Below are 60,948 nucleotides of genomic sequence, written 5' to 3'. Positions count from 1 at the left end.
ACCTCAGGAGTAAATGTCAGTTGGCTTTTCATAGCCAATCATTCAGAGTTAGAGACAGCAGGTGCGGTAGAGAGAGAGTCCAAAACAGCAGGTCCGGGACAAGGTAGCACGTCCGGTGAACAGGTCAGGGTTCCATAGCTGCAGGCAGAACAGTTGAAACTGGAGAAGCAGCAAGTGGACTGGGGACATCAGGTGGACTGGGGACAGCAAGGAGTCATCAGGCCAGGTAGTCCCGAGGCATGGTCTTAGGGCTCAGGTCCTCCGAGAGAAGAGAGAAAAGAAAGAAAGAAAGAAAGAAAGAAAGAAAGAAAGAAAGAAAGAAAGAAAGAAAGAAAGAAAGAAAGAAAGAAAGAAAGAAAGAAAGAAAGAAAGAAAGAAAGAGAGAGAGAGTTAGAGTGAGCATACTTAAATTCACATAGGACAACGAATAAGACAGGAGAAATACTCCAGATACAACAGACTGATCCTAGCCCCCCGACACATAAACTATTGCAGCATAAATACTGGAGGCTGAGACACGAGGGGTCGGGAGACACTGTGGCCCCGTCCGACGATATCCCCGGACAGGGCCAACCAGGCAGGATATAACCCCCCCACCTTGCCAAAGCACAGCCCCCACACCACTAGAGGGATATCTTCAAACCACCAACTTACTACCCTGAGACAAGGCCAAGTATAGCCCACAACGATCTCCTCCACAACACAAACCCGAGGGAGGCGCCAACCCAGACAGGAAGATCACGTCAGTGACTCAACCCACTCAAGTGACGCACCCCTCCTAGAGACAGCATGGAAGAGCACCAGTAAGCCAGTGACTAAGCCCCCGTAATAGGGTTAGAGGCAGAGAATCCCAGTGGAGAGAGGGGAACCGGCCAGGCAGAGACAGCAAGGGCGGTTCGTCGCACCAGTGCCTTTTTCACCTTCACACCCCTGGGCCAGACTCCACTCAATCATAGGACCTACTGAAGAGATTTGTATTTGTATTTGTATTTATTATGGATCCCCATTAGCTGCTGCCTTGGGAGCAGCTACTCTTCCTGGGGTCCAGCAAAATTAAGGCAGTTTATACAATTTTACAAACATAACAATACATTCACAGATTTCACAACACACTGTGTGCCCTCAGGCCCCTACTCCACCACTACCACATATCTACAGTACTAATCCAAGAGATGAGTCTTCAATAAAGACTTAAATGTCGAGACCGAGTCTACATCTCTCACATGGATAGGCAGACCATTCCATAAAAATGGAGCTCTATAGGAGAAAGCCCTGCCTCCAGCTGTTTGCTTAGAAATTCTAGTGACAATAAGGAGGCCTGCGTCGTGTGACCGTAGCGTACGTGTAGGTATGTACGGCAGGACTAAATCCGAAAGATAGGTAGGAGCAAGCCCATGTAATGCTTTATAGGTTAGCAGTACAACCTTGAAATCAGCCCTACCTTTAACTGGAAGCCAGTGTAGAGAGGCTAGCACTGGAGTAATATGATCACATTTTTTGGTACTAGTCAAGATTCTAGAAGCCGTGTTTAGCACTAACTGAAGTTTATTTAGTGCTTTATCTGGGTACCGGAAAGTAGAGCATTGCAGTCGTCTAATCTAGAAGTGACAAAAGCATGGATTAATTTTTCTGTGTCATTTTTGGACAGAAAGTTTCTGATACAAACACATCTTTGTATTAGCAACTGATAATTAGGAACTTATATGGTATTAAAGTTAAGGCACATCACCCTTGGCAGGGTGAACCATAGTAGGGGATAAAAAGGGAAAACACCATCTTTAGAACTGAGTGTGTTGTTTGTAAATTGCTGTAAGTGTATACTCCGGGTTGCAATCCTTATTAAACAAACTAACCTCTAATCAAAGAAGTTTCCTGTGGTCTCTTGTATGAACATATGGCATAAATGACTTACATGAGTCCACCAGATCAGATGCAGTAGGGATGCCAAAGGATGTTCTCTTGATAAGTGTTTGAATTGGACCATTTTCCTGTCAAAATGTAACGAGTACTTTTGGTTCAGGGAAAATGTATGGAGTAATAAGTACATTGTTTTCTTTAGGAATCTAGTGAAGTAAAAGTTAAATAGTAAAGTAAAGTACAGATACAAAAAAAAACGACCTACCGTAGGTGTACCTCCTACGGTAGGTACACCTATAGCTCATCTCTTGGCAGTAGTACTGCAGACTACTTTATCACTGACCTCAACCCAGAGTCTCTCAGAGTGTTCACAGTCAGCCCACTGACACCCCTATCAGATCACAGCAAAATCACAGTCTACTTGAACATGAGGCATCAAAGCCAAAGGAACTGAATAATATTAAGAAATGCTATAGATGGAAGAAATGAAGTGTGAAAACATACCAAAAAACAATTAGGCAACAACAAATTCAATCCCTTTTAGACAACTTCCTGGACAAAACGTTTCACTGTAATAGTGAAGGTGTAAAGTTAGCAGTAGAAAACCTAAACATTATATTTGTCCTCTCAACTCCCCTATCAAATCTAAAAATTTCAACCAGAAAACTTAAGAAAATCAACCACATTGACAAATGGTTTGATGAAGAATGTAAAAACCTAAGAAAGAAATTCAGAAAACCTATCCAACCAAAAACATAGAGACCCAGAAAACCTGAGCCTATGCCTTCACTATGGTGATTCCCTAAAACAATACAGAAATACACAATGGAAAAAGCACGTCAGAAATCAGCTCAATGTAATTGAAGAATCTATAGACTCTAGTCACTTTTGGGAAAATTGGAAAACACTAAACAAACAACAACACGAAGAGTTATCTATCCAACACAGAGATGTATGGATAAACCAATTATCCAATCTTTTTGGCCCTATAACAAACAGCAAAAACATATACACTACCGTTCAAAAGTTTGGGGTCACTTAGAAATGTCCTTGTTTTTGAAAGAAAAGCTAATTTTTTGTCCATTAAAATAACATCAAATTCATCAGAAATACAGTGTAGACATTGTTAATGTTGTAAACGACTATTACAGCTGGAAACTGCAGATTTTTTATGGAATATCTACATAGGCGTACAGAGGCCCATTATCAGCAACCATCACTCATGTGTTCCAATGGCACGTTGTGTTAGCTAATCCAAGTGTATCATTTTAAAAGGCTAATTGATCCCTTTTGCAATTATGTTAGCACAGCTGAAAACTGTTGTCCTGATTAAAAAAGCAATAAAACTGGCCTTCTTTAGACTAGTTGAGTATCTGCAGCATCAGCATTTGTGGGTTCGATTACAGGCTGAAAATGGCAAGAAACAAAAGCCTTTCTTCTGAAACTCATCAGTCTATTCTTGTTCTGAATGAAGGCTATTCCATGCGAGAAATTGCCAAGAAACTGGAGGTCTCGTACAACGCTGTGTACTACTCCCTTCACAGAACAGCGCAAACTGTCTCTAACCAGAATATAAAGAGGAGTGGGAGGCCCCGGTGCACAACTGAGCAAGAGAACAAGTACATTAGAGTGTCTAGTTTGAAAAACAGACGCCTCACAAGTCCTCAACTGGCAGCAACTCTGCCTAGAAAGCCAGCATCCCGGAGTCACCTCTTCACTGTTGACGTTGAGACTGGTGTTTAGGTACAATTTAATGAAGCTGCCAGTTGAGGACTTGTTCACCCGATATGATTGAAAATAACCTAAAATGAAAGCTGACATTTTAAAACCAAAGTGCTGGAGTACAGAGACAAAACAACAAAATTGTCACTGTCCCAATACTTTTGGAGCTCACAGTAGTTTATTAGGATCTCCATTAGCTATTGCACATGCAGCAGCTACTCTTCCGGGGTTCACAAACAACTTCAAAATACATGACTGAGTACAGAACAGTTATAGGTAAGAACAACATAAGATAATATTACATTACGTTTAAAAAAAAAAAAATCCTATTAGGAGTAATACAGTGCAAAGTATTCAGACCCCTGGACTTTTTCAACATTTTGTTACGTTACAGCCTTGTTCTTAAATCGATTAAATTGTTTTTTCCCTTCATCAATCAACACACAATACCCTATAATGACAAAGCAAAGACAGGTTTGAAAATGTATTAAAAATTTAAAAACGGAAATATCAAATTTAAGTATTCAGGCCCTTTACTCAGTACTTTGTTGAAGCATCTTTGGCAGCGATTACAGCCTCAAGTCTTCTTGGGTATGACGCTACAAGCTTGGCACACCTGTATTTGGGGAGTTTCTCCCATTCTTCTCTGCAGATCCTCTCAAGCTCTGTCAGGTTTCGATGAGGAGCGTTGCTGCACAACTATTTTCAGGTCTCTCCAGAGATGTTCGATTGGGTTCAAGTCTGAGCTCTGACTGGGCCACTCAAGGACATTCAGAGACTCCTGCGTTGTCTTGGCTGTGTGCTTAGGGTCGCTGTCCTGTTGGAAGGTGAACCTTCGCTCCAGTCTGAGGTTCAGAGCGCTCTGGATCAGGTTTTCATCAAGGATCTCTCTGTACTTTGCTCCGTTCATCTTTCCCTTGATACTGGCTAGTCTCCAAGTCCCTGCCACTGAAAACATCCCCACAGCATGACGCTGCCACCACCATGCTTCCCCGTAGGGATGGTGCCCGGTTTCCTGGATACCAAGTGACGCTTGGTATCCAGGCCAAAGAGTTCAATCTTGTTATCATCAGACCAGAGAATCTTGTTTCTCATGGTCTGAAAGTCATTTACGTACCTTTTGGAAAACTCCAAGTGGGCTGGAAGGTTCTCCCATCTCCACAGAAGAACTCTGGAGCTCTGTCAGAGTGACCATCGGGTTCTGGGTCACCTCCCTGACAAACGCTCGTCTCCCCTGAATGCTCAGTTTGGCCGGGCGGCCAGCACTAGAAAGAGACTTGGTGGTTCCCAACTTCTTCCATTTAGGAATGATGGAAGCCACTCTGTTCTTGGGGACCTTCAATGCTGCAGACTTTTTTTGGTAACCTTCCCCAGATCTGTGCCTCGACACAATCTTATGGATGACCAAGACGGCCAAAATTAAAAATAAATGAATACATAAAAAAATACATCTATAAATATATATGCACGTAAATGTAAAAATAAATGTATTTACACGGAAATCAATCAATAAATAACACAATTTGATATAAATGAGTACTTTTGCATTTACTTATTTTTCCAAAATCTGTATTTTCCTAATTATTAATTTCCCTATTTATTTGCCTGTTTATTTATTTCCTTGACCATTTATTCCTGTATTTATTTATATATTTATTTATCTATTTATTTATTTTTGTCAACTTTTATTTCTTCATTTATTTACTTCTGTATTTCTTCCTCCCTATGCAAATGATGAGGCGGGACTTTAAACTTCAGGCATAGCAACATGCACAGAGTGCTGATAGGCTGTAGATCCTCCCTAGATAGGGAGAAAGAGGCTGACTGTGATGTCTACGAGTGTCAGTGTCTGAGCTTCTTCGAGAGGCGGCGGATCGGCTTGGAGGATTAGAGTACTGTAAGTATAATGACACATACTCTGAAAGTATAAACTCGATTTTTGCTGGGCGTCAGTTGAACATTATTTCACGTGTACGTTTCGCGCACATAGAAACCACATGTTCAGACCGCTAACGTTAACTTAGCAAGCAGACTGACTAAAGGAACATATGTTCACCAAAGGGAAGAGTGCAGACTGGCAAAAGCTAGCTCTAATCATTTGCTTTTCACTCCACTGTTGTAGCATTAGTTAGCAAGCATGGTGATTTGTCTAGCAGTTCACAAAGAAAATAGTTGAATATTTCCCTAGGTAGATTGCCAGATATCTCTGAAATGGTGCGGTCAAGTTTAGAGGTAAGCATGGGTAATTTAGCAATATACTCCTCTGCAGTTTGAATGAAATTGTATAGCTACATATTTTATTCCTTTGATATGTAGGCCTAATGGTGCATGCTGATCATATGTATTGTACAATTTCATTGTCAACAGCAAGTTCATCTGGAACCTCATTTGGCGCTGCATCTAGCGTTTCATCTGGCGCTGCATCTAGCGTTTCATCTGGCGCTGCATCTAGCGTTTCATCTGGCGCTGCATCTAGCGTTTCATCTGGCAATGCATCTAGCGTTTCATCTGGCGCTGCATCTAGCGTTTCATCTGGCGCTGCATCTAGCGTTTCATCTGGCGCTGCATCTAGCGTTTCATCTGGCGCTGCATCTAGCGTTTCATCTGGCGCTGCATCTAGCGTTTCATCTGGCGCTGCATCTAGCGTTTCATCTGGCGCTTCATCTAGCGTTTCATCTGGCGCTGCATCTAGCGTTTCATCTGGCGCTGCATCTGGCGCTGCATCTAGCGCTTCATCTGGCGCTGCATCTAGCATTTCATCTGGCGCTGCATCTAGCATTTCATCTGGCGCTGCATCTAGCGTTTCATCTGGCGCTGCATCTAGCGTTTCATCTGGCACTTCAAGGGGTTGAGTAGGCCTACACCATGTTGATGGTGAGCTAGCTAATATACAAAGAATAATGTATTATAATTAATATTATAATATAATTTATAACCAAGTGTAAAGTAAGATTGTCCCTCCGATGACTGACATATCACTTTTCTGTTATAGCCTAACTTACTTGTGCATAAGTCTAGTGTACTTCAAATATTAGACAACATGACACAAGCTAAGCTGATCTATTGGTTTAGAATGTATTTTTTCTATAGCTGAAGTTCCAAGGCTATTTGGTGTGTATAATAACCGAACAAGGTCAAGGCGTCAACCAAGGATCACCCAAACAAACCCATTTTCCACTTACACCCACACATATTGCTGTCTTGGGCGGAAATACACAACTACTGTCCCAAGCAGGATTGGCAAAGAGCACCTCCAGCGAGTGGGGTTGGGTGAGAGGCGCCTGAACTTTCGAGGTATGCCATCTGACAAAAGTTGTGCTGAAAAAGAATCATGGTCACATCACTTGATAGACAAAAGGGAGCCCTTAAACCAGACGTTTAACGTCAATCAACAGAGTGAACCAAATTGTTTTGTGCAATATTTTGACAATTAGATTTGTGCATGCCTATGCACACCATAAATCAAAGTTTTAGAACATATAACTTTAATATATAGGGAGTTTCTTGTTGAAGAGATTCTTGCATATTTGAATTCAATTTGCATAGTGTATAATACTGACCTTAGATAGAGACCTGTACTCTGAGAAGCCTGATAACTTCCATGGCTATTAAATATTAAATCCTACTCATGTGATTAAAACTAGTCTGGGCATGTAGCTATCAAACTTCTGAGTATGGGTGCTGATCTAGGGTCAGTTTTTCTATCGAGCAAAGAATAAGGATAGAATATAGATGGGAAATTTGATCATAGATCTTCACCATAGTGCAAGAAGCTGGACAGCTGGCCCAAATATCACACATTTTGAAGGTCCTGTCAGAGATGTACACTCTACGGCCACTTTATTAGGTACACCTGCGCGTTAACACAAATGGCCTGATCCTTTGAACAGCGAATAATGTGGCTGCCTGCAACTCAATCTATAGAGTAGAGAGCTTTAGTTGTAGTTCCACCAAACAGAACGGGCATGATGCGTAATCCAATAAACTTTTTTTCCTCCACCTTTATTTAACAAGGTAAGATAGTTGAGAACAAGTTCTCATTTACAACTGCGACCTGGCCAGGATAAAGCAAAGCAATGCGACAGAAACAACAACACAGAGTTACACATGGAATAAACAAACATACAGTCAATAACACAATAGAAGGGGGAAAAAAGAGAGTCTATATACAGTGTGTGCAAATGGTGTGAGGAGGTAAGGCAATAAATAGGCCATAGTAGCAAAGTAATTACAATTTAGCAGATTAACACTGGAGTGATAGATGAGCAGATGATGATGGTGTGTAAGTAGAGATACTGGTGTGCAAAAGAGCAGCAAAGTAAATAAAAACAATATGGGGATGAGGTAGGTAGATTGGGTGGGCTATTTACTGATGGACTATGTACAGCTGCAGCGATCGGTTAGCTGCTCAGATAGCTGATGTTTAAAGTTAGTGAGGGAAATGTAAGGCTTCAGCGATTTTTGCAATTCGTTCCAGTCACTGGCAGCAGAGAACTGGAAGGAAAGGCGGCCAAAGCAGGTGTTGGCTTTGGGGATGACCAGTAAAATATACCTGCTGGAGCGCGTGTTACTGGTAGGTGTTGTTATCGTGAGCTGAGATAAGGCGGAGCTTTACCTAGCATAGACTACCTATAGATGACCTGGAGCCAGTGGGTCTGGCGACGAATATGTAGCGAGGGCCAGCCAACGAAAGCATACAGGTCGCAGTGGTGGGTGGTATAAGGCGCTTTGGTAACAAAACAGATGGCACTGTGATAGACTGCATCCAGTTTGCTGAGTAGAGTATTGGAAGCTATTTTGTAGATGACATCGCCGAAGTCGAGGATTGGTAGGATAGTCAGTTTTACTAGGGTAAGTTTGGCGGCGTGAGTGAAGGAGGCTTTGTTGCGAAATAGAAAGCTGATTCTAGATTTGATTTTGGATTGGAGATGTTTCATATGAGTCTGGAAGGAGAGTTTACAGTCTAGCCAGACACCTAGATATTTGTAGTTGTCCACGTATTCTAGGTCAGAACCGTCCAGAGTAGTGATGCTAGTCGGGCGGGCGGGTGCGGCCAGCGAACGGTTGAAAAACATGCATTTGGTTTTACAAGCGTTTAAGAGCAGTTGGAAGCCACGGAAGGAGAGTTGTATGGCATTGAAGCTCGTTTTGGAGGTTAGTTAACACATGGTGGTTCCAGCATCTCAGAAACAGCTGCCTTCCTGGGATTTTTATGCACTACAGTCTCTAGAGCTTACAGATAATTGTGCGATAAGTGAGTGGCTGTTCTGTGGTCAAAAACACCTTGTTAATGAGAGAGGTCAGAGGAGAATGTCCAGACTTATTAAGCTAACAGAAAGGCCACAAATGCTCAAATAACAGCTGTTTAAAACAGTGGTGCAGAAGGGCATCTCTTAATGTACAACACTGTGAATAATTCAGGCTGTTGTGGAGGCAGAAGGGGATTCTACCCAGTACTACATAGGTGTACCTAATAAAATGTGTAATAAAAAGTGTATATAATGATAAAAATCAGGTTTGCAAGTTATGTAAAAAATGTTGTTTGTCATTATCTCACAGGTAATCAAGAAAGTTCACAAGTTCATTTTAACTTTGTTTCCAAAGTTGAGAGACGCGGACGGGTTCGAGCTGCTGAAAATGTCTGGAACTACACAGAGCTGTCATCTTATACCTGTCCCATGCCCCAATCAGGGCTACAGTATGAGATATCTGAAGACCCTTGTGTCGTGCTACTCTGTACATTCGCCCGCTGTAAAGGAATTTGAGTATGGAGCATGTAAGTCTAATTTCTCAGTTTATGTACTTTTAATGAACTTTAGAGCACTTACTAATCCAAAGTAAATATGTTTAGTGTTAAGCAGTGTCTTCTCTGTTTTTTGTATTTATTTATATAATTTTCTCATCAATTAGGAACTGAATGATTCAGTTGTTGTTCAAAGTGGAACCCTGACACAATGTCTAAACTGTGAAGAACAACTTCCCTTTGCACAAATAAGAAGACACAGTGAAGCCTGCTCAAGGTAATGCTCTGAATGGGAAATGAATCATGGAGATGTTGGGAAAATAGGATATTCTCCATTTATGGAAGGTGCACTCATCATTACAAATTATGGTATGGCCATGTTGCACGTCAATAACAGAACTCTTAAGTAGTTTCATCATTTGTTAGTTTAGATGTGGAATAGGAACAATTTAATTGAGCAGTTATGGGTGTTCATTTCTTGGTTCATTGTTGCTGTACATTTCTTTATGATAAAGACAATAATTACAACAATCCACTTCACTATCAGGCTGGGAGCTGTTGTGAAAATGTTCTGTTTAGTATCTGATATAACTATCTCCTCGGCTCGACTCTTCAAGTCAACCACAGGTTGAAAGGGCAGGAGAGAATGAAAGGGAGAATGAAGGTGCAGCTGTCCCTAGAGCCAGTGGGACTAGTGCCTCCACCGGTCAGCATCCAGCTGTAGATTTACTAATGGAGGAGAATGAAGGTGCAGCTGTCCCTAGAGCCAGTGGGACTAGTGCCTCCACCGGTCAGCATCCAGCTGTAGATTTGGTAATGGAGGAGAATGAAGGTGCAGCTGTCCCTAGAGCCAGTGGGACTAGTGCCTCCACCGGTCAGCATCTAGCTGTAGATTTACTAATGGAGGAGAATGAAGGTGCAGCTGTCCCTAGAGCCAGTGGGACTAGTGCCTCCACCGGTCAGCATCCAGCTGTAGATTTGGTAATGGAGGAGAATGAAGGTGCAGCTGTCCCTAGAGCCAGTGGGACTAGTGCCTCCACCGGTCAGCATCCAGCTGTAGATTTACTAATGGAGGAGAATGAAGGTGCAGCTGTCCCTAGAGCCAGTGGGACTAGTGCCTCCACCGGTCAGCATCCAGCTGTAGATTTGGTAATGGAGGAGAATGAAGGTGCAGCTGTCCCTAGAGCCAGTGGGACTAGTGCCTCCACCGGTCAGCATCCAGCTGTAGATTTACTAATGGAGGAGAATGAAGGTGCAGCTGTCCCTAGAGCCAGTGGGACTAGTGCCTCCACCGGTCAGCATCCAGCTGTAGATTTACTAATGGAGGAGAATGAAGGTGCAGCTGTCCCTAGAGCCAGTGGGACTAGTGCCTCCACCGGTCAGCATCCAGCTGTAGATTTACTAATGGAGGAAAATGAAGGTGCAGCTGTCCCTAGAGCCAGTGGGACTAGTGCCTCCACCGGTCAGCATCCAGCTGTAGATTTGGTAATGGAGGAGAATGAAGGTGCAGCTGTCCCTAGAGCCAGTGGGACTAGTGCCTCCACCGGTCAGCATCCAGCTGTAGATTTGGTAATGGAGGAGAATGAAGGTGCAGCTGTCCCTAGAGCCAGTGGGACTAGTGCCTCCACCGGTCAGCATCCAGCTGTAGATTTGGTAATGGAGGAGAATGAAGGTGCAGCTGTCCCTAGAGCCAGTGGGACTAGTGCCTCCACCGGTCAGCATCCAGCTGTAGATTTGGTAATGGAGGAGAATGAAGGTGCAGCTGTCCCTAGAGCCAGTGGGACTAGTGCCTCCACCGGTCAGCATCCAGCTGTAGATTTGCTAATGGAGGAGAATGAAGGTGCAGCTGTCCCTAGAGCCAGTGGGACTAGTGCCTCCACCGGTCAGCATCCAGCTGTAGATTTACTAATGGAGGAGAATGAAGGTGCAGCTGTCCCTAGAGCCAGTGGGACTAGTGCCTCCACCGGTCAGCATCCAGCTGTAGATTTGCTAATGGAGGAGAATGAAGGTGCAGCTGTCCCTAGAGCCAGTGGGACTAGTGCCTCCACCGGTCAGCATCCAGCTGTAGATTTACTAATGGAGGAGAATGAAGGTGCAGCTGTCCCTAGAGCCAGTGGGACTAGTGCCTCCACCGGTCAGCATCCAGCTGTAGATTTGGTAATGGAGGAGAATGAAGGTGCAGCTGTCCCTAGAGCCAGTGGGACTAGTGCCTCCACCGGTCAGCATCCAGCTGTAGATTTACTAATGGAGGAGAATGAAGGTGCAGCTGTCCCTAGAGCCAGTGGGACTAGTGCCTCCACCGGTCAGCATCCAGCTGTAGATTTGCTAATGGAGGAGAATGAAGGTGCAGCTGTCCCTAGAGCCAGTGGGACTAGTGCCTCCACCGGTCAGCATCCAGCTGTAGATTTACTAATGGAGGAGAATGAAGGTGCAGCTGTCCCTAGAGCCAGTGGGACTAGTGCCTCCACCGGTCAGCATCCAGCTGTAGATTTACTAATGGAGGAGAATGAAGGTGCAGCTGTCCCTAGAGCCAGTGGGACTAGTGCCTCCACCGGTCAGCATCCAGCTGTAGATTTACTAATGGAGGAGAAATGAAGGTGCAGCTGTCCCTAGAGCCAGTGGGACTAGTGCCTCCACCGGTCAGCATCCAGCTGTAGATTTGGTAATGGAGGAGAATGAAGGTGCAGCTGTCCCTAGAGCCAGTGGGACTAGTGCCTCCACCGGTCAGCATCCAGCTGTAGATTTGCTAATGGAGGAGAATGAAGGTGCAGCTGTCCCTAGAGCCAGTGGGACTAGTGCCTCCACCGGTCAGCATCCAGCTGTAGATTTGGTAATGGAGGAGAATGAAGGTGCAGCTGTCCCTAGAGCCAGTGGGACTAGTGCCTCCACCGGTCAGCATCCAGCTGTAGATTTGCTAATGGAGGAGAATGAAGGTGCAGCTGTCCCTAGAGCCAGTGGGACTAGTGCCTCCACCGGTCAGCATCCAGCTGTAGATTTGCTAATGGAGGAGAATGAAGGTGCAGCTGTCCCTAGAGCCAGTGGGACTAGTGCCTCCACCGGTCAGCATCCAGCTGTAGATTTACTAATGGAGGAGAATGAAGGTGCAGCTGTCCCTAGAGCCAGTGGGACTAGTGCCTCCACCGGTCAGCATCCAGCTGTAGATTTACTAATGGAGGAGAATGAAGGTGCAGCTGTCCCTAGAGCCAGTGGGACTAGTGCCTCCACCGGTCAGCATCCAGCTGTAGATTTACTAATGGAGGAGAATGAAGGTGCAGCTGTCCCTAGAGCCAGTGGGACTAGTGCCTCCACCGGTCAGCATCCAGCTGTAGATTTGGTAATGGAGGAGAATGAAGGTGCAGCTGTCCCTAGAGCCAGTGGGACTAGTGCCTCCACCGGTCAGCATCCAGCTGTAGATTTACTAATGGAGGAGAATGAAGGTGCAGCTGTCCCTAGAGCCAGTGGGACTAGTGCCTCCACCGGTCAGCATCCAGCTGTAGATTTGGTAATGGAGGAGAATGAAGGTGCAGCTGTCCCTAGAGCCAGTGGGACTAGTGCCTCCACCGGTCAGCATCCAGCTGTAGATTTACTAATGGAGGAGAATGAAGGTGCAGCTGTCCCTAGAGCCAGTGGGACTAGTGCCTCCACCGGTCAGCATCCAGCTGTAGATTTACTAATGGAGGAGAATGAAGGTGCAGCTGTCCCTAGAGCCAGTGGGACTAGTGCCTCCACCGGTCAGCATCCAGCTGTAGATTTACTAATGGAGGAGAATGAAGGTGCAGCTGTCCCTAGAGCCAGTGGGACTAGTGCCTCCACCGGTCAGCATCCAGCTGTAGATTTACTAATGGAGGAGAATGAAGGTGCAGCTGTCCCTAGAGCCAGTGGGACTAGTGCCTCCACCGGTCAGCATCCAGCTGTAGATTTACTAATGGAGGAGAATGAAGGTGCAGCTGTCCCTAGAGCCAGTGGGACTAGTGCCTCCACCGGTCAGCATCCAGCTGTAGATTTGGTAATGGAGGAGAATGAAGGTGCAGCTGTCCCTAGAGCCAGTGGGACTAGTGCCTCCACCGGTCAGCATCCAGCTGTAGATTTACTAATGGAGGAGAATGAAGGTGCAGCTGTCCCTAGAGCCAGTGGGACTAGTGCCTCCACCGGTCAGCATCCAGCTGTAGATTTACTAATGGAGGAGAATGAAGGTGCAGCTGTCCCTAGAGCCAGTGGGACTAGTGCCTCCACCGGTCAGCATCCAGCTGTAGATTTACTAATGGAGGAGAATGAAGGTGCAGCTGTCCCTAGAGCCAGTGGGACTAGTGCCTCCACCGGTCAGCATCCAGCTGTAGATTTACTAATGGAGGAGAATGAAGGTGCAGCTGTCCCTAGAGCCAGTGGGACTAGTGCCTCCACCGGTCAGCATCCAGCTGTAGATTTACTAATGGAGGAGAATGAAGGTGCAGCTGTCCCTAGAGCCAGTGGGACTAGTGCCTCCACCGGTCAGCATCCAGCTGTAGATTTACTAATGGAGGAGAATGAAGGTGCAGCTGTCCCTAGAGCCAGTGGGACTAGTGCCTCCACCGGTCAGCATCTAGCTGTAGATTTGGTAATGGAGGAGAATGAAGGTGCAGCTGTCCCTAGAGCCAGTGGGACTAGTGCCTCCACCGGTCAGCATCCAGCTGTAGATTTACTAATGGAGGAGAATGAAGGTGCAGCTGTCCCTAGAGCCAGTGGGACTAGTGCCTCCACCGGTCAGCATCCAGCTGTAGATTTGGTAATGGAGGAGAATGAAGGTGCAGCTGTCCCTAGAGCCAGTGGGACTAGTGCCTCCACCGGTCAGCATCCAGCTGTAGATTTGGTAATGGAGGAGAATGAAGGTGCAGCTGTCCCTAGAGCCAGTGGGACTAGTGCCTCCACCGGTCAGCATCCAGCTGTAGATTTGGTAATGGAGGAGAATGAAGGTGCAGCTGTCCCTAGAGCCAGTGGGACTAGTGCCTCCACCGGTCAGCATCCAGCTGTAGATTTACTAATGGAGGAGAATGAAGGTGCAGCTGTCCCTAGAGCCAGTGGGACTAGTGCCTCCACCGGTCAGCATCCAGCTGTAGATTTACTAATGGAGGAGAATGAAGGTGCAGCTGTCCCTAGAGCCAGTGGGACTAGTGCCTCCACCGGTCAGCATCCAGCTGTAGATTTACTAATGGAGGAGAATGAAGGTGCAGCTGTCCCTAGAGCCAGTGGGACTAGTGCCTCCACCGGTCAGCATCCAGCTGTAGATTTACTAATGGAGGAGAATGAAGGTGCAGCTGTCCCTAGAGCCAGTGGGACTAGTGCCTCCACCGGTCAGCATCCAGCTGTAGATTTGGTAATGGAGGAGTGTCTGAAGACAGGTTCAGATGAGGGTTTGTATTCTGAAGGTTTACAGATCCGTTTTAAGGGATAAGTCATTTAGCACATCTTAGGGCTAATTATTAATGTTATTAGTTTTAGGTGTAGTACTTTTTATATGATACATTTAGTTGAATTCAATCGTCTTTCTTTACAAACACATTCAATACACTAACACTCACCTGATGAAAATGGTGTGGACATAATGATGCATTCTGATTATTTTATATTTTTAATATCAACAGTTCATCTGGCATTTCAGCAGCAAGTGGTCCAGTATACACCGTTGGTGGTAAGTACAATGTTCAGAAGAACCTATTATTTATTACTGTATCAACTGTCTCTGATGGGAAAAGTTTACACAAACATTTATTTACTTGTCACACCTCATTGGACTGCTAATTCGTGCACGTTTTGGACATTGCAGGTGATTTAGTGAATCATTTATTTGCATTTAATTTGCACTATAGACAGTGGTTTGGGTATGTATCTATACCTCAGAGAAATGCAGTTAACATTCTATATTGCTGTTATGCTTGGGTTACAGAACCAAATCCGGTCAAGGCAGCTCAGCTGTTCACATACTGGACACTTCAGTCCCACGAGGACAAAGACCTCCTGAGCTTGAGGGATTCCTTAGTGGAAAGGAACAGGACCATAATCCTTTTCTCAACAATTGCATCCAATGTCTTGGTTTGCTGAGCTTGTGTAACTCTACATTGAATGATTTCAAATATGTTTACAAGGTGACTCTGCCATTGGAGAGGGGGTCACTAGGTATGTCCTGTCCACTGTTATGGAAAATCTTCAAAATGGATTCCTACTTGATGAAGAGAAAGGTATTTTGAATATATTGATTTATAGACTTGTAGATTATGTGAAACAGTTTTTCCCCAGGTCAGTCAAAAGGACATCTGTTTATTTATGAAGACCTTGCTCTTTGAGGGTGAGCAGGACCATCTTGTTCCTTCCACATCTCAGGCACTTTTGGAAAGTCGTTTTTGTTGTAGTAGCTGGGTGCATGATTGGGCACTTTTTTGTATTATTATTCTTTTTTATTTTTTAAATGGTGGCCCACACCTTGCAGGACTAAGCCCTGCTATCATACATGTTCTGTTTGGCAGAGAACCAGAGACAGCACCGATAACCTTATCTGACTGTGTGGACCATGATGGTTCGGAGAAACATTTTTATCTTTTGTATATATGTTTTTTTTGTAGGTTCATCAGAGGCCCTGAAGAGTTTGTCCGAGGTCCTGAAGAGTGCTTTTTTTAACCTGAAGCTGTCGAAAAATACTATGACTTATGAGGATTTTGAAAAAGATCAGATGGCAAGCATCTCCTCATCCTACTCTGGGTTTGGTCTGTTTTGATTCAAAGCCCTGCAGGAAGACACAATTCTTCACATCAGCTCAAAAGTTTTATAGAGCTTTTTACTTTGTTATTTGATATACTTTACACTAGGTATAGAGTTTAGTAAACAGTGATACAGACACTTTGATAAAGTGGCTTACATTTTACATTCTACATTCTAACGGTAATGGTTAACCAAAAAAATCAAAGCTGTACAATTTGAAAGATTAGAGAGAGCTAGATTAAAGGTATTGCTCACTACCTCGTCAATTCCCAATGGCCTTGCAGGCAGATGCATTCTAGATCCTATTGGAGGAGGAACCTGAAGCTGGGGCCAGTTCAAAGGCCTACCCTCCATATCTACTCCCATTATCCCTATTTAAAAGTCCTGTCAATGCTAATTGTGACTAACAACGCCTCTTTATAAACAATTTTACTTTTGAAGCCAGGCGGGGTTTTCCAACTGTGGGAAACATACTGTATTAAGGAATATTGTGTGGTATATCAGAATTCCCATGCACTTGTTCTATGCCTGGCTGCACTACAAGGTGAACTGTAAGGCAAGTTACCCTCAAACTGTACAAGAGACTGAAATAAAAAACTGATGCTTCATCTGATGTTTGAATATTTTTTATATATGTACAACATATCCACTCGATATGACTGCATTTACCCTGAAATATGTTTCCCGCCACACTGAGGGAGAAGGTGTCTCAACTGGCCAATCAACGTTAGAGGTGCCCTTGACAAACGAGGCCCATCGCTCGTCCAGTTTAACATGACCTTCACCTGCCTGCGGCTCCGCTGGAACCACTTTGCTCCCGTTTTCTGCAATAAAGCGCCTGATGCATATTAACCAACATTGGTGTTCATAAGGTCCAGAGTCTCAAAGGCCTGATAAAGATACATACCTCCACTTTTTCACCAGATGAGGGGTTTCTTTATTGCCGTGAACTGGGTCTGAGAGGAGCAGGACACCAGAGGCCGCAATGAAATGAAAAATGGATTCTGAAAGCTGAAATTAATTCTGAAAAATATTCAAAAGTGTACAGGGTTCAGTACATGGGCATCCCAACTGCCTGTGTACACTGGCTTGTATAATTCAACTGAACAGGTCAAATACTGTTTTGAGGAATTAACGCAGAGGCCAGGGGAAATCTGGGTGGCCTAAATGCTAAAAACCAGCCAGTGACTTAAATGTAGCATGCCCATGGGTAAGGGGCCAGATCCAAGCCAAAGCAATGTTCTAAATTCAAACCGGCATCTTTCTGCCTTGTTATGTCTCACTTCCTTAGAAAAACATTGGAATTTGTAAATGTTTCTGCGTAATTACCGAGTTCCCTCGAATTTAACAAGTTTTAGGAAGGACAAGCCCTTCTGAATAAACAACAAATTATGACTGCGTGCACTCTGCAGTTAGGAAGTCTTCTCTGCCTTGTACTGTAAGACATGGAAACTATAGCTCTAAAGCTGTATAAATGTTCAAACTGGGACAGAGTGATAAAACATTACTCTTTTTCAGCCCTCTGCCTTTTCTTTATATTGAAATATGCTGCAAGGCCTTTGGCACAGTTCATTAATACCGTAGGATCCAGTATATCATGAATCCATTATTTGGGGACTTTGAGAATATGTGACTGCAGGTAATTGCAGTGAACTGTGTATACTGTTGCATTAACATCATTTGATTGATTTACACTATCACATTGGAGTCACAAGGATAATTAAGACCAACGGTTTAATTCAGCACCCAGTAGACAGTGTTTCCTGTCACACACAGGGATGAACATGTGAGCTGTGTCTCAAGACCTCCCCAGTGTTAGAAATCTGACAGTAGACGGGCAGTGCAGCCGTTTGACCCCTGAACTCTCCTGATGAGAGATGGCGGTGTTTCAAGGCGATGATAAGGGCTTTAGCCCAGGGAATCCTGACACTGAATAAACCTGATGTAGTGTATTGTAACAGAAGCCAGATTTGGGGTCGCTCCACTTGCACTTCCACTAACACCTTATAACAAACTTCCCTCGGAGTCCAAACATTTAAGGAAGAAAATGATACAGTCTAGTGTGAAAGAGTCAGAGAGTGAAAAGGGAGAGGCCCATTTACCGTAATTTCCGGACTATTGAGCGCACATGTCTATAAGCCGCAGGTGCCTACTGGTATATTGAAACAAATTAACTTTACACAGGCATTAACGAAACACGGATTGTAATAAAAATAAATAGGCTTTAACGAAATACGGCTTGTAACAAAAATAAATAGGCTTTAACAAAACACGGCTTGTAACTAAAAATTAGCAGTAAGCTTTAGTTGTCTTTTTGCACTGAGTCAATTCCTCACGCTGCTGTTTCCAACGTCTTATCATCGACTCATTAAGACCAAGCTCCCGTGCAGCAGCTCTATTTCCTTTTCCAACAGCCAGATCAATCGCCTTCAACTTGAAAGCTGCATCATATGCATTTCTCCGTCTCTTTGCCATGATGAGGGTGACAAAATGACTACCGTAATCAGAATGATGGGAAGTTTGAGAGCGCTCGATTTAATCTAAACAGTAAACAAAAAATTTTTTGACCTTAACCCGTTCGGCAATTTCATTGGTCTAATGAAAGCTTCATGCCGCCAAAAAAACTGAGCACGTCACAGAATGTTTTTTTGGAGACATTTTTTTTTTCATTGTTTAAGCCGCGAGGTTCAAAGCGTGAGAAAAAAGTTGCGGCTTATAGTCCGGAAATTACGGTACATGTATTAGTGTGCCCTACCAAGGTGACTGGCTTCAGTTGGTCTTGATAGGGTTTGGAGCACCTGCTCCTGTTTGGGGCCCCCGCTCACGTTCCATCCCTTGCTCCCCACGCTGTGATGTGATGTCCTCATTCCGTGGCCTGGCTCAAATTGAAATCACAAGTTGCTCCAGAGGCCGTTGTCTCTGTGTTCTGGGGGTCTGTGGAGAGCAGGCTGTGTCGGCAAGCCTTTCCACACTGTTGCAGTGTTCGCCCCAGATTATTACAGCATAGATAGCACTGAGGAATAAAAGGACTACAATGGTCATTACAGTGTGTGATATGGTCATGGTGAGGGTGGTATTTTGAGTTTGCTTGTCTCAGGAGGGGCATGATTGATAGTTCGACGTACATCACCAGAAATAAATGTTTTCATGTATTTTTTAAACAGTCATGAAGAAGACATTCAGCTGAAGTTGAAGTGACACTTATTGTTCTACTCTTTAGTTGAACTGCTCAGACGGTCTGTCTGCTCACTAGTGTAAAGACAGCAGCATGTCTTATTGACTGTTTCTCACCGCAGTTTTACTGAGATAGTCAATGAGGACAGGGCAAACTGTACAAATTCAAATGAAAGAATAGAATTGAGCGGTTATTGAACACCCTTTCTAAAGGCTCCACAAGTAAGCATCAGTAATGTTTGTTTACCATGCTTCCTCCTGATGTACTTTGGGCTTAAATCAGATTTTAAATCAGATTTTTAAAGGCAAACTCAAAATTGGTGATGACAGTTTTTTCACAGAACAGCACAAAAGTAAAGCACTTCGGCAAATGAATACGCCCTAGACAAGTTGTCAGACAATCGATGATGGATTTTACGTCACATTCGCTCATTCTTTTGGGAGGTAAAATCAGCCATATACAACACATTTTACAGAGTACCATCTGACTCACTGTTCAGCTTATTGTTTCTTATTAGAGTGTTTTGCTTGTTGCATGATGAGTTTGAATGAGTGGCACTCAAATGTTCAAATTTCCATCAATTTGTAAATAACCTTCTTTAGCTAAAGCCTACTAATTTTCTGTCAGAAATCACAGCTTGTTTGTATCATAATAGATAGCACTTGTCTTATCAGTCAATTGCATGTTATTTGCAGACAATTGCACCTCGCGTGGGGGACTCCCAGACTCCGACCTGCTCTCAGTGTGAATGACTCAGTGAGAACAGCCAAAACAGCTCAAACAGAATTTGCTGTTACATAGAAACTATCAGAATTTGAAATTCTCTTGGAGATAGTTTGACCAATCCAAATACTAAAATCAATTCAATTCTCAGACCCGGGCTTTTAAACATCTCCAATTATATCTGATAATATGGCAACTGTCTCACTATAGACATTTAAGACGTTGGAAAAAGAACCTTGCGCATCTGGCAATGTGTGCACTTCCATGTCAGTCAATGGCCGTGGAAGCTGAACCTCAGGGACTGTGACTCCTTCATGATAGTGACCATAAGGACCTCCCCAGTCAAGGCCGTATTCCATGTCAACCTAATGTGAGATCAACAGTAAAATATGAACATGTCTATTTTATGCAAATAATAAAGGAATGCCAAGCACAATAGAACAAGGTCATTTGGCAATACAATGTTTGCTTGCAGTGTAAAAATGTTTACCACAGGTAGTTGCAATTTATCTCTAATCATGTTAAATAAAATGTGGTAAAATAATGTTTACCAATTTAATTATATTATTATTTGCATCATTGATTACTGCTTACATTCATACTTATTCATACGTACAAATGTGTGTGTTATGCATTAGAAGTGTACTTGCTAACACTGAAGTACAAACCTGGACGGGTCATGATATCCCTCACGTTGATTCTGAATCCATAGCTGCAGTGGTGACTGATTCCCCTCAGAGCGCAGTCGATGGTGGTTCCAGCCGTCCTTGAAGAACTGCAGGTGCCTTTGGATTTGTGGAAGGCAGCTCCAGTGCAGGGTATAGATGTGGATCTCTTCATCTAGGTTGAGTACACCCTCCCTCTCCGGGTTGCAGATAGAAGTCTAGAAGAAGGCAAACACTCCCTCAAAGACATCCCTCCACAGTCCTTCTATCCTGGATAAAGAGACAAAGCAGAAAAGCAGAAGAGTGTGAGAGAAAGAGTTGGGGGAGAGAGATATGTTATTATTGTTATTCATAAAATCACCACAGTTGTCTACAGTCACAACTCTTTCTATGCAAAAAAGTTGTAAGAATGTTTACTAATCAGAGCAATTTAGCATGTGACCTAACACAAACCTAACATAACCACAATATCAATCTAATAACTCATTTGCGTCTTAAAAAGGTTTATCTGCAAATTAACAAAACACAATTGGCCGTTTAAGCTAATAAGGTTGATTTGAAGAAGTATGAAAATATACACAATTATTACAAAAATGATTATACCTCTGGTTGTGTGTACTTCTACCAGTGAGATGGGAATTCCCTGTTTAGACCTCTGGTGGACACCATGAAGTGTGCCACTTGAACATTTTCTCCTCCTTTGTCAGACCTAACGCGTGATGGCACTCCATAGGTGTTGACTGCTTCAAGGAAGCGGTTCATCACCGTTGAGGCCCGGTTGTTGGTGGCGGCGCTGAGGTACACGATTAGATGGCTAAAACCGTCAATGCCACCATGAACTACAAATCGCCATCTGTAATAAAGAAATTGCATTGCTTCGTTTACTGGAATATTAAAGGTCCCATCTAACATAGTCAAAATAATCTTCACTCTTCAATCACTGGATGGATGTGTTATTTTTTCTTCGACTGACATTTTACATTGGCTTTACACAAGTCTTCAAGACAGTAACGCAAATGGACATGATGAGTGAATTAGTAGTAAATCTATAACAAATACATCCTGATCATTGTCCCAGCTTGTTGAATAGGCCTCTGGCATAAACGTTGCTCTGTGGCGGTTAGTAGAGCACTTAATGCAGCGCAGGCGCCACCCCAGTGGCATGACTTCAACTGAGAATGGAGGGGATGGGTGACGTCCCCCAAGATGATGAGAGTTTGCTCGTAGAACGAGGCCTGGATACGGAGGAGCACACCAGTGACTTTGCAGCAGGATTTAACAATGGGTTGGAGACCTGTTTGGTTACCAAATTGCTGAACGCTACAAAGTCAATCTCTGTGTCAGTACATGCAGCTAACTGGAACTAATTGTCAGCCAGAGACTCCACACGAAAAAGTAAATAATCAGATTCAGCACAAGCATTTTCAGCATGGTTAGCCAACACTCTCAAATCTCTGGCTATCTCTTGCATTCGTGTAGCCATATTGCGTAGTGTCTGTGTCATAGAAACTATGCATGTGAAGTCGATCTTCGTACTCTCTCCAAGGTCATTCATTTATTTTTACATTTACCTGCATATATATTTATGGATTTATTTATGTATTCATTTATTTTTTGATTTTGGCCGTCTTGGTCCTACATAGACTGGAAGATCACTCATTCAAAGTAGGAAAAGTGAGATGGAAATGAAATGAGGATGTGGTAGTGGTGGTGATGTATGTCGTAAGGACATTGTTCTCTGCACTACAGTATCAGACAGACCTCTCAGGAAAAAGTCTACTTCTACTTTCAGGCAAGAACCCTAGTTTCCAGAGAGCTAGATTACATATTTAGTAGTCATATTTCAAACACACACACACAGGCAAACATGAATTTTAGTTGGCTCCTGACAGTGTACTCAAGATGTTCCCGGACTGTTCCCGTGGCTCCCTCTAGTGCCTCTTTGTATGAAACGATAACATTATATTTCACTGTTTCAGACTTTTCCAGACAGTCACCCACTCACTCATACTGTATGTGAATGTGTGCATTAGCAATGACAATGATAAGATTTACAATTGAAAAACTTTTTGTATACAGCTTGGTTTCTTCTAGAAAATACTAAAAGAAAAACTCCAACCTGCGTAGGAAACGTAAATAATTATATCAATGGGAAACACCTTCTGTTAACATACACATCTTACAAAGGCAGTGAAAAGTTTCACATCAAAAAACAACAGAGCATGCTAAACCACGTGAGCGTGGCCTACGCAGAAACTGTTTTCCATGGTATGTGCTTAAACCACACAATACTTGATGACTGTCTTCCTTTAACTATGCAATCTAGTCAACAAAAGCAAAACTAGCCTATAGCAGATTGCAGGTGCAGTGCAGTGCAGTTCCGTTTTTTTGGGGGGTGGGGGGGGTTCAACGGTTTCACTATAAATCAGAGGAAGAAGTATTGGCATGACAGGCTGTCTATTGTAGGTTAAAGTGTGTCTTACCAAACAAGTATTGAAGCCAAAAGGTTTGGTTCTAGTGGAGACGAGATAATTATCCCAACACGACTTCGGTGAGTGTTTTTCTGTAGCCTACTGTAATACTTTTGGACAGGAGTTTTGCTCCCAGTTCGTCACTGCATGCTTTATAGAATTAAAAGCACATCATACATTTACATTCACCCGCGGTTTCTGCTATGCTGTTGTGAGATGTCGTATAATCTTAAATCCTCTAGACACATTTAAATGTCACTATCCCTAAAACAATGGAAATACATTTTAAACACAGGCACTTTCTACAATGGGGAAAAGTCACACTGTTCAGACCTATACAGTAGTGATGGGCATTCCGGCTCTTTCAACTCAGCTCACCAAAGTCAAGTCAAACAGATTGTGATAGTTTGACTATGATTGGTGTTATAACAATTCTAATTAAATTATTAAAGGAAATCATACTCTACCCTAACCACAATGTATTTACAAATGCATTGGTTTGTTATGAAAAAGAATGCTATTAAACATTTGCATTTATAGTATAACTTTTTAATGTATATAAACAAAGTGCATATAAATCTAACCATTCAAAATGAATATAATCTGAACAGTATAATAGAATATTGCACCATATCAAAGAAAAATAAATAACAATTTGCAAAACTGCAGCATCCCACAAATTGAAATACATGTAACAAAGAAGGATGCTATTACACATGTGCATTTAAAGTATAACTTTTTTAATGTATATAAACAAAGTGCATATAAATGTAACACTTCAAAACGAATACAATCTGAACATAATAATAGAATATTGCACCATATCAAAGAAAAATAAATAACAATGTGCAAAACTGCAGCATCCCGCTTAAAACATTAAACTGGTTCCTCTTTTCTCTCTCTTCTTTATTGCCATGTTATAATCAGCAGCACACAGCAATGCTGACCATATTTTGCTTTTATGAGAGATTTGCATTCAGAAATACAAGCTGCCTCACTTTCGAGGGGCTGATGCGGTTTCTTCTCTCAGTAATTATTTGTCCCGTTTTCAAGAAGACCCTCTCAGAGGGAACGGATGTGGCCACTATGCAGAGTCTCCCTGTCATGACTTCAGTAAACTGTGGGTAGACAGAGGCCTTGTTCTTCCACCAGCTCAGAGGATCTGCAGATGGAGGAGGGGCTCCTCCAAATAGGATCGGACCTCCATTATGGCATCTGCTGAGGGATTCCTTCGTGCTGCATCCCCAGTTGCTCTCTCGTCAAACAGCATCCAAACAGCAGACGTTTGTGGCACTACTGCTGGTGCTTCTGCTCCATCTGCTCCCTCTCCTTCCTGTTGCCCTGGTGCCTGAGCCAGCTGACTGTTGGGGCTGTCCCTCCCTGCTGCTGAGGTTATTCTTTGAATAACCTCATCAATCGCTCTGGCATCACTGAAGGCTAACTTCTTAAACCAGGGGTCAAGTGCAGCGGTTTCACATGTCGTGTGGTTACATTTGCTTCTCTCTGGCGGCTGGCTGTGATTCGCTGCAGACCCTTACACATGTGTATCATTTTTGAGGTTGTCACATAGCTGAAAAGAGAGAACAGTAACTTATTAGTTCAGGTTCATGTTTTGTCTACTGATACTGCATTCTCATTTACGGCTCATATACATATATAATACTGGATTAAATAATGATGTAGTAATAACTGCTTACTGTACCTGTCTCCACTGATCTCCACAGTGACCAGCTCAAAGGGTTCCAGGACTCTGCACACCTCCTCCACCACCTCCCATTCCTCTTGGGTCAGACATTCAACAGGTGCATTGCCAATGGCCAGGGTAGAGATGATGGCATCCTTTGACTCAAGAAACCGCTTCAACATATAAAATGTTGAATTCCAACTTGTAGTTCAGTCTTGTTTAGGCCTCAGCTTAGGCATCCCCATCTGGCGTTGTGTAGACTTTAGTTTTTCAGCACCTACTGTGCTCCTGTGGAAGTATTCCACAGCTGCTTTCCCTTTGTCCACAGTGGGCTTCATCACCTTCAGAGCATCTCTTACAATCAGGTTGATTGTGTGGGCAAGACATGGATGATGGGTCCATTTAAACATTTTCATGGCTTTGGTTATGTTAGCTGCATTGTTGCTAACACAACAGACCACTTTTCCATCTACTGCCATTCTCTGGTCACTCTCAACAGTTCCTCTGCCAAGTTCTCTGAGGTGTGTCTGTCGCTGAACTCAAAGCAGTCCAGAAGACAGCTAGACATCAAAAAATCTTCAATGAATTGACATGTAACTGACATGTAAGAAGTGGTTACCTTTGATGTCCAGCAGTCACTGGTAAGGCAAACTGCAGTAGCTTTTTGGACTCTTTCCCACACTGAAGCCTATGTGCTTTTGTACAGATGTGGAATAAGTGATTTTGAAAGGGTTTTCTTGCTTGGAATTGTGTACATTGGATTTAGACTATTGCTATAGTTTCTAAAACCTCTGTCCTCCACGATCGAAAATGGCTGGAAATCGGTGGCAATAATTTTAGCAAATGCAATATCAATTTGGCCTTGTTTTGCTACAGACATAGACTTTGGCATAAACTGGTCCATAGAAGACTGCGTTGCTGTGGGACGCGGAGTAGGCCTACTTGACTGAGTGGACACATCTCCACGTGTGGAGGTGCTGGCTCCACCACTATCACTAGCAGGCCCGCTAGATTCTCGAAGCTCCGCTACAGCTAGCTTCACAGTTGGGTGCACAGTTCGCATATGCCGGTGTAGGTTGTGCGTAGAACCGGCTTTATATGAGATTTGTTTTGGCAAATTCTACACTGTGTCTAACATTGTCTACATTCTTAAAATGCATCCAAATGCTACTGTGCTTCCGACTCATTTTCCAGCTGTTGTTTTCACAGCTGTCCTTCTTCTCTCTCCTCGGCTGCTAAGTGTGTGACTGTGAGTGTGTTGGCTCGGCCCTCCCTCACGCATCTTTGGTTGACACTGTGTGTCTGATTGACAGGAAAAACAGGTGAGGCTGTTAGTCTGAGCAAACAGAACGAATGTGTGTGCGCGCTTGAGCATTTAGGCCTATATTATTTTATTTATTTTTCCGTTCTTTGAATTAGTTAATTCTATTAATTTCAATCTTTTGATTATTCATATCTTCATTTTTTTATATTTTTATAAATAGATTCAGCTCTTCTGATATGCGAGCCAGCTCCCAACGTTCACCTACAAGAGCCGGTTCTTAGAGCCGATGGCAGGGTTTACAGACAATCACAGACTACAAAGAGAAAACCAGCCACGTCGCGGACAACGATGTCTTGCTTCTGGACAAGCTAAACACCTTCTTCGCCCGCTTTAAGGATAACACAGTGCCACCGACACGGCCCGCTACCAAGAACTGTGGACTCTCCTTCTCCATGGCCGAAGTGAGTAAGACATTGAAACGTGTTAACCCTCGCAGGGCTGCCAGCCTAGACGGCATCCCTAGCCGCGTCCTCAGAGCATGCGCAGACCAGCTGGCTGGAGTGTTTACGGACATATTCAATCTCTCCCTATCTCAATCTGCTGTTCCCACTTGCTTCAAGATGTCCACCATTGTTCCTGTACCCAAGAAAGCAAAGGTAACTGAACTAAATGATTATCGCCCCATAGCACTCACTTCTGTCATCATGAAGGGCTTTGAGAGGCTAGTTAAGGATTATATCACCTCTACCTTACCTGCCACCCTAGACCCACTTCAATTTGCAATTTGCATCTGTGGACCCCAATAGGTCCACAGACAATGCAATCTCCATCACACTGCACACCGCCCTCTCCCATCTGGACAAAAGGAATACCTATGTAAGAATGTTGTTCATTGACTATAGCTCAGCATTCAACTCCATAATACCCTCCAAGCTCATCATTAAGCTCTGGGCCTTGGGTCTGAACCCCGCCCTGTGCAACTGGGTCCTGGACATCCAAACAGTCCGCCCCCAGGTAGTGAAGGTAGGAAACAACACCTCCACTTCGCTGATCTTCAACACTGGCGCCCAACAAGGGAAGCATTCTCAGCCCCATCCTGTACTCACTGTTCACACATGACTGCGTGGCCACACACACCTCCAATTCAATCATCAAGTTTACAGACGTCACAACAGTAGTAGGCCTGATTACCAACAATGACGAGACAGCCTACAGGGAGGAGGTGAGGGACCTGGGAGAGTGGTGCCAGGAAAATAACCTCTCACTCAACATCAACAAAACAAAGGAGCTGATCGTGGACTTCAGGAAACAGCAGAGGGAGCAAGCCCTTATCCACATAAACTGGACTGCAGTGGAGAAGGTGGAAAGCTTCAAGTTCCTCTGCGTACACATCACTGATGATCTGAAATGGTCCACCCACACAGACAGTGTGGTGAAGAAGACGCAACAGCGCCCTCAGGAGGATTAAGAAATTTGTCTTGGCCCCTAAAACTTTTACAGATGCACTATTGAGAGCATCCTATCGGGCTGTATCACCGCCTGGTACGGCAACTGCACCGCCCACAACTGCAGAGCTCTCCATAGGGCGGTGCAGTCTGCCCAACGCATTACCGGGGGCAAACTACCTGCCCTCCAGGACACCTACAGCACCCGATGTCACAGCAAGGCCAAAAAGATCATTAAGGACCACCCGAGCCACTGCCTGTTCACCCCGCTATCATCCAGATTGCGAGGTCAGTACAGGTGCATCAAAGCTGGGACCGAGAGACTGAAAAACAGCTTCTATCTCAAGACATCAGACTGTTAAATAGCCATCACTAGCCAGCTTCCACCCGGTTACATAACCCTGTACCTTAGAGGCTGCTGCCCTACATACATAGACATGTAATCACTGGCCACTTTAAGAATGGAACACTAGTTACTTTAATAATGTTTAAATAATGTTTACATACTGCTTTACTCATCTCATATGTATATACTGTATTCTATTCTGCTGTATTTTAGTCAATGCCACTCCGACATAGCTCAAACTAATATTTTTATATTTCTAAATTGAATTATTTTTCTTTTAGATTAGTGTGTATTTTTGCGAACTATTAGATACTACTGCACTGTTGGAGCTAGGAACACAAGCATTTTGCTACACCTGCAATAACATCTGCTAAATATGTGTATGTGATCAATACAATTTGATTTGATTTATTTCATAAGTGAAAGTGCAATGACATTTATATGCGTATTCTATTTCCCTCTCTGTTTGCAGTAAAATGCCACTGTGTGAAAGGGACGTGTGCTATATACAATGGATTGTCTACGTCCCCACATTCGTGGTGGGTTTACCCCTCAACCTGGCCACCCTGTGGCTCCTCCTCTTCAGGATCCGTCGATGGACTGAGTCCACAGTGTACCTCAGCAGTCTGATCATCAACGACATCCTTCTCATCTTTTCTCTGCCCTTCAAGATATACGCTTTCGGCCGCACCTGGGGCCTGAGCATGGGCTTCTGCACCTTCCTGGAGAGCCTGGTGTTCGTCAACATCTATGGGAGCATCGTACTGATCGTGTGCATCTCGGGCGACCGATATGTTTCTCTGCGGTTTCCATTCAACGGCAAACGTCTGCGCTCGCCACGGAAGGCTGCCCTGGTATGCCTGGCTGTGTGGGTGACGGTATTCGCTTTCACCACACCCGTCTATGAGCTACACAACAAAAACACCACTAGCCTCCACAACAACAATGAAACCAGGTGTTTCGAGGGATTCTCCAGGGAAACCTGGGGGAAGAAATGGATCATTGTCGCCATGGAGACGGTGTTCACAATCAGCACTGTCACTATGTTGTTCTTCTCGGTGCGCGTGATGCAGATCCTGAGTGACATGCGGCGTCGGAACCCGCTGGACAAGAAGGTGAGGGACAACAAGTCTGTGAAGATCGTCCTGAGCAACCTGGTGGCCTTCATGCTGTGCTTCATCCCCTACCACGTGGCTGCAGTCGTCTACTTCCTGGCCAAGAACCGCACAGAGAACCCAGACGTCATCAACCCCCTCAGAGACTTCGTCCACATCAGCACCTGTCTGGGCAGTGTCAACTGTCTGACGGACGGGGTCTGCTACTACTTCATCCTGAAGGAGAACCTGCTGACTGCCAGCCAGGAGAGGAGGAGGATGTCCACTAGAGGGAACAACGTGGCAAAGCCCGGGGAAATCAACCAGCATCCGATGGACAACATCATGGTCAAGGGACCCGGAGAGACAGGATCAGACACTCAGGTCACTGGAGATCGATAGAACTTGCTAGAGAGATGTGGTTTATTGGAGTGGAGAGCAATGTGGAGAGCAGGGTGGAGGCGATTTCCCTGTAGATGGATGGCTATCACCTCTATCTGGGAAACGGAAACTCAGATCTCCACAACAGAGAGGAGAAAGACTCTCGAAGAATGAATGACTGGTGTTAGGTTCTAATTTTCAGAGTAAAAAACTCAAAGGACATTTATGAAAGCTTAACCAAGTTTATTCTGCCCAGAGGGTCAATACAGCTGCATTCATACAAAAACATTTTCACACAAGCACTGATATTTAACTGTTCCTCGTAGGCTGAGTCTCCTCCTACCCATCTGTACAAACATCATTCTTTACTGCTAGGCAGGACACTAGTGATACGGGCCATAAACTTTTATTTCTCCCTTAACCTCTCTGGGACATGTGGGACGCTAGCGTCCCGCGGGACACACTGCCAACAGCCAGTGAAATAGCAGGGCGGCAAATTCAAAACAACAAAAATCTCATAATTCAAATTTCTCAAACATACAACTATTATATCCCATTTTAAAGATACACTTCTCGTTAATCCAACCACATTGTCCGATTTCAAAAAGGCTTTACTGCGAAAGCATAACATTAGATTATGTTAGGACAGCGCCTAAACAAGAAAAACCACACAGCCATTTTCCAAGCAAGGAGAGGCGTCACAAAAACCAGAACTACAGCTAAAATGAATCACTAATCTTTGATGATCTTCATCAGATGACACTCCCAGGACTCAATGTTACACAATACATGTGTGTTTTGTTCGATAAAGTTCATATTTATATCCAAAAACCCCATTTTACATTGGCGTGTGATATTCAGAAATGTTTTGCCTCCCAAAACTTCCGGTGAATGAGCACATTAATTTACAAAAATACTCATCATAAACGTTGATAAAATTTACAACAGTTATTGAAAGAATTATAGATACACTTCTCCTTAATGCAACCGCTGTGTCAGATTTCAAAACAGCTTTACGGCGAAAGCACATTGTTCAATATTCTGAGTACAGAGCTCAGCCATCAAAGCAAGCTATACAGTTACCCGCCAAGTTCTGGAGTCAACAAAACTCAGAAATAGTATTATAAATCTTCACTTAGCTTTGCTGATCTTTGTCGGAATGCACTCCCAGGATTCCCACTGCCACAAGAAATGTTCATTTTGTTCGATAAACTCCATATTTATGTCCAAATACCTCTGTTTTGTTCGTGCATTCAGATCACTATTCCAAAGGCATAATGTGCGAGCGCAAAACCCGACACGAAAAGTCAAAAGGTTCCCTTACCGTTTGTAGAAACATGTCAAATGATGTTTATAATCAATCCTTAGGGTCTTTTTAACATAAATCTTTGATAATATTCCAACCGAACAATAGCGTATTCATTACAGAGGAAAAAGAAGGAACGGTGCACCTGCGTACTGGCGCAGTAAACAACTCATAGGTCTCAGGCTTGAGTCAGCTCTTATTCTATCCCCAGTAACAGTAGAAGCATGAAAGAAGGTTCTAAAGACTGTTGACATCTAGTGGAAGCCTTAGGAAGTACAAAATGACCCCACAGACACTGTAGTTTGGAAAGGCAACCACTTGAAAAACTACAAACCACTTCCTGGTTGGATTGTTTCTCAGGTTTTTGCCTGCCATATGAGTTCTGTTATACTCACAGACATCATTCAAACAGTTTTAGAAACGTCAAAGTGTTTTCTATCCAAATCTACTAACAATATGCATATCCTACCTTCTGGGCCCTAGTCGCAGGCAGTTTAATTTGGGCATGTCATTCATCTGAATTTCCGAATACTGCCCCCTGTCACTAAAAAGTTAAGAGGACCTGACCTGACCTCAACCCCCCTCCATCACTAATCCACAGCTCTCTCCCCTTATCAAATCCTGCCACATGTAATCGCTTCTGATGGGGTCACCTTGGGGTCATGATAGTGGCTGCACCAAATGATTGATGTATTATAATAATTGATTATGCTTATGTTGTATGAATAGAAGGGGAAGGGCTATAAGACCCTCCCCCACTACATTTATAGGGCCCTGGACCACAGATTAGTAATATATTCATTATAAGGTTTAATACTGTTCCACAGTTCTTTTCTAGTCTCTGCCTCTTATAAGAAATGGTCTGAGCAGATATGTGAGCCATTGCAGTCAAAACAGAGTGTCTGTGAGAAAGTGCCTCAAGGCTAAAAGAGATACATAGACACAGACCCCTGCAGGGGAGTAAATAGATAGGAGACAAGTCAAACATCATCAGCCACACTGGAATGGAAAATTACTGCTGGGCTATTGTTTTCTCCTGCAAGTTTGTATAACTGTATATGCATGGGCTTGGTCTCATGAGTAGAAGGTGTTGACGTAGGCAGTTACAATACTAGGGGTTGACTGCAAGCATATTAAAGCAACTTTTACCTTTTTTATTTTGCAGAACTTACTCTGAAACATGCGTGCTGTGTTTCCGTTGTCCACTTCTGTCTGCAATTGCATTAATAAAGGTTTGATTGATTTACTTAAAGAAGATATTGTCTGATTGCTGATTTCACCAATAAGCCAATGATTGACAAGGAACAAGGAACCTTCCCCAACACTTCCCTGCACTCAACACATTCCAAGCTTAGTTGCACACACATTCCAAGCTTAGTTGCACACACTATATACCTTCCTCCTATAACCATTAACTTCTGGTGTAGACCCTCTAAACCTCAGCACTCCATCAGTGACATGAATAAGTATATTTCATATTCTCAGAACCCAACAGTCCCTCCTCTTGAACAATAGCTTCCTACTGTTCAACTTACTTAAACTTGGAAATTACTTATAAATGAACAAACAATGATAACAAAACATGAGCAAAAAATAATAAAACATGATTATAAATGAACAAACAATGATAACAAAACATTCACCATGAGGTTTACAAACTCAGAGACTTATGGCCTCTGATCTATGATCACAACAAACACAATCTTAATTTCCATCTCTCATCACACAACAAAATGACATTCCAGCTGAAGCTGTTGGCTTCCTCCTATTCAGCTGGAGCTGCTTTTAGTTTCTCCACTTTCACCTTCTAGTTCCTAAGAGTGATAGCATAAGATTTGGAAAGCAACAAACAGACACACAAAACATAACAGTATTAACAATGTGGTAAGCTATGCATAATTATATATGCATGAAAACACAAAGTCTGAGACCATGACAATTCCCTCTCTCTCTTCACCTGACTCTATGCCTCCAGGATACTTTTCTGCTGGATTCCACAAAAATGAAAACCCTAAAAAGCCTCCTCATGCTTTCGCCCAGTCTTCCCCTTTCCGGCCCCAGGTTCCGAGAGGTGATCCCAAGCCATGTCATTTTCACTCTGTTCCTCATCTCCTACATTGCCACCTTATAGGCAAGTGCGCATCCCTAATCAACGCTACATCCTCTTGAGGTAACTCAGCACTGTATATGCTTTCACATCAATGCCTTCAAAATGTTGTTCAGAGTACAATTACCCCAACATCTATCCTCTTTCATATGATTTATTAACCAATAAAGCAGCTAACCCAACCCATCTATGATGTTTAAAGTACCTCCCAGACCCAACCCATCTGCATGTCTACTGTGGAATCTAGTCGCTCTCTCTCTCTCTTTAGCTCTGCTTCCTCTGTCATGGTGTCTTCAAGCTCACCCATTATGTATCTGGACCTCACTTCACGTGAGAACTTGCACCCACCGAGGAGAGATATGACGATCTTTAACGCTGCAGGTGCTGTAAGGAGTACTGTGTGTGGACCAGAACAACACTGTCCCAACACCCCAGCCTGGTGTATCTTGATGTACGCTCAATCTCCAGAATTCAGCCCGTGCTCTTGGTTATCTCCGGCTCCTCATGTGCTGCTTTCACCTGAGGATATACACACTGCAACACATGGGTCATTTCCTGACAACATAGACTCTCCTCCTATGGCAAGATCACTAATTTGTGACATTTGAATAACAGCCTCCCCTGTACTCCCATCGGTCTCCCAGTTACCAGTGATCCGGGTCACAGCCCCAATGTAAGTGTTGCTTTCGTCCCTCTCCTCGCCCCTACCTAGGCTCGAACCAGAGACCCTCTGCACACATCAACATTAGTCTCCCACAAAGCATCGTTACCTATCGAATCCACAAAAGCCGCAGCCCTTGCAAAGCATGGGAAACAACTACTTCAAGGTCTCAGAGCTAGTGACGTCACCGATTGAAATGCTATTAGCGCGCACCCCGCTAACTAGCTAGCCATTTCACACCGGTTACACTCACACTCCTTTGACCTCCTCCTTTTCCGCAGCAACCAGTGATCCGGGTCAGCATCAATGTAACAGTATAGCTTCCGTCCCTCTCCTCGCCCCCACCTGGGCTCGAACCCCTATAAAAGAGCTTGTTCAAACCTTCATACACACTCGCACACACTCACACCCTGCGCTCTCATGGCCACTGCGACTGGGCCTTTCACCCTATCGTTACAGGTTTAGCAGGGAACCAACCCCACCCGTTTCTTACCCCCTAGGACTTACCCTTCACAGGTTCCAGCCTGCACGGGCTTACCTTCCGGGTCTCAGCCTATTCTTATAGTAGTCACATGAACTAACCCAATTGGGATTTACCACCTAGGACTTACCTTACAGATCCCAGCCTTCTGGAGTTTACCTTCCGGGAATTACCCTATACTTTATAGTACTAGCAGGAACCAACCTACTATATACCACAAAGCTACGACCGGTCGTAACACAATGGGCCTCCTATAATTGTTCAGCCTACGATTCTCATCTCCCCAAGATGTCAAAATGAGTGGAAGCAGGTGAAGGAACTGTGCCTACCTTGTTTGTTGCCAGCTCCTTCTCCACTGGACTCTTTTGTTTGACTACAAATGGTGGTGAACCCTGCTTGCAGCGCCATCTGTTAGGTTCTAATTCTTATGAAGCTTAAAACTTCTTATGGATGGTGGCAGTATTGAGTAACTTGGATGACTGATGTGCCCAGAGTAAACTGCCTGCTACTCACGCCCAGAAGCTAAGATGTGCATATTATTAGTAGATTTGGATAGAAAACACTCTGAAGTTTCTAAAACTGTTTGAATGATGTCTGTGAGTATAACAGAACTCATATGGCAGGCAAAAACCTGAGAAAAATCCAAACAGGAAGTGGTTTGTAGTTTTTCAAGTGATTGCCTATCCAAACTACAGTATCTGTAGGGTCATTTTGCACTTCCTAAGGCTTCCACTAGATGTCAACAGTCTTTAGAACCTTGTTTGAGGCTTCTACTGTGAAGTGGGGGAGAATAAGAGCTCATTGAGTGAGAGGACTGCCAGCAGGGCATGAGCCTCAGCCATGCATGCTCACGTGAGAGGTAGCTCAGTTCCATTGCATTTCTGAAGACAAAGGATTTCTCTGGTTGAAACTTTATTGCAGATTTATGATAGAAACATCCTAAAGATTGATTCTATACATCGTTTGACATGTTTCTACAAACTGTAATGGAATTTTTTTAGTATTCGTCTGACCTGCGCGTCGTGAATTTGGATTTGTTAACTGAAAGGCGCGAACAAAAAGGAGGTATTTGGACATAAAGGATGGAGTTTATCGAACAAAACAAACATTTATTGTGGAACTGGGATTCCTGGGAGTGCATTCTGATGAAGATCATCAAAGGTAAGTGATTATTTATAATGCTATTTCTGACTATTGTTGACTCCAAGATGGCGGATATATTGTATGGCATGTTTTTGTGTCTGAGCGCCGTACTCAGATTATTGCATGGTGTGCTTTTTCAGTAAAGCCCTTTTGAAATCTGACACAGCGGTTGCATTAAGGAGAAGTTTGTCTAAAGTTCCATGCATAACACTTGTATTTTCATCAACATTTATGATGAGTATTTCTGTAAATTGATGTGGCTCTCTGCAAAATCACCGGATGTTTTGGAAGCAAAACATTACTGAACATAACGCGCCAATGTAAACTGAGATTTTTGGATATAAATATGAACTTTATCGAACAAAACATACATGTATTGTGCAACATGAAGTCCGATGAGTGTCATCTGATGAAGATCATCAAAGGTTAGTGATTTATTTTATCTCTATTTCTGCTTCTTGTGACTCCTCTCTTTGGTTGGAAAATGGCTACGTTTTTTTTGTGTATAGGCGCTGACCTAACATAATTATATGGTTTGCTTTCGCCGTAAAGCCTTTTTGAAATCAGACACTGTGGCTGGGTTAACAAGAAGTAAAGCTTTAAAATGGTGTATAATACTTGTATGTTTGAGGAATTGTAATTATGAGATGTTTGTTGTTTTGAATTTGGCGCCCTGCACTTTCACTGGCTGTTGTCATATCGATCCCGCTAACGAGATTCCAGCCATAAGAAGTTAACCAAGTTAATTCTGCACAGAGGGTCAATACAGCTGCATTCAGACAAAAACATTTTCACACAAGCACTGAAATTTAACTGTTCCTCATAGACTGAGTCTCCTCCTACCCATCTGTACAAACATCGTTCTTTACTGCTAGGCAGGACACTAGTGATACGGGCAATAAACTTTTAGTTCTCCTTTAAGGTGACCTGACCTCAACCCCCCTCCATCACTAATCCATGGCTCTCTCCCCTTATCAATGCCTGCCACATGTAATCGCTTCCTGGCACTCAACACATTCCAAGCTTAGTTCCACACACTACAGTCATGGCCAAAAGTTTTGAGAATGACACAAATATTAATTTTCACAAAGTCTGTTGCCTCAGTTTGTATGATGGCAATTTGCATATACTCCAGAATGTTATGAAGAGTGATCAGATGAATTGCAATTAATTGCATAGTCCCTCTTTGCCATGCAAATGAACTGAATCCCCTAAAAACATTTCCACTGCATTTCAGCCCTGCCACAAAAGGACCAGCTGACATCATGCCAGTGATTCTCTCGTTAACACAGGTGTGAGTGTTGACGAGGACAAGGCTGGAGATCACTCTGTCATGCTGATTGAGTTCGAATAACAGACTGGAAGCTTCAAAAGGAGGGTGGTGCTTGGAATCATTGTTCTTCCTCTGTCAACAATGGTTACCTGCAAGGAAGCACGTGCCGTCATCATTGCTTTGTACTCAAAGGGCTTCACAGGCAAGGATATTGCTGGCAGTAAGATTGAGGTAGTATGTACATGAATGTATAGTTAAAGTGACTATGCATATAAGATAAACAGAGAGTAGCAGGGGGGCAGAGGGAGGGCACACAATGCAAATAGTCTGGGTAACCATTTGGTTACCTGTTCAGGAGTCTTATGGCTTGGGGGTAAAAACTGTTGAGAAGCCTTTTTGTCCTAGACTTGGCACACCGGTACCGCTTGCCATGCGGCAGTAGAGAGAGCAGTCTATGACTGGGGAGGCTGGGGTCTTTGACAATTTTCAGGGCCTTCCTCTGACACCGCCTGGTATAGAGGTCCTGGATGGCAGGCAGCTTTGCCCCAGTGATGTACTGGGCCGTACGCACTACCCTCTGAAGTGCCTTGTGGTCGGACGCCGAGCAATTGCCGTACCAGGCAGTGATGCAACCGGTCAGGATGCTCTCGATGTTGCAGCTGTAGAACCTTTTGAGGATCTCAGGACCCATGCCAAATCTTTTTAGTTTCCTGAGGGGGAATAGGCTTTGTCGTGCCCTCTTCACGACTGTCTTGGTGTGTTTGGACCATTATAATTTGTTGTTGATGTGGACACAAAGGAATTTGAAGATCTCAACCTGCTCCACTACAGCCCCGTCGATGAGAATGGGGACGTGCTCGGTGCTCCTTTTCCTGTAGTCCACAATCATCTCCTTAGTCTTGGTTATGTTGAGGGATAGGTTGAGCGCTATCATCAGTCCTGTGTCATGCCAACAGTAAAGCATCCTGAGACCATTCATGTGTGGGGTTGCTTCTCAGCCAAGGGAGTGGGCTCACTAACAATTTTGCCTAAGAACACAGCCATGAATAAAGAATGGTACCAACACATCCTCCGAGAGGAACTTCTCCCAACCATCCAGGAACAGTTTGGTGACGAACAATGCCTTTTCCAGCATGATGGAGCACCTTGCCATAAGTCAAAAGTTATAACTAAGTGGCTCGTGGAACAAAACATCGATATTTTGGGTCCATGGCCAGGAAACTCCCCAGACCTTAATCCCATTGAGAACTTGTGGTCAATCCTCAAGAGGCGGGTGAACAAACAAAAACCCACAAATTCTGACAAACTCCAAGCATTTATTATGCAAGAATGAGCTGCCATCAGTCAGGATGAGGCCCAGAAGTTAATTGACAGCATGCCAGGGCGGATTGCAGAGGTCTTGAAAAAGAAGGGTCAACACTGCAAATATTGACTCTTTTTATTAACTTAATGTAATTGTCAATAAAATCCTTTGACACTTATGAAATGCTTGTAATTATACTTCAGTATGAAATAGTAACATCTGACAAAAATATCTAAAGACACTGAAGCAGCAAACTTTGTGGAAATTAATATTTGTGTCATTCTCAAAACTTTTGGCCACGACTGTATATACCTTTCTCCTAAAACCATTAACTTCTGGTGTAGACCCTCTAAACCTCAGCACTCCATCAGTGACATGAATAACTATATTTCATATTCTCAGAACCCAACACTGGTCAACACGTTTTCAAATCAATCATCCAACCTTCAAGTTTATGTTCCATTGTATTCTCGCTCATCACACCTGTGACCTCATTCAAGTATTGCCCTTTGGGAGGCTGAGATCCATAGAGGCATATCTAACGCTTAGCTAATCTGATCAACAAAAGGCATGGGATTTACAACCCTGAGTCTTGTAATTTATTCATACATAATTTAAAAACATTTTTTTGTAATTTTTTAATTTTACCTTTGTTTAACCAGGTAGGCAAGTTGAGAAGAAGTTCTCATTTACAATTGCGACCTGGCCAAGATAAAGCAAAGCAGTTCGACACATACAACAACAGAGTTACACATGGAGTAAAACAAACATACAGTCAATAATACAGTACAAAAACAAGTCTATATACAATGTGAGCAAATGAGGTGAGATAAGGGAGGTAAAGGCAATAAAAAGGCCACGGTGGCGAAGTAAATACAATATAGCCGATTAAAAACACTGGAATTGTAAATTTACGGTAGGTGAATGTGCAAAGTAGAAGTACTGGGGTGCAAGGGAGCAAAATAAATAAATAAATACAGTAGGGGAAGAGGTAATTGTTTGGGCTATTTATAGATGGGCTATGTACATGTGCAGTGATCTGTGAGCTGCTCTGACAGCTGGTGCTTAAAGCTGGTGAGGGAGATAAGTGTTTTCAGTTTCAGAGATTTTTGTAGTTCGTTCCAGTCATTGGCAGCAGAGAACTGGAAGGAGAGGCGGCCAAAGGAGGAATTGGCCCTGGGGGTGACCAGTGAAATATACCTGCTGGAGCGCGTGCTACGGGTGGGTGCTGCTATGGTGACCAGCGAGCTGAGATAAGGCGGGACTTTACCTAGCAGGGTCTTGTAGATGACCTGGAACCAGTGGGTTTGGCGACGAGTATGAAGCGAGAGCCAGCCAATGAGAGCGTACAGGTCGCAGTGGTGGGTAGTATATGGGGCTTTGGTGACAAAACGGATGGCACTGTGATAGACTGCATCCAATTTGTTGAGTAGGGTGTTGGAGGCTATTTTGTAAATGACATCGCCGAAGTCGAGGATCGGTAGGATGGTCAGTTTTACAAGGGTATGTTTGGCAGCATGAGTGAAGGATGCTTTGTTGCCAATTCTAGATTTAACTTTGGATTGGTGATGTTTGATGTGGCTCTGGAAGGAGAGTTTACAGTCTAACCAGACACCTAGGTATTTGTAGTTGTCCACATATTCTAAGTCAGAACCGTCCAGAGTAGTGATGCTGGGCGGGCGAGCAGGTGTAGGCAGCGATCGGTTGAAGAGCATGCATTTAGTTTTACTTGTATTTAAGAGCAGTTGGAGGCTACGGAAGGAGAGTTGTATGGCATTGAAGCTCGTCTGGAGGGTTATTAACACAGTGCCCAAAGAAGGGCCAGTAGTATACAGAATGGTGTCGTCTGCGTAGAGGTGGATCAGAGACTCACCAGCAGCAAGAGCGACATCATTGATGTATACAGAGAAAAGAGTTGGCCCAAGAATTGAACCCTGTGGCACTCCCATAGAGACTGCCAGAGGCCCGGACAACAGGTCCTCCGATTTGACACACTGAACTCTATCGGAAAAGTAGTTGGTGAACCAGGCGAGGCAATCATTTGAGAAACCGAGGCTGTTGAGTCTGCTGATGAGGATGTGGGGATTGACAGAGTCGAAAGCCTTGACCAGGTCAATGAATACGGCTGCACAGTATTGTTTCTTATTGATGGCGGTTAAGATATCGTTTAGGACCTTGAGCGTGGCTGAGGTGCACCCATGACCAGCTCTGAAACCAGATTGCATAGTGGAGAAGGTACGGTGGGATTCGAAATGGTCGGTAATCTGTTTGTTGACTTGGCTTTCGAAGACATTAGAAAGGCAAGGTAGGATAGATATAGGTCGGTAGCAGTTTGGGTCAAGAGTGTGTCCCCCCTTTGAAGAGGGGGATGACCACAGCTGCTTTCCAATCTTTGGGAATCTCAGACAACACGAAAGAGAGGTTGAACAGGCTAGTAATAGGGGTTGCAACAATTTCGGCAGAGAATTTTAGAAAGAAAGGGTCCAGATTGTCTAGCCCAGCTGATTTGTAGGGGTCCAGATTTTGCAGCTCTTTCAGAACATCAGCTGACTGGATTTGGGAGAAGGAGAAATGGGGAAGGCTTGGGCGAGTTGCTGTGGGGGGGTGCAGTGCTTTTGATCGGGGTAGGGGTAGCCAGGTGGAAAGCGTGGCCAGCCGTAGAAAAATGCTTATTGAAATTCTCAATTATAGTAGATTTATCAGTGGTGACAGAGTTTCCTATCGTCAGTGCAGTGGGCAGCTGGGAGGAGGTGCTCTTATTCTCCATGGACTTTACAGTGTCCCAGAACTTTTTTGAGTTTGTGTTACAGGAAGCAAATTTCTGCTTGAAAAAGCTAGCCTTGGCTTTTCTAACTGCCTGTGTATATTGGTTTCTAACTTCCCTGAAAAGTTGCATATCACGGGGGCTGTTTGATGCTAATGCAGAACGCCACAGGATGTTTTTGTGCTGGTTAAGGGCAGTCAGGTCTGGAGAGAACCAAGGGCTATATCTGTTCCTGGTTCTAAATTTCTTGAATGGGGCATGCTTATTTAAGATGGTGAGGAAGGCATTTTTAAAGAATAACCAGGCATCCTCTACTGACGGGATGAGGTCAATATCCTTCCAGGATACCCGGGCCAGGTCAATTAGAAAGGCCTGCCCGCTGAAGTGTTTCAGGGAGCGTTTGACAGTGATGAGTGGAGGTCGTTTGACCGCGGACCCATTATGGATACAGGCAATGAAGTAGTGATCGCTGAGATCTTGGTTGAAAACAGCAGAGGTGTATTTAGAGGGCAGGTTGGTTAGGATGATATCTATGAGGGTGCCGTGTTTACGGGTTTGGGGTTGTACCTGGTAGGTTCATTGATAATTTGTGTGAGATTGAGGGCAACAAACTTAGATCGTAGGATGGCCGTGGTGTTAAGCATGTCCCAGTTTAGGTCACCTAGCAGCACGATCTCTGAAGATAGATGGGGGGCAATCAGTTCACATATGGTGTCCAGAGCACAGCTGGGGGCAGAGGGGGGTCTATAGTAAGCGGCAACGGTGAGAGACTTCTTTTTAGAGAGGTGGATTTTTAAAAGTAGAAGTTCAAATTGTTTGGGTACAGACCTGGACAGTAGGACAGAACTCTGCAGGTTATCTCTGCAGTAGATTGCAACACCGCCCCCTTTGGCCATTCTATTTAGGGATGGAGATTTCAGAGTTTTTGGTGGTCTTCCTAAGCTAGGATTCAGACATGGCTAGGACATCCAGGTTGGCAGAGTGTGCTAAAGCAGTCAATAAAACAAACTTAGGGAGGAGGCTTCTAATGTTAACATGCATGAAACCAAGGCTTTTACGGTTACAGAAGTCAACAAAAGAGAGCGTCTGGGAAATAGGAGTGGAGCTAGGCACTGCAGGGCCTGGATTAACCTCTACATCGCCAGAGGAACAGAGGCGGAGTAGGATAAGGGTACGGCTAAAAGCTATGAGAATTGGTCGTCTAGGATGACCGGAACAGACAGTAAAAGGAGCAGGTTTCTGGGGGCGATAAAATAGATTCAAGGTATAATGTACAGACAGAGGTATGGTAGCATGTGAATACAGTGGAGGTAAACCTAGGCATTGAGTAATGATGAGAGAGATATTGTCTCTAGAAACATCATTGAAACCAGGTAATGTCATCGCATGTGTGGGTGGTGGAACTGAAGGGTTGGATAAGGTATATTGAGCAGGGCTAGAGGCTCTACAGTGAACTAAGCCAATAAACACTAACCAGAACAGCAATGGACAAGGCATATTGACATTAAGGAGACGCATGCTTAGCCGAGTGATCATAAGGGTCCAGTGAGTAGTGAGGTTGGTTGGGGTCACGGCGATTCAGACAGCTAGCCGGGCAAGCTAGCAGAAGACGGAGGTCTGTTTTTAGCCACCTCGTGCGTTTCCGTCGGTAGATTAGTGGGGTTCCGTCTGGTAGAGGGGACCAATCCAATTGGCAAAATAGTTATAGTTATAGTGGCCCAGGAAAATTGTTCGATAGACCAATTCAGCTAGCAGCCGATATGCTCAAGACAGCTAACGAATAATGGGCCGCAGTTAGCATATGGGCGTTCAGGTTACGTCGCGACGGAGGGGCCAGTTGAATAACTCCCTCGGGCAGATAACGTTAGTAGTCCAGTCGTGAAGGCCTGGTGGGGCTCTGCATCGGCAGTAAAACGGGTCCGGATAGGTGATTGTAGCCCAGGAGTGGCTGATGGAACTCTTCAGCTGGCTAGCTCCGGGATAATTGGCGTTTGCTCCGGGACCGACGTTAGCCAATAGTCACTCGGATAGCAACTTGTTAGCTGCAAGATCCAGGTGTAAATGTCCAGAGCTTGCGTAGGAATCAGGGGATATGGAGAGAAAATAGGTCCGGTATGCTCTGGTCTGAGTCGCGTTGTACAAAACTGGCGATAGCTTTCCGAGCTAAAGGATAGCTGATGACCGCTAGCCGCGGTTAGCAGAATACTAACGTTAGCTAGTGAACTGCTAACTTCTGGCTAGCTTCTGTTGTGGATTTCAGATTTGAGGTGAATAATACTTTTAAAAGAAACAAACAGATTCACACCACATTTGGTGAGGCGGGTTGCAGGAGAGTGTTTTGAAGTTGAATTTTTAGAAGAAAAAAATGTAATATAAAGATATGGGAAGAAAAAAAGAATATATATATATATATATATATATATATGAGGACAAAGGACGTATGACTGCTAAGCCATCTTGGACCAGGGCAATTGAAGCATATACATAATTATACATTGTTCAGATATGGACCGCTCAGATGTAATCCACCCTCTCTCGGTGGTGTAAAGTACTACTTAAGTAGTTTTTGGGGTATCTGTACTTTACTATACTATTTATATTTTTGACTACTTTTACTTCACTACATTCCTAAAGAAAATAATGTACTTCTTACTCTATACATTTTCCCTGACACCCAAAAGTACTCGTCAATGCTTAGCAGGACAGGAAAATGGTCCAATTCACTCACTTATCAAGAGAACATCCTTGGTCAGCCCTACTGCCTATGATCTGGCGGACTCACAAACACAAATGTTTTGTTTGTAAGTTATGTCTGAGTGTTGTGTGCCTCTGGTGATCCGTAAATTGAAAACACAAGAAAATACTGCCGTCTGGTTTGCTTAATATAAGGGATTTTTAAATGATTTACACTTTTACTTGTACTTTTGATACTGAAGTATATTTGAGCAATTACATGTACTTTTGATACTTAAGTATATTTAAAACCAAATACTTTTAGACTTTTACTCAAGTAGTATTTTACTGGGTGACTCATTTAAACTTGTTACGCAAAAAGGATTCACGTTATCAAGAGTCTTCAAACAGATTAGCAGATAGAATGGGAGGCCCTTGCTGAGAAGAAAAAAAGTACGCTCACTTCCTGTTTCAACACCTATTTCAACACTATTTCAAAAACAGAGTCTCTGCTAGGAAGTGGAAACCAGAGCACTGAGTTGCAGGTTTGTTGTGGTTTCTGTCTCTTTTCAGTTCACACGCACAGACACACACAGCTGTGTCTGTCTTAAAGGAGCAGAGATACAGTACAGCACCATGAACAACACCAACGATACCTTAGAGGACAGTGCTCCGGAGCTGAGTTGTGTGAATGCAGTGTATACCGCCTCTGCCGCGGTGTACGGCTGTGTGATGGTGCTGGGCCTGCCGCTCAACGCCGTGTCACTGTGGGTTCTGCTCCGCCGCCACGGCCTCAAATCCTCCAGCGCTGTCTTCATGAGCCACCTGGCTCTGTCTGACCTGCTGCTGGTGCTCTCCCTGCCCACCCGAGTCTACTTCTACACCACAGGCACCTGGCCCCTGGGCATCCAGGCCTGCACGGCCACCACCATGCTGTTCCGCAACAACATCCGCTCCAGCGCCGTCTTCATTACATTCATTGGCCTGGACAGGCTGCTGGCTGTGGTCTACCCTCTAAGAACCCGCCACATCCGCACCACCACCAATGCCTGGAAGGCCTGTGTCTTCATCTGGGTCCTGATCGTGGTGGTCAACATCCCAGAGGCCCTCTACTTCATTAGTCAGATGAAGAGCTGTAACGCCACTGACAAATGCTTTGAATTTACTCAAGAATGTGCATTGAATGTGCAGATAGCTGGTTACGTGCAGTACGGGCTGGTGTTTGCCATGCTGGGGGTCAACGTGGTCTCCACCGCCATGGTGTCCTGGACGCTACACAGGCACCTCAGCGATGCCGCCAGGGTCAACAATAAGATGAACGTCATGCTGATCTTCACCATCAACCTTCTGATGTTTATTGTCTTCTTCCTGCCCTCCTCCATCGTGGTGACGCTCAGTATCAGGAAGGCTATCATGCCCATGTTCTGTCTGGCCAGCATCAACTGTTGTCTAGATCCACTGTTGTACTACTTCTCTTTAGATGCTTTCTGGAAGAAGAAAGAGCGTTGTGACGTAGAGGTTTCTCTGGCCAGATCAGATTAAAGTAGATTAGGGAGGACACAGTGAGAAACGACTGCCAGTGGAGATAGTTTGAGGTAACTGCGTCAACATGTGTTCCTAAATATTACACAATTTATAGTTAAATGTTCAATTCTATTTTTGCCAAATGGCATTAGTTTTCTTTTTTTGTAACAGTTCATCTCTTCTTCTGTAAATTGAATTGCACTCATCTGTACTTTTAAGATGTGCTCATATAATAGGTTTTATTTAATAAACACTTTCCAACGGTATCTTCATGTGATTTTGATGGTTAATAAGACTGAAGTCATTGACATTTACTGAATGTAGGTTTTGCACATCAACCACAGTCCCTTTTCCAAAAGTACTGACAATAACTAAGGCTTTCATCCACATGGAGGGCCGGGTGCCCAACATTTCCCACTGTTGAGTGGTTCAAACATCAGACAGTCATGTGAATTTGTTGATAATTCATGAGGATCCTGGATGAGGAGCCAGGCAGGCAGCAGCAACCATCCAATAGCTCAGAGCCCTGCCACATGGAGGGGCATCTGTGTCCATGCTATATGGCAGACAGACTGTAAATAAGGAGTCACTATGGAGTCTAGTACAGGAAAGCCAGTGTAAAGGTGGCATGCAAATAAATTCATCCTTTGGGCCATTGTCTTCCAACAGGTGGGGTCACTCCTTTGCAACGCTTATCCCTCAACCATCAGAAAAGGGGAATTGACGCAGTATCTGCGAAAAGCCGCTATCTTACAAAAGACAATGCCTTTGGGCATAAGAAAACTAATCAAGCAATGTATGTTGACTGGATATAGGCTATGTGATAACCAGGTGGCGAATCGCATCTCTGCATGTCTGGCAGACATATCAGTGTGGATGACGGATCACCACCTCAAGCTGAACCTCGGCAAGACGGAGCTGCTCTTCCTCCCGGGAAAGGACTGCCCGTTCCATGATCTCGCCATCACAGTTGACAACTCCATTGTGTCCTCCTCCCAGAGTGCTAAGAGCCTTGGCGTGACCCTGGACAACACCCTGTCATTCTCCGCTAACATCAAGGCGGTGACCCAATCATGCTCTACAACATTCGCAGAGTACGACCCTGCCTTACACAGGAAGCGGCGCAGGTCCTAATCCAGACACTTGTCATCTCCCGTCTGGATTACTGCAACTCGCTGTTGGCGGGGCTCCGTGCCTGTGCCATCAAACCCTTACAACTCATCCAGAACGCCGCAGCCCGTCTGGTGTTCAACCTTCCCAAGTTCTCTCACGTCACCCCGCTCCTCCGCACACTCCACTGGCTTCCAGTTGAAGCTCGCATCTGCTACAAGACCATGGTGCTTGCCTACGGAGCCGTGAGGGGAACGGCACCTCCATACCTTCAGGCTCTGATCAGGCCCTACACCCAAACAAGGGCACTGCATTCATCCACCTCTGGCCTGCTGGCCCCCCTACCTCTGAGGAAGCACAGTTCCCGCTCAGCCCAGTCAAAACTGTTCGCTGCTCTGGCACCCCAATGGTGGAAGAAGCTCCCTCACGACGCCAGGACAGCGGAGTCAATCACCACCTTCCGGAGACACCTGAAACCCCACCTCTTTAAGGAATACCTAGGATAGGATAAAGTAATCCTTCTAACCCCCCCACCCACCCCCCCAAAATAAAAATATATAGATGTATTATTGTAAAGTGGTTGTTCCACTGGATATCATAAAGTGAATGCACCAATCTGTAAGTCGCTCTGGATAAGAGCATCTGCTAAATGACGTAAATGTAAATGTGAAATATGTATGGTCTAAAAGGCTCTACATCTTGTGCTGCCCTAAGGGGAGTACTATGTAGAAGTTAGCTGGGACCTACTAGGATCTCCTTTTTCTCATGTCCTCTTTTTCATGTATAAAAACTAGGTCACACAGCTCAATTAAGTCTGAAAATAACATACTTTTCCACTATGCCAAAACAGGTTAGTGCATGAGATTTGTTTACACTTTACCTTACCTCATATCATACCACAGCTGTCCACTTAAACCTACATACTGTAGGACAGTCTGGTTTCACACTTTCACCCACTGACACTTAAGGATATGATCCGTTACCTCCAGACAATGAAACAAGGCTGGTGGCACATACACAGAGCCAAAAGAGAACCGGGACAGTGAAATGTTCCAATGATGCCAACAATACATAACAACTATCATTTATTTAGAAAGAAAAGGACAGAAGCCCCCGGGTGTTTAACTACTTTATTCACAGATAAGACTTCACCAGCAGACAAAATATACAGACCAGTCTAAGGTATAGATTAACAGATTATAAGCTCCCTTACAGCAGTCAATACTTTAGTCCAGTCTCTGACTCTGGACCAAGGCTTTAAACATGCTCTTATAAAAGATTCTAACAGTGCAGTTTTTCCTTACAGAGAAACACACATGCAGGGGGGAAATCAAGACAGAATACTAGAACGACTCACAGAAGCATTGATAAAAAGTGCAAATGAAGGGGGAGTGGCTCAACCTCCCCAGAAAGAAAGAACAAATAATGAAGAGGTGATAAGAGGGGCATTAAAAATGGAGGAAGCAACTTTCTTTGATGCTTTCACAGGGGGAATGGCAGCTTGGCTGGAAATAATCTGGTATAATATTACATATAACTGCACACAGTAAGTGAAGAGCAAGTATTTCATGTCATGTACATGATTCTAGAGTCTACTTACAATAAAAGGTGCAAACATGCAAAGACTAATAATGGCTAATTTGTCTACCTCACTTTGTAGGGACACGTTCTTAAACTGACATTCACATTTCTTTTACTTTAGTCTGATAGGGTGACTGAGCTAAAGAAGAAGACAGACCAGGTGAAAGAGAGAAGCAAGAGGAGGGGTGCAGTGACAGAGAAACACTGAGACAAAGAGCAAGAGAAAGCGATGCTACACAACATTAGGTCGAGTGTTTGCTGAGGAACAGGATTTCTTGCCTTAGCACAGGGTCCTATTACAAAACTAACAGGGACGAGCAGTAATTTCAAGAGCAGGGAAATCAATTAAACTCACATTGACAACACATGGAAATGGTTGTCTCCCCTGACAACCGAGGCTGTCACACAGTTCTCTTAAGTCGACCCCCCCATCATAATTGGTTTAGGGGTTCTGCTACATGAAACTATTTAATCCAAGGTAAATCACAGAGAAAAACATGTATTATTGCAGCCAGGAAACACAAGGAAAACATCACTACTGACAATTACAAAAAGTTTTTTTTTTTTTTAAGAGACAGTAAAACGTATCAAAAAAGGAACAAAACCATAGTTAAAGTGCAGCTGAAACACAATTCAAAGTATCTACACAGGGATGCGCTACAGTGGCTCGAGAGGTGGCTGTGCCTTAGGGTGTCGTGCCCGACGTTCATGACAGTTTACGCTCCATCACAGATGACCGTCTCAACCACAAACGTGTTCTCAAAGTGGCGGATGCGATGGCAGTTCGCCGCTTCCCGTTTGTTGATGCCTACAAGTCAGACAGTGAAATACTTTTATTAGACAAGAGAATACAGTGGCTTGCGAAAGTATTCACTCCCCTTGGCATTTTTCCTATTTTGTTGACTTAACATTTATTTTTGGGGGGTTTGTATCATTTGATTTACACAACATGCCTACCACTTTGAAGACGCAACATTTTTTTTTATTGTGAAACAAACAAGAAATAACACCAAATTTTTTTTTAAACATGAGCGTGCATAACTATTCACCACCCCAGTCAATACTTTGTAGAGCCACCTTTTGCAGCAATTACAGCTGCAAGTCTCTTGGGGTATGTCTCTATAAGCTTGGCACATCTAGCCACTGGGATTTTTGCCCATTCTTCAAGGCAAAACTGCTACAGCTCCTTCAAGTTGGATGGGTTCCGCTGGTGTACAGCAATCTAAGTCATACCACAGATTCTCAATTGGATTGAAGTCTGGGCTTTGACTAGACCATTCCAAGACATTTAAATGTGTCCCCTTAAACCACTCGAGTGTTGCTTTAGCAGTATGTTTCGGGTCATTGTCCAGCAGGAAGGTGAACCTCCAAACCAGTCTCAAATCTCTGGAAGAGTGAAACAGGTTTCTCAAGAATTGCCCTGTATTTAGCATCATCCATCATTCCTTCAATTCTGACCAGTTTCCCAGTCCCTGCCGATGAAAAACATCCCCACAGCATGATGCTGCCACCACTATGCTTCACTGTGGGGATGATGTTCTCAGGGTGATGAGAGGTGTTGGATTTGCACCAGACATAGCGTTTTCCTTGATGGTCAAAAAGCTCAATTTCAGTCTCATCTGACCAGAGTACCTTCTTCCATATGTTTGGGGAGTCTCCCACATGCCTTTTGGCGAACACCAAACGTGTTTGCTTATTTTTTTTCTTTAAGCAATTACTTTTTTTATGGCAACTATTCCTTAAAGCCAAACTCTGGAGTGTATGGCTTAAAGTGGTCCTATGGACAGATACTCCAATCTCCGCTGTGGAGCTTTGCAGCTCCTTCAGGGTTATCTTTGGTCTCTTTGTTGCCTCTCTGATTAATTCCCTCCTTGCCTGGTCTGTGAGATTTGGTGGGCGGCCGTCTTGGCAGCTTTGTTGTGTCGCCATATTCTTTAAAATGTTTAATGGATTTAAAAGGTGCTATGTGGGATGTTCAAAGTTTCTGATATTTTTTTATAACTCAACCCTGATCTGTACTTCTCCACAACTTCGTCCCTGACCTGTTTGGAGAGCTCCTTGGTCTTCATGGTGCCGCTTGCTTGGTGGTGCCCCTTGCTTAGCGGTGTTGCAGACTCTGGGGCCGTTTGGAACAGGTGTATATATACTGAGATCATGTGACACTTAAATAAAGTCCACCTGTGTGCAATCTAATTATGTGACTTCTGAAGGTAATTGGTTGCACCAGATCTTATTTAGGGGCTTCATAGCAAAGAGGGTGAACACATATGTACGCACCACTTTTCTGTTTTTTTTTATTTCACTTCACCAATTTGGACTATTTTGTGTAAGTCCATTACATGAAATCCAAATAAAAATCCATTTAAATTACAGTTTGTAATGCAACAAAATAGGAAAAATGCCAAGGGGGATGAATACTTTTGCAAGGCACTGTAGGTGGACCATTCAGACCCTGAGTGACTCGCACAACCCTATACAAAGCTCTGAACCTCCCCCTCACCTCTCCCCAACTTACGTCTGCGGGCGTGGCGCTTCAGGCGGTATGTGTCCTTGCCGTTACACAGGCGGTAGATGAAGGGCCCCAGCTGGCGCATGTTATGAACCTTCCCAGTCACAACCATCTCCTCCTGGATAATGTAGGTCTGGGGAAGGTACGTCCCCTTCTAAAAGACAGAGAGGGGGGGAGGTAGACAGGGTTAGAGTTCAGAAAGAGAAAAAGAGAGAGAAGGGACAGGAGAGAGGAAGAACCCAGACTTCATCAAAGAAATTGTAAATACAGACATCGTCATCCTACAACAAACATGGTATAGAGGAAATGGACCCACTGGTTGCCCCCTAGGTTACAGAGAGTTGGTAGTCACATCCACCAAACTACCAGGTGTGAAACAGGGAAGAGACTCAGTAAAATTAGTAAAAACAGGAACATTTTACATCTGGCTAGAAATTAATCTCAACAGAGAAACATTTCCTTGTGTGTGCTACCTATATCCCCCCAATAGAAACCCCATACTTTAATGAAGACAGGTTCACCCATCCTAGAGGGGGAGATAAACCATTTCCAGGCCCAGGGAAATGTACTAGTCTGTGGTAACCTAAATGACAGAACTGGACAAGAACCTGACACCCTCAGCACACAGGGGGACAAACACCTACCTGGAGGTGACAGCATTCCCTCCCAAATATGCCCCCCTACACACAACTATGACAAAACAACCAACAAAAACGGGTCACAACTCCTGTCAGCTCTGTCACACGCTGGGTCTGTACATAGTCAATGGTAGGCTTCAAGGAGATTCCTATGGTAGGTACACCGATAGCTCATCCCTTGACAGTAGTGCTGTAGATTACTTTATCACTGACCTCAACCCAATCTCTCAGAGCATTCACAGTCAGCACACTGACACCTCTACCAGATCACAGCAAAAATCACAGTCTACTGAACAGAGCAATACTCAATCATGAGGCATCAAAGCCAAAGGAACTGCACAATATTAAGAAATGCTATAGATGGAAGGAAAGTAGTATAGAAACCTACCAAAAAACAACTAATTCAATCCCTTTCAGACAACTTCCTGGACAAAACATTTCACTGTAATAGTGAAGGTGTAAACTTGCCAGTAGAAAACCTAAACAGTATATTTGACCTCTCAGCTTTCCTATCAAATCTAACAATTTCAAGCGGACAACCTAAGAACATTAACAACAATGACAAATGTTGATGAACGTTGATGAATGTTGATGAATGATGAACAATGTAAAAACCTAAGAATGAAATTCAGAAACTTATCCAACCAAAAACAGAGGCACAGAAAACCTGAGCCTACACCTATGGTGAATCACTAAAACAATATAGAAATACACAACGGAAAAAGAAGGAACAGCACATCAGAATTCAGCTCAATGTAACTGAAGAATCTATAAAATGTTCCAATTTCCCCAGAAGTGGTTACACTTAAACATGAAAAGTTATCCAAAAACGGAGATGTGTGGATAAACCACTACTCCAATCTTTTTCAAATCAAATTTTATGTCACATGCGCTGAATACAAAAGGTGTAGACCTTCCCAGAGCCGTTTGCTTTTCTAGTTAGAGCCTAATGTTAGCTAGCTAATATTGTACCTGGTTGGTTAGCTCCCTGCACTGTGGCATTGTTGGCACTTTGTTCATTGTTGTTTAACTAGCTAACGTTAGCTGTCTGGGTCGTTAGCTAACGTTATGTGTGTGATCTTAAACATTGTTTACCTAGCTAGGTTCATTGTTTACCTAGCTAGCTATATGTCTTAAGCTAATGTTAGCTGGCTGGCTAACTAGCAGACATTATTATTCGTTTCCCAGAGCGGTTTGCTTTCCAAGTTAGAGCCTAATGTTAGCCAACATTGCACCTGGTTGGTTAGCTCCCATCAATATGTTCATTGTCGTTTAACTAGCTATCATTAGTTAGCTGGCTGGCTCGTTAGCTAACGTTACGTGACGCGTGTACAACACCCGTTGAATATGGCCGGTGTCAGTAAACGTCTGCAAAAAAGCATAATTAAAAATTGTTGCCAGCAGAGCTGGTTAGGCTGTTTTCATGTTATCCAGAGGTAAACAAATCATCAGCCAGAGCGTCACGTAAGCGCTCCTAGATGGGTGGGGCTAAAGCTTAAGAGGGTGTGAACGATGCTGACTGGGTTTAGACAAAGAAGAGCTCTTCACTAGATACCAAAACATTCAAAACATTCATTACTTTCCCATTGTTCCTCAAATGCAGTCTATGATATACCATTTTGTAGATCTGAGTCTCTACTTTTATCCAATGTAGGAAACACCATTTCACATTTTGCTACATAAGACCGAATCCAGGTGGTGAGTCACATATATACAGTACCTTCGGAAAGTATTCAGAACCCTTGACTTTTCCCCCCATTTTGTTACAGCATTATTCAAAAGTTGCTTTAAAAAAAGTGCCATCATTCTACACACTATACACCATAATGACAAAACAAATAGGTTTTTAGAAAGGTTTGCTAATTTATAAAAAATAAAACTGAAATATGACATCTACATAAACATCAAGTCTTCTTGGGTATGATGCTACAAGCTTGGCACAAATGTATTTGGTGAGTTTCTCCCATTCTCTGCAGATCCTCTCAAGCTCTGTCAGGTTGGATAGAGTGTCGCTGCACAGCTATTTTCAGGTCTCTCCAGAGATGTTCGAACGGGTTCAAGTCCGGGCTCTGGCTGGGCCACTCAAGGACATTCAGAGACTTGTCCCGAAGCCACTTCTGCTTTGTCTTGGCAGTGTACTTAGGGTTGTTGTCCTGTTGGAAGGTGAACCTGCTACCACCATCATGCCGTAGGGATGGTGCCAGGTTTCCTCTAGACATGACGCTCGGCATTCAGGCCAAACAGTTCAATCTTGGTTTCATCAGACCAGAGAATCTTATTTCTCATGGTCAGAGAGTCCTTTAGGTGCCTTTTGGCAAACTCCAAGCGGGTTGTCATGTGCCTTTTAATGAAGAGTGGCTTCCGTCTGGCCACTCTACCAATAAGGCCTGATTTGTGGAGTGCTGCAGAGATGGTTGTCCTTCTGGAAGGTTCTCCCATCTCCACAGAGGAACTCCAGAGCTCTGTCAGAGTGACCATCGGGTTCTTGGTCACCTCCCTGACCAAGGCCCTTCTCCCCGGATTGTTCAGTTTGGCCGGGCGGCCAGCTCTAGGAAGAGTCTTGGTGGTTCCAAACTTCTAATTAAGAACGATGGAGGCCACTGTGTTCTGGGAGACCTTCAATGCTGCAGAAATGTTTTGGTACCCTTCCCCAGATCTGTGCCTCGACACAATCCTGTCTCGGAGCACTACGGACAATTCCTTCAACCTCATGGCTTGGTTTTTGCTCTGACATGCACTGTCAACTGTGGGACCTTACAAGAAAGAAATAAACTTTTCACATTGTCATTATGGGGTATTTTAGAATAAGGCTGTAACATAACAAAATGTTGAAAATGTCAAGGGGTCTGAATACTTTCCGAAGTCACTGTATATCAACGAATTGGCGAGGCCACTAGAACAGTCTGCAGCACCCGGCCTCACTCTACTAGAATCTGAAGTCAAATGTCTGCTGTTTGCTGATGATCTGGTGCTTCTGTCCAACCCAGAAGGGCCTACAGCAGCACCTAGGTCTTCTGCACAGATTCAGTCAGACCTGGGCCCTGACAGTAAATCTCAGTAAGACAATAATAATGGTGTTCCAAAAAAGGTCCAGTTCATAGGACCACAAATACAAACTCCATCTTGACACTGTTGTCATAGAGCACACAAAACTATACACACACCTCTACCTACCTCACCACAGGTAACTTCCACAAAGCTGTGAACAATCTGAGACAAGGCAAGAAGGGCCTTCTACGCCATCAAGAGGAGCATAAAATTCGACATACCAAGTAGGATCTGACTAAAAATACTTGATTCAGTTAAAAAACCCATTGCCCTTTATGGTTGTGAGGTCTGGGGTCCGCTCACCAACCAAGAATTCACAAAATGAGACATACACCAAATTGACACTCCACATGCAGAATTCTGCAAAGATATCCTCGGTTTACAACGTAAAACACCAAATAATGCATGCAGAGCAGAATTAGGCCAATACCCGCTAATGATCAAAATCCAATAAAGAGCTGTTAAATTCTACAACCACCTAAAAGGAAGTGATTCCCAAACCTTCCATAACAAAACCATCACTTACAGAGAGATTAACCTGGAGAAGAGTCTCCTAAGCAAGGTGGTCCTGGGGTTCTGTTCACAAACACAAACAGACCCCACAGACCCAGGACAGCAACACAATTAGACCCAACCAAATGATGAGAAAACAAAAAGATAATTACTTGACACATTGGAAAGAATTTGCAAAAAAAAACTGCACAAACTAGAATGCTATTTGGCCCTAAACAGAGAGTACACAGTGGCAGAATACCTGACCACTGTGACTGACCCCAACTTAAGGAAAGCTTTGACTATGTACAGACTCAGTGAGCATAGCCTTGCTATTGAGAGAGGCCACCGTAGGCAGACCTGGCTCTCAAGAGAAGACAGGCCATGTGCACACTGCCAAAATAAATGAGCTGGAAACTGAGTTGCATTTCCTAACCTCCTGCCAAATGTATGACCATGTTAGAGAGACACATTTCCCTCAGATTACACAGATCCACAAAGAGTTTGAAAACAAATCCAATTTTGATCGATTCCACAGTGTGCCATTACAACAGCAAGATGTGTGACCTGTTGCCACAAGAAAATCGCAACCAGCGAAGAACAAACACAATTGTAAATTGATATAGAAATTATATAAGTTAAGGGATAAAAGTTAAAACAACCACTCAATGTATTGTGACATTTGTGAAACTGGGAACAGGAAGGGGGCTTCCTCACCTAGGAAGGGAAAGCGCCGTTAGGCCTGTGGTAGATTAGGAAACATGTTGAAGAATATGATAAGCAACGACCAGTTAGAGAAGACTTGTACAAAAGCATTCGTTTATTGAGTTAAACACCAAATGATAGAAAGGGACATTTACCGTGTGTGTGTGTGTGTGTGTGTGTGTATGTATTCAAAGTAGATTAGAGAAATATTAACAAATTCTAGAATGGAACATGTCTGTAAGGATTTGACCTTATAAACGAGACAGTGTCCAGAGAAGAGAAGTAAGTCAGACACCGGGCAAACCGCAGACCTGTTGTTGAGCTCGACTTGTCAGTTGCAGACATGAAGATGGAGGAACCAGGTTAAACCGAAGGAACTATCGAACCTGAACATTGTGACAGGGTTAGACGAGAGGAGGGGCATTTATAAAGTGTATGTCATAACCAAACGTGTGAGGTATAAAAGGCTATGTGCATTGTATAATTTTTAGAGCGCTCGTGAATAAACATTTTGACTATTGTAAGCTGGGACTCTGTCTGTTTCATTCAACCAGAATCTTACAAACTCTGGGTTGCAGACTGAGTAGTTTAATTGTAGTTCAGTTTAAGAACATAATTCTCGTAACATAAATACAACCCATATTTATGTATTTTCCCTTTTCTACTTTAACTATTTGCACATCATTACAACACTGTATATAGACAATGACAATTGAAATGTCTCCATTTCCTTTGGATGTTTTGTGAGTGTAATGCTTACTGTTACTTTTTTATTTCACTTGTTTATCATCTATTTCACTTACTTTGGCAATGTGAACATATGTTTCCAATGCCAATAAAGCCCTTTGAATTGAGAGGGACAGAGACAGAGAGAGCGAGGACTTATGTTACCTTAACATTGACCAGCAGTTCCCAGAGGTTCCGTGGGGGCATGACAATGGTGGTATTGAGCTCGATGACATAGCATTTGTCCAAAGCGATGTCATGGTAGGCAGTCAGTCCCTGGTGACATAGACAGAGAAAACTAATTAAAACTGTCAAAAACCTGGCTGATTGACTCTCCATCCTACAAGAGGTGTGTGTACGCGTGTGCATGTGCCCGGTACTCCTCACCCTGTGAAAGTCATGGATGATGTCAGCAGGGTCACTTCCTCCAAAATGGGGCACAGGCACGCTGATCTGCTCATAGTTGTCTTCTAGGTAGATGCCCACGTTCTCCTCCAGCTCCTGTCTGCCTCTCAGAGGGGCGTACACAGAGTCCTCATAACGAACCCTGCAGTGGAACAGACTCTCCTCTGGGATCTAGGTCAAGGCACAGGGGAACCATTAGCAAGGCTATCACTAACTATCATCTTCATTATCACAGTCGCTACTATTATTAAATGTTTCATGATCCCCGACTGGGATAGAAGGACCAACGTGCTGATAACCAAATGGAAAACTCTGATCTCCAATGTACATCATAACAACACCATCAGAGACAGTTACACCAGGAAGCACATTTACAAATCCCACATCAAAAGAAAGGACAATAGAGGATAGGCCTAAGTGGTATCATCAGAGTGTTGTCTCATACTGTCACAGTACTGAGACACTGTATATAGATGCTAGGTACCTGGGGTATGAAGTAGTAGCGGTAGACATAGATGGAGGCCAACACCAGGCCAGACATGAAGACCACCAGGCCAGAGGTCAGGCAACATAGGCCATTCAGAGGGGACCTCTGGGAGTGCAGAGGCAGAACCAGCTCCTCGTCATCCTCCTGACAGGGTGACAGGGAGACACACAGGGTCACATACATGAGCACACACACGTCACACCAGGCTAGTGTCCTGTCCAGGGGGTGTACTTCTACATCAAGCTGCCTCACGCTATGAACAAACTCAGACAAAGCTTCCTTGCCCAAGGCTTACTTACTTAATTATCTACCCCCCCCCTCCAGGTAAAAAGGATATTCACAGCTATTCTATGGTCACATCAAGACAGGGCAGACTAAGTCAGGTTGGGTTAGGAGTATTATGTTTCTGCTCTTAGATAGAAAGATGACTACAAAAGTGAATCCTGAAACCTGCAGCTATAGTTACGGTATGTGGAATAAATCTGCATGTTTTAGCAGGGAAACAGCAACGTGGGTGGCAGAGAGAGGGATGACAGAGTGGTTAGTAACGTGGCACTTCTAAGACGGAGAGTAATGCCACCCCCAGTCTCTCACCCCATCTGCCGCTGCCACACGCTCAACCGGTGTGTTGGCAGCGTGTCACGGGTTGGCTTTCTACCATCCTTTCTACCGTACATGTGCAACTATGTGGGTGGATAGGTACATTTATCCTGAAGGATGAGCTCTGTGCGTAGGAGACAAGAAAGAAAGTTATTCTTAGCTGGTACTTGGAGTGAAATTCTCCTGACATTGCTATTGCCTGCGTATGAAAACAGCTCACAGACTATCAAACCAAAAACCTTGGTGTTATGACAACCTGTGTTGAAAGATAAACTAGGAGATAAAATGCACAAGGACGAAGGGATAGACTACACATCATTTTCGCTGTCTGTGTGTGTGTGGGTATGTATGTATGTATGTATGTATGTATGTATGTATGTATGTATGTATGTATGTGCTCCCCACAGAGGCAGATAGCTACCAGTGTTCTCCTTCCCTGCTGATTGAGATAGGAGGGCCTTACATGGACTGAGAACATGACAATGGTCTGTCTACATTTCCAACAAACGCTATAGAAGATAATGGCCAATAGGCAACTGCCAACTTCCCCCTGAGATAAAAACAGGCACACATACACCCTAATTGGTTTAGATGCATCCTTCTAACCTTTGATAAAATACACCTCTATGGCTTTAGTTGTAGCTCATTACTGTCTGCAAGTGGCTGACTGAAAGCAAAGCATATTTGATTGAATTCGAAACTGCAGGATGCTGGGGAGCGAAGCTTTCCTAAAACCACTGCATCACAAGTTGAGAACTGTAGCCTACTGATGGCACAGTGATGCTGCTTATGAAATATGAACTTGCATAGCAAGCAGTAGTAACCTCCATCTGCCATTTTGTCTGCTGCCTGTGTTTTGTAAACATGTTTTTCTTCTAATCCATTCACATTTGCCAAGAGATAGTTCTTCATAATCCACAGCAAACATTATAGGTTTATGCTTAAAGCAAAAGTAATAACTTGATCCTTCTTGGTTTAGGTTCTTACAGCTATTAATTTAACTCCAATGTTGACCACATTGGAGTTCAATTCTCATAGCCTAACGTTGGCCTAAATAATTGATGTTGATAAAGCTAATTTCTCTAAGAACATCCACTTAACTATGTTCAATAGTAATGTTAACAGTTCCCCTTTGTTCATTCAATCGGCTATTTGGCAAAGTGCCGACATTTCCACAAATAGCTTGTTAGCCGCACAACATCGTTTTATTTCCTGCCAATGGCTGCTCTGACCTCAAATAATGTTCAAATGCACCTGCTGCGTTCTTCAGTGTGCCGGTAAATTTCAAGTTAAATGCCCCGCAAACGCTTGACAGCCCACGAGTAAATAAGTATTGGAGGTAGCGCCAGCTAGCTCTGTTTTATCGAAGGGCAATGCACACAAAGCGATATGATGTTGCAAACACAACGAAAATGCATCACTAACTTACCATCGGATGGGTTATGAGAATTTCGGTCTTTTCGCCATCATTCTCCTCCTTCTCGACTTTCTGACCCGCGACGGACAGGAAAGTGATCTTGACCATTGCTGTTCCTGTGAAAGACTAATCGGGTGGGTTTCGTTTCTTCTAGCTACCGTAGCTAGATCCCCTACTCGTATGTGAGCCTTTACTGTTGTTACTGATACAATGTATCTGGTTGTCTTGTTCTTCTTCGATGGGGTTTAACGGCGGTTGGAGTTAAATGTGTATTACCGCCACTAGCTGGATGGTTTATTGAATAAGAAACAAAAAAAATTACATTTCGGGAAAGGGGTGAAACGAAATCATAGAAAATAAAACACGTCACACTTCTTCAATCACAGTCCACTCCAAAATACATCCCTACACAGACTCAGGGGCCTGTGCTGTAGATACATTCACCGACAGGATTTCTTGCACCGCCTTGGCTGTGAAATCACAAAGACCCCAAAAAGCTCTTACAGGGTATCTCTCGAATCCTAACTTTATGAGAATTTTTATTTATAACCTTCATTTAACTAGGAAAGTCAGTTAAGAACAAATTATAATTTGCAATGACAGCTAACCCAAACGATGCTGGGCCAATTGTCTGCTGCCCTATGGGACTCCCAGTCACGGCAGGTTGTGATACAGCCTAGAATCGAACCATGGTCTGTAGTGATGCCTCTAGTACCAAGATGCAGTGCCTTAGACCGCTGTGCCACTCTGGAGCTCAAAAAGGAGAGACTCTTCATTAAAGAACAGTAGCATGGATGAAGTGAACTTATTTTCTCCGTCCACCATACAGGTCAGTTGATGTTGACGTGCACCAACCACTCCATCAATGTCTTAAGTTATATCCTCTGCCTTTTTTCCTCGCGCCACCCCAGAAATAACCCCTTTTTGGCAAATCTGACCATAATTCTATCCTCCTGATTCCTGCTTGGAGGACGCACGGCTCTCGACCTTCGCCTCTCCAAGTCCATACAGGAGTTGCAGTGATGAGACAAGACTGTAACTACCAATTGGAAACCACGAAATTGGGTAAATAAATAAAGGAAGTACAGGTTACTCGGTCAATATGGAAGTGGCCAGATGACGCCATGCTACAGGACTGTTTTGCTAGCAGACACTGGAATATGTTCCGTGATTCATCCAACGGCATTGCGGAGTATACCACCTCAGTCACCAGCTTCATCAATAAGTGCAATGATGACGTCGTCCCCACAGTGACCGTACGTACATATCCCAACCAGAAGCCATGGATTACAGGCAACATCCGCACCGAGCTTGTTAGTGTGCTGCTTTCAATGAGCGGGACACTAATCCGGATGCTTATAAGAAATCCAGCCATGCCCTCAGACAAACCATCAAACAGGCAAAGCGTCAAAACAGGACTAAGATTGAATCCTACTTCACCGGCCCTGACGCTTGTCGGATGTGGCAGGGCTTGCAAACTATTACGGACTATGAAGGGAAACCCAGCCGCGAGCTGCCCAGTGACGCGAGCATACCAGATGAGCTAAATGCTTTCTATAATCGCTTCGAGGCAACACTGAAGCATGTATGAGAGCACCAGCTCTTCCGGACGACTGTGTGATCATGCTCTCCACAGCAAGACCTTTAAACAGGTCAACATTCACAAGGCCACGAGGCCAGATGGATTACCAGGGCATGTACTCAGAGCATACACGGACCAACTGGCAGTTGTCCTCACTCACATTTTCAACCTCTCCCTGACCGAGTCTGTAATATCCACGTTTCAAGCAGACCACCATAGTCCCTGTGCCCAAGAATGTTAAGGTAACCTGCCTAAATAACTACCACCCCATAGCGCTCACGTCTGTAGCCATGAAGTGCTTTGAAAGGCTGGTCATGGCTCACATCAACACCATCATCCCAGAAACCCCAGAACCACTCCAAACCACCGCCCCTACAGATCCACAGACCATGCAATCTCTATTGCACTCCACACTGACCTTTCCCACCCAGACAAAAGGAACACCTACGTATGTGAGAATGCTATTCATTGACTACAGCTCAGCGTTCAACACCATAATGCCCTCAAAGCTCATCACTAAGCTAAGGACCCTGGGACTAAACACCTCCCTCTTCAACTGGATCCTGGACTTCCTGACAGGCCACCCCAAGGTGGTAAGGGTAGGGAACAACACATCCGCCCCGCTGATCCTCAACACGGGGGCCCCTCAGGGGTGCGTGCTCAGTCCCCTTCTGTGCTCTCTGTTCACTCATGACTGCATGGCCAGGCATGACACAAATAAAATAAAATAAAATTGTATTAGTCACATTTGCCAAATACAACAGGTATTACAGGTATTCACCTTACAGTGAAATGCTTACTTGCAGTACTCCAACACCATCATCAAGTTTGCGAATGACACAAGAGTGGTAGGCCTGATCAGCGACAACAATGAGACAGCCTATAGGGAGGAGGTCAGAGACCTGGCTGGGTGGTGCCAGGACAACAACCTCTCCCTCAACATGATAAAGACAAAGGAGATGATTGTGGACTACACGAAAAGGACCGAGCATGCCCCCATTCTCATCGATGGGGCTGTAGTGGAACAGGTTGAGAGCTTCAAGTTCCTTGGTGTCCACATCAACAAACTATCATGGTCCAAACACACTAAGACAGTCGTGAAGAGGGCACGACA

At 43.9% G+C, this 60,948-nt stretch overlaps 4 protein-coding genes and 1 long non-coding RNA gene across 9 annotated transcripts; 4 read left to right on the top strand and 1 right to left on the bottom strand.

Annotated features, from left to right (window-relative positions):
• Positions 1–5,380: 5,380 nt before the first annotated feature.
• Positions 5,381–11,917, top strand: LOC123729188 (uncharacterized). The gene is made up of 3 exons (XM_045703402.1): positions 5,381–5,476; positions 9,139–9,355; positions 9,490–11,917. The coding sequence occupies exon 3, from the start codon at positions 10,055–10,057 to the stop codon at positions 11,915–11,917; it is 1,863 nt and encodes a 620-aa protein (XP_045559358.1). The 5' UTR covers positions 5,381–5,476; positions 9,139–9,355; positions 9,490–10,054.
• Positions 11,912–16,659, top strand: LOC106581352 (uncharacterized). The gene is made up of 3 exons (XR_001323084.2): positions 11,912–14,987; positions 15,243–15,534; positions 15,916–16,659. It is a non-coding gene; the product is annotated as an uncharacterized lncRNA (long non-coding RNA).
• Positions 16,660–22,961: 6,302 nt separating this feature from the next.
• Positions 22,962–29,807, top strand: LOC106581353 (lysophosphatidic acid receptor 6). 5 transcript variants are annotated; one of them, XM_045703942.1, is made up of 4 exons: positions 22,995–23,165; positions 25,979–26,091; positions 26,254–26,494; positions 28,297–29,807. In XM_045703942.1, exon 4 carries the CDS (start codon positions 28,301–28,303, stop codon positions 29,318–29,320), a length of 1,020 nt encoding a protein of 339 aa, XP_045559898.1. In that variant the 5' UTR covers positions 22,995–23,165; positions 25,979–26,091; positions 26,254–26,494; positions 28,297–28,300; the 3' UTR covers positions 29,321–29,807. The 5 variants fall into 5 exon arrangements, with proteins under 5 accessions (XP_014018831.1, XP_045559899.1, XP_045559898.1 ...); XM_045703943.1 differs by lacking the exon at positions 25,979–26,091 and having other exon boundaries at positions 22,992–23,165; XM_014163356.2 differs by lacking the exons at positions 25,979–26,091; positions 26,254–26,494 and having other exon boundaries at positions 22,962–23,165.
• Positions 29,808–43,296: 13,489 nt separating this feature from the next.
• LOC106581285 (lysophosphatidic acid receptor 4-like) lies at positions 43,297–44,800 on the top strand. The gene has a single exon (XM_014163250.2). It carries the CDS (start codon positions 43,647–43,649, stop codon positions 44,550–44,552), a length of 906 nt encoding a protein of 301 aa, XP_014018725.2. The 5' UTR covers positions 43,297–43,646; the 3' UTR covers positions 44,553–44,800.
• Positions 44,801–46,760: 1,960 nt separating this feature from the next.
• LOC106581354 (integral membrane protein 2C) lies at positions 46,761–58,663 on the bottom strand. The gene is made up of 6 exons (XM_014163359.2): positions 58,265–58,663; positions 56,233–56,379; positions 55,731–55,919; positions 55,509–55,619; positions 49,741–49,888; positions 46,761–48,033 (listed from the first exon to the last, which is right to left on the bottom strand). The coding sequence occupies exons 1-6, from the start codon at positions 58,358–58,360 to the stop codon at positions 47,942–47,944; spliced, it is 783 nt and encodes a 260-aa protein (XP_014018834.1). The 5' UTR covers positions 58,361–58,663; the 3' UTR covers positions 46,761–47,941.
• Between the last annotated feature and the right edge of the window lie 2,285 nt (positions 58,664–60,948).

This window comes from Salmo salar, chromosome ssa20, assembly GCF_905237065.1.
Source record: "Salmo salar chromosome ssa20, Ssal_v3.1, whole genome shotgun sequence".
NCBI lineage: Eukaryota > Metazoa > Chordata > Actinopteri > Salmoniformes > Salmonidae > Salmo > Salmo salar.
The sequence above is the reverse complement of the archived record's forward strand: the minus strand, read 5'-3'. Positions and strand labels throughout refer to the sequence as shown.

Excerpts from the sequence above, each read along its gene's own strand:
- LOC106581285 (XM_014163250.2), top strand. The coding sequence starts at position 43,647 with ATGAACAACACCAACGATACCTTAGAGGACAGTGCTCCGGAGCTGAGT.
- LOC106581353 (XM_014163356.2), top strand. The coding sequence starts at position 28,301 with ATGCCACTGTGTGAAAGGGACGTGTGCTATATACAATGGATTGTCTAC.
- LOC106581354 (XM_014163359.2), bottom strand. The coding sequence starts at position 58,360 with ATGGTCAAGATCACTTTCCTGTCCGTCGCGGGTCAGAAAGTCGAGAAG. Across the intron at positions 56,380-58,264 it reads TTCTCATAACCCATCCGATG|GAGGATGACGAGGAGCTGGT; the intron begins GTAAGTTAGTGA and ends TCACCCTGTCAG. Across the intron at positions 55,620-55,730 it reads TCATCCATGACTTTCACAGG|GGACTGACTGCCTACCATGA; the intron begins GTGAGGAGTACC and ends CTATGTCACCAG.
- LOC123729188 (XM_045703402.1), top strand. The coding sequence starts at position 10,055 with ATGGAGGAGAATGAAGGTGCAGCTGTCCCTAGAGCCAGTGGGACTAGT.